At 39.0% G+C, this 69,261-nt stretch overlaps 9 protein-coding genes across 20 annotated transcripts in view; 7 read left to right on the top strand and 2 right to left on the bottom strand.

Annotated features, from left to right (window-relative positions):
- The window catches only part of cep85 (centrosomal protein 85), a 15,070-nt gene extending 7,805 nt beyond the window's left edge, over positions 1 to 7,265 (bottom strand). The window contains exons 1-4 of one of the 2 annotated variants that reach the window (XM_037784791.1): positions 7,113 to 7,265; positions 4,762 to 4,821; positions 4,524 to 4,655; positions 569 to 1,362 (exon numbers count right to left, since the gene is read on the bottom strand). In XM_037784791.1, coding sequence (XP_037640719.1) covers positions 569 to 1,362; positions 4,524 to 4,655; positions 4,762 to 4,801 — 966 coding nt within the window. In that variant the 5' untranslated portion in view covers positions 4,802 to 4,821; positions 7,113 to 7,265. Of the gene's footprint in view, positions 1 to 568; positions 1,363 to 1,995; positions 2,352 to 4,523; positions 4,656 to 4,761; positions 4,822 to 7,112 lie in introns of those variants that run through there. The other variant, XM_037784793.1, reaches the window with a different exon arrangement.
- A 3,889-nt stretch (positions 7,266 to 11,154) lies between these two features.
- Positions 11,155 to 20,688, top strand: wdtc1 (WD and tetratricopeptide repeats 1). Of its 5 annotated transcripts, none has more exons than XM_037785107.1 (16): positions 11,155 to 11,212; positions 11,922 to 12,063; positions 12,676 to 12,759; positions 13,434 to 13,480; positions 14,131 to 14,242; positions 14,860 to 15,047; positions 15,692 to 15,874; positions 15,996 to 16,090; positions 16,244 to 16,359; positions 16,453 to 16,528; positions 16,646 to 16,742; positions 16,834 to 17,004; positions 17,094 to 17,329; positions 17,646 to 17,814; positions 18,653 to 18,845; positions 19,026 to 20,688. In XM_037785107.1, exons 2-16 carry the CDS (start codon positions 11,998 to 12,000, stop codon positions 19,221 to 19,223), a joined length of 2,031 nt encoding a protein of 676 aa, XP_037641035.1. In that variant the 5' UTR covers positions 11,155 to 11,212; positions 11,922 to 11,997; the 3' UTR covers positions 19,224 to 20,688. The 5 variants fall into 5 exon arrangements, with proteins under 5 accessions (XP_037641035.1, XP_037641038.1, XP_037641033.1 ...); XM_037785110.1 differs by having other exon boundaries at positions 11,158 to 11,315; positions 17,649 to 17,814; XM_037785105.1 differs by having other exon boundaries at positions 11,158 to 11,315.
- A 1,270-nt stretch (positions 20,689 to 21,958) lies between these two features.
- Positions 21,959 to 27,433, top strand: LOC119496499 (transmembrane protein 222-like). Its single transcript, XM_037783829.1, has 6 exons — positions 21,959 to 22,185; positions 22,424 to 22,508; positions 23,990 to 24,021; positions 24,105 to 24,201; positions 25,128 to 25,258; positions 26,864 to 27,433. The coding sequence occupies exons 1-6, from the start codon at positions 22,067 to 22,069 to the stop codon at positions 26,949 to 26,951; spliced, it is 552 nt and encodes a 183-aa protein (XP_037639757.1). The 5' UTR covers positions 21,959 to 22,066; the 3' UTR covers positions 26,952 to 27,433.
- A 498-nt stretch (positions 27,434 to 27,931) lies between these two features.
- Positions 27,932 to 30,760, top strand: LOC119497678 (trophoblast glycoprotein-like). The gene is made up of 2 exons (XM_037785958.1): positions 27,932 to 29,291; positions 29,501 to 30,760. Exons 1-2 carry the CDS (start codon positions 29,032 to 29,034, stop codon positions 30,456 to 30,458), a joined length of 1,218 nt encoding a protein of 405 aa, XP_037641886.1. The 5' UTR covers positions 27,932 to 29,031; the 3' UTR covers positions 30,459 to 30,760.
- Positions 30,761 to 33,164: 2,404 nt separating this feature from the next.
- On the top strand, positions 33,165 to 37,139 carry kdf1a (keratinocyte differentiation factor 1a). Of its 2 annotated transcripts, none has more exons than XM_037786211.1 (4): positions 33,165 to 33,538; positions 33,868 to 34,913; positions 35,282 to 35,356; positions 36,405 to 37,139. In XM_037786211.1, exons 2-4 carry the CDS (start codon positions 33,887 to 33,889, stop codon positions 36,503 to 36,505), a joined length of 1,203 nt encoding a protein of 400 aa, XP_037642139.1. In that variant the 5' UTR covers positions 33,165 to 33,538; positions 33,868 to 33,886; the 3' UTR covers positions 36,506 to 37,139. The 2 variants fall into 2 exon arrangements, with proteins under 2 accessions (XP_037642139.1, XP_037642140.1); XM_037786212.1 differs by having other exon boundaries at positions 33,167 to 33,538; positions 36,420 to 37,139.
- Positions 37,140 to 40,005: 2,866 nt separating this feature from the next.
- On the bottom strand, positions 40,006 to 41,339 carry nr0b2a (nuclear receptor subfamily 0, group B, member 2a). The gene is made up of 2 exons (XM_037785203.1): positions 40,723 to 41,339; positions 40,006 to 40,604 (listed from the first exon to the last, which is right to left on the bottom strand). The coding sequence occupies exons 1-2, from the start codon at positions 41,255 to 41,257 to the stop codon at positions 40,363 to 40,365; spliced, it is 777 nt and encodes a 258-aa protein (XP_037641131.1). The 5' UTR covers positions 41,258 to 41,339; the 3' UTR covers positions 40,006 to 40,362.
- Positions 41,340 to 48,740: 7,401 nt separating this feature from the next.
- On the top strand, positions 48,741 to 52,394 carry gpatch3 (G patch domain containing 3). The gene is made up of 7 exons (XM_037786093.1): positions 48,741 to 49,211; positions 50,402 to 50,856; positions 50,990 to 51,164; positions 51,534 to 51,593; positions 51,683 to 51,804; positions 51,892 to 52,019; positions 52,133 to 52,394. Exons 1-7 carry the CDS (start codon positions 48,776 to 48,778, stop codon positions 52,314 to 52,316), a joined length of 1,560 nt encoding a protein of 519 aa, XP_037642021.1. The 5' UTR covers positions 48,741 to 48,775; the 3' UTR covers positions 52,317 to 52,394.
- A 2,445-nt stretch (positions 52,395 to 54,839) lies between these two features.
- Positions 54,840 to 60,786, top strand: gpn2 (GPN-loop GTPase 2). Its single transcript, XM_037785853.1, has 6 exons — positions 54,840 to 54,956; positions 55,622 to 56,068; positions 57,252 to 57,408; positions 57,951 to 58,111; positions 59,973 to 60,103; positions 60,288 to 60,786. Exons 2-6 carry the CDS (start codon positions 55,649 to 55,651, stop codon positions 60,358 to 60,360), a joined length of 942 nt encoding a protein of 313 aa, XP_037641781.1. The 5' UTR covers positions 54,840 to 54,956; positions 55,622 to 55,648; the 3' UTR covers positions 60,361 to 60,786.
- Positions 60,787 to 65,565: 4,779 nt separating this feature from the next.
- The window catches only part of arid1aa (AT rich interactive domain 1Aa (SWI-like)), a 19,145-nt gene continuing 15,449 nt past the window's right edge, over positions 65,566 to 69,261 (top strand). For 3 of the 6 annotated variants that reach the window (XM_037784175.1, XM_037784177.1, XM_037784176.1), the window contains exon 1: positions 65,567 to 67,149. In XM_037784175.1, the coding sequence (XP_037640103.1) occupies positions 66,166 to 67,149 (984 nt within the window). In that variant the 5' untranslated portion in view covers positions 65,567 to 66,165. Of the gene's footprint in view, positions 67,150 to 69,261 lie in introns of all 6 variants that reach the window. The other 3 variants (XM_037784174.1, XM_037784179.1, XM_037784178.1) reach the window with 2 other exon arrangements.

Raw genomic sequence — 69,261 nt, 5'->3', positions numbered from 1 at the left:
AAAGAGCTGTTGTGCAATGAGCTTTTTACCATTTCGACAGCTTTTTTACAGACTGCAAAAGGGAAGCTGTGACAAGCTGTGTAGTGTTGATAAAGCATGGGATTTCCTGAATTAAACATTTAATTAAATTAAACTGTTTTTATAAACCTGACAGTAGACACCAGAAAATCCTTTGAAGTTCTTGTGATTTTGATTTTGCTTATTGACTTGACAAATCCTGCTATAAAATAGGACAAGCTGTCTGTATGGCTTCAGGCTTTGTTTAGTGGCAATGTTGACCTATATATGTGTCAGGAACTACATTTCTGGGCAGATTTCAATGTCCACAAACAACCGACTGCCCCACATGTCTACTCCAGAGGCCTTTACATTATTACGGTGTTTTCCTCAGAGAAAAACAAGTTTGTTTTGCTACCCAGCGGAGGTATTATCAGAAAGAGTGAGTGTCTACCCTCTATACTATGATCCAAAAAGAGCAGTGACATTTATGAAACAAATAAAACAACTCTAAAGTGTGTCTAATGTGACTCTAGTGCAGTATAATTTCCTATCTAAAATAAATGCTTACCTGCATTTGTTCCACTTGCAGGCGTAAACTCTCCAGTTGCTGCTTATGTTGCTGTTGTTGCTGCCAGCTGGACAGTTCACCACATCTGTCCTGCCGCAATGGCTCATAACCTTTGGAGCCTGCGTGCTCCCTCAGCAGAGCCTGTGTCTGCAGGCTGAGAGGGTTTGCATAAACTCCAGCGGATCCAGCCGCACCGAGCTGACTGCCCCTCTGATTAGAGGCTTCTGCTGTGACGGGAACCCCAGGCCTAGCTTCAGGCAGAACCTTATAGCTGTGCTCCATGCCTCCCCTGTAGGCCTCAGACACACAGTCTGGGGTGTCTCTAATCCCGGTCGCCTGTAATCGGAGTCTGACATCAGGGCATAACCCCCCCAGCAGGGCTGACTGATTTAGCGTAGGCTCCACAGCAGGAGTGTCAAACCTCTGGCCCTCATCCATCCGCGTGTGATCCAAGGGGAAGAGCGAGTGGTCCAGCCCATTGACGAGGCTGCGGTAGCGGCTCAGGCAGTCTGGCCTTGGTCCTACATGATCGCCTCCCACACCGGCCTGAGCATCCAGGTTGGGCGAAGATGCAGATTTGGAGAGAGAGGAAGACTTCGAAGTGGAGCCGCTTGGGGTTCTGGAGCTAGAGGAAGACCTGTGACCGTCACCGGAGGACAGGGAGTCCTCCTGGACACATGACTGGGGCTTGGGGGCCGGGGCTCCGGCCGTGGATGGCATGACATGTGCAGTGGGTATGGGGATCTGACTACGGATGGGCTGGAAAGGGGGGCTGCTGCTGGAACTGCAGAAATCTTTAAAGAGTAAAAGAAGAGAGAGTCAATTAACTGTTATTCTCTCACTATTCAATATACAGATAGGCCTTTTTGAATCAGCACAGAATATCTAGAGCACTACTGCGGGCCATTTTCTCTATTTTCAGTCAGTGATGTAAAGTAGATGCGGCAGGGTTTATGGGTGGCCTACTTTGATGATGAGGTGTCACCACTGAAAGAATTAACTGTCTCTGACTGACTCAACCCAGGGAATAGGCTTATAATAGACTTACACCAATGCGCAGAATAAAAGCTCTGAATTACATCATTAACAAAAACATATGTTGCTATATAGCATTGATGAAGCTTGAGTTAGTTGCCATGCCACTGAGTGTACATGTAAAACAATTCAAATCTACTGTCTGTTACAATAGAACTTTTTAAGTAGCATAAACTCTTGAGATTATTCCTTTAACATAAAAAAAGAAGCACCCTCAGACTTCAGAGTACGCACCCAATCCACTCCATTAAGCATGCACAAAAATGATTTGGAAACCTTACAGATCAACTTCAAGAAGACAGCTAAGATCACTACAACCAACCTACTGATATCTCCACAAGCCCCAACACAATTCCAAGTTACATAACTCTGATTTCAACAGCATTACAAACCTGAGAGACCTGTTGAAGTCTGGAAACCCGGCATTCACTCGAACGCAACAAACATGTTATTAGCTGCATTTTTTCTACAGCTGAACTGAGGTGAGCTCAGCTGCAGAACGCTCTAAGTGAAAACAAAAGTCCGTCCTCTGCATTTCTGGACAGAACCAAATCGACCTATGAAAGCCAAGACTGACAGTGGCGCAGCAGGCAGGCCCTGTGCCCAAAATCGTATTGTCCTCCAACAGCCAAACCAGCCTGTACCAAAGTTCTGAGCAAACACACAACCAGGCATACACAGGAAAGGTTAGGGGTATTTATAGCCCACCTCTCATGTTACAGAGTGATCTGTGGGTGCCGCTTATTTAAGCACCTTGCCTCCTCCCACTGTAACATCACACACGAGTTCCATCCAAAGTCAATAACTGAATGGGATACGTTTCTCCTGCCCACTTTAAAGCACAACTTCATTAAACTAGAAAGTAACTTTTTTTCTCAATCACAGAGGAAAATAATAATAATTAGTAAAAAGGCAAGAATATTATGGAAACAACATCCAAGCTTTCAGCAAGGTATAACTTCACATATAAAAGAAGCCTCCAGGCTCCACTGATTCATGATGACTGGCTAGAACAAGTTTAAACTACTCTGTAAGAAGAACATTTGCTAGATGTTTGCTGAACAGACATTCCTGCCTTTGGAAAGTATATAACACAATGAAATAAACCTGCAGCTGTAAAATACAATGTTTTAAATCCAAAAACAATGTTCCCATCTTATTTTTTGTTTTTGTTTAAATGCCTAGTATTCTAAAGGCACAGTCACACATGGGAGGCGAATGTTAGTTTCATGCATGTGTGACCATGCCTCAAAGCTGTTTAATTTACACCCTGAAGTATGCTACACGGTATTATCTACAACAGGTCATTATTGTGGCTAAATTTGGTACTAATTGTCATGTTGCTAGGCACGGCTGTCGGTTTAAGTGCCTGGACAAAGCTGTACAAGTACCAGCAGTTGTAACTAAACAAGTGAGGTCTGTAGTTACATTCATAAAAAAAAGCTAAAATGAAGACAACAGCTTTGGAGGAAATGCATCCAAAACATCACATAAACATGTACACGGTTGAGGAACAAAATCATGCAAACCTAACAATTGATGAATATTAAGAATCTAATAAGAAGCTTGGCTACAAGTTGCTTGAATGCAGCTAGAAAACTCCTAGAAATGTTGTCTTACAAGCTCAGTGAACGGTGTGCTCAGGGCTTGAAAGATAACACTGGACACCTCAAGATAATGCATATTCAGTTATTTGGAAGATATGCGACTACTAACATTACAAGCTGTTCTCTACACCTTCCCTTTCAGGGTTAGTGATATTTACATCTAGTGACAGGAGGTGTGCAGAGATCTTTTAATTCACCACAGTGGTCAGTGAAGCACGAAAACAGAAATCTATTGATGCAGGAGTGTGCAGACTCATTACAAAAGTGTAGAAAATGGACCCATATACTGTACCTTCGCTGTTACACAACTGTTCAGAGTGATTACCATACCATTAAAGATCCACCTCTATGTTTACCAATTGCCAAAAGATGAGTTAAATGTCTCCTTAGGACTACCTCAGGGAAGCCAACACAAATAGATGTAACTTTATGTAAGGAAACTGTTGACCTGTTTGTAGTTGTTATGAATAGTTTCCATCAGGCAGCCCTGCCATAAATACCATCTTTATGAAGTTCAAACCCAACAGTGTTGATACACTTCTGATGTTTTTTCAGTCTATTATTTTATAGTGTGTCCTGTTGACCCAAGAGACCATCCTCCCCAGCTGACCAGCAATAACATGGAAACTTTCTGATACTGTGTGTCTGTTGTTTTTTCCACTCATTGCACATAAATATAGTACATGCACACACGCCCCATCTCCAGTGAGATTTCACATTTTCTCCAGTGGGATATTCCCGTTTAAAGTCCTCATAACATAAACTTGTTGACTGTCACGTGTCATGCCACAGGCAAGGTCCAGTTTCCATTTAGCTGTCCAGTCCTGGCATCCCAACACCTCGTCCTCCCAATTAACTATAACACCAGAGCAGTGCAGCAGAGCCGTGGGGCATTTTTGGCTAGGACTTTAATCTACCTCTGCGAATCTCCCGAGCACCCACAGTGGATCAGGAACATTTTTCTCGCTCTTTAAATAGCCTAAGAAACACCAACACAAACGTGAAGACAAAGTCTTTTCAGCCTCGGCACATAAAGAGGTTGTGGTTGAGTCTGATGGCCATGTGTGGCTTCTCTACATTCTACATTATATAACTGGTCTCAACTTTCAAGCTAATACCAGTTTAAAAGTATGTAAGTTTAATGATAAACACAGATATATCCTGTAAAAGTGCATGTATGCAGCTGACAAGAAGCACCAACCTCCGTCTGTATAGAGTGCAAACTGGAGCTCCACCACTGACAGACAGACTTCAAAACAATGTTACACAATACACGCTACAGGCAAGGGAAGAACAAGCTAAAATGTGATCACCTTCTGTGCTGTCAGATGCTGAGGTGCCAAGACCAGTGTCCCCGCTGTCCGCTGTTCCAGGCCGGCGGCCAAAACGGCTTTGGAACTTCTCTGACACAGCTGGCGTCTGCCACTCCATGTCAGCAAACCGAGCTAATGTATATTTGCGAAACAGGACAAAGGCAACAGATGAGTACATCAACACATGCTGAATCGACACATGGTATGCATTTTGACTGCAGAGTGTCAACACACTTACCCGCTGGTTTGGATTCAATATATCTATGTGAGGTTGTCATTCCATACGAGACAATGTCACCTGATTGAGATGAGGAGAAAATTATATTATCATACAGTACAGACACATTGACGCAATATTTTAAGGTTATTTAGTTTTTAACCAACTTGAAAAAAATATCACTGGCCAAATTCTTGGAGTGCCTTGGAAGTTAACTTCTCAGTCTCTTAAGCAAATAAGCAAATGTATGACATCTTAAGATTTATTCAACTGGGATATTGCACTGCCCATATGTTAAATAGGGACAGTGCAATATGTTAAATCGGGACAGTGCAATATGTTAAATAGGGACAGTGCAATATGTTAAATCGGGACAGTGCAATATGTTAAATCGGGACAGTGCAATATGTTAAATAGGGACAGTGCAATATGTTAAATCGGGACAGTGCAATATGTTAAATAGGGACAGTGCAATATGTTAAATAGGGACAGTGCAATATGTTGCACCTGTGTAATATTGGGCTATTGTCTATGCAATATGGGCAAGACGGTAGACGGTGCAGTGCACTACCTGGGTGCAATACCTGCCTAGGTGTGTGTGATAGTATGTGCCATTATGTACGTGGACTGTGTATGTGTTGAAACATCTGTTTCTGTGGAACTGTTTCCTTGTCTTGTGTGGAATCGTTTATTATTGTTGTTGATGCTGTTTTAATATAGTGTGTATAACTGCAGTTGGACGGAATCCAGGAAAAACTTCCCCACGGGGACAATAAAAGTATATCTTATCTTATCTTAAAACAGAGAAAGAGGATGTGTTTGTGATGAACCAGTAAACAAAAGCTCCTCTCTTGCATACTGTTTATTATGAACTGCAGGTCCACAGCCTAGGACTCAACAGCTGTTAGCCAATGACTGACTTGCTCACCTATCAAATTCATCTGTCCCTCAACAACCTCCACAGACTGCTCTGGTGTAGCAACAAAAATAAACAACATGTGCACATGTCTTAGCGTTACATAATGTGTTACACAAACATAATAAGGCTGCTGCTCCCCAAGTGCTCCACAGACAGACTCAGGAAATCCTTTGTCCCCTGAGCCATTAAACTGTACAACACCTCTCTAGGGAGTTGGGGGGACAAAGGAGGACGGTCTGCAGGACAGATAATAATGCACACAGTGCACTTTAGACTAAGTTACTGGAGTTACCCTGCACTATACTCATTTTTAACAGTCTCCTCTGCACTATATTCATATGTATAGATATATATATGTGTATTTGTATATTCACTTTTTTAATAGTCGTGTATCACAGCTGTTACCCTGCACTATATTCAGTTTTAACAGTTTTCTTCATCTCCTTGTATTTTTATATCTGGTATATTTTTTTTATACTTTGCACTACTAACTTTTTTACTGTCTTTTTACTAACATGTTTTGCACTATGGAACTGTGATGCTGGAAACTTGAATTTCCCTCAGGATCAATAAAGTTACTATCTATCCATCCATCTATATCTATCCATATATATCCATCTATCTATCTATCTCTATCAATCTATCTATCTATCTACAGTATCTATCAATCTATCTATCTATCTATCTATCTACAATATCTATCTATCTATCTACAGTATCTATCAATCTATCTATCTATCTATCTATCTACAGTATCTATCTATCTATCTATCTATCTACAGTATCTATCAATCTATCTATCTATCTATCTATCTACAGTATCTATCTATCTATCTATCTATCTACAGTATCTATCAATCTATCTATCTATCTATCTATCTATCTATCTATCTACAGTATCTATCTATCTATCTATCTATCTATCTATCTATCTACCTATCTCTCCATCTATCTATCTTATAACTATAAGAGGCTACAGGAAGTTGTGTACAATATGTGTGGCAAGCACATTAAAATGATGGCTAATGGATAGGAGCAGACTGAGAGTCAGTCTGGTTGTTACTAAACTAATCCTCTTAACAAAGCTAATTCATAAAGGAAATGACTGCTAGCACTTAACCTGTCAGGGTAACTAAGTTAGCTAAATGTATTTAAATGTTATGATACTAAGAGCTAAATGCGACAACCATAGTTGCCTAAGTCTATGCTGATTTAAAGAGACAGCTTTTTTATGATTTACTCGCCATAATGTGTAGTTTTATTGTGTTGCACCGTTAACCGTTTTAGCTAATCCATGACAAATCCGTTTCCGGCTAACAAGCTAGCAGCTAGCAGCTAACAGCTACACATCGTTGCTAAGCTACTAGAGTTAACATTAACCTTACACATCTCTGTCAGCTTACATTACTGTAGCTAAACTAGCTGTAGGCGCTGAGAAAAAATATAACTTTACCTTTCTGTTTCACATAAACACAAGAAAGCAGGAACAAATCTCAGTTTGAGGCTAGCAACCCGGAGCTGAATCTGTACCATCCGCTGCTGCTGCTGAACTGATCCACTCTGATGGCAGACGACCCATCAAACACACAATGAACGCTTGTTTAATATTACAGCGCCGCCCGTTGAACAGTGACGCTTTATGTTGTCTGGGGAACCGTCGGCAGTTTCAATCTGTGACACAAAACGAACGAACCCTAACAGAAGATGCGTTTAGTGGCGCGAATAACCTAGAAAATAAGGCTTCCACAAGGGTTCAAAAGTGTTAAAAGCTATTAAGCTTAAGAAATAGATATATTTAATCAGACTACAAAAGTAATTTGAATCGAGGGGAATACTACTGTGGTAAAATGCTGTCTTTTTTTTTGCAGAGGCGTATATTAAAGTTACACTAACTGCCAATATGCAACATCTGGAAATTCAAATTTCCTATTTTTCAAAAGCGACACTACATATAAAAAAATATTCCACTTACTGGTATTTAAACACATCTGCTCTTCTGCTTATACACAAGTAAAAAAAATATTAAATTAAAAACAATAAAATAAAATAAAATCTATTTATATATACATACATATACTATATACATATATACATACATACACATATATGCACACGCAGTACATACACATACAAAAACACACATACATATAATCAATTAAAATAAATCAGTGTACAATTCAGTCACTTTATTCCTTCCTACATATAAAAAATATTCCACTTACCGGTATTTAAACACGTCTGCTTTTCTCCTACAATGAAGTTCACACCAAACAGAACAGCTTTGGATGTCCAATAAGTGAAAATACCACAAATGCTGACATCAGTTTGTTGTAGGAAGTTGGGACATCGATGATAACATTTGCAACACTGCACACCAGTGACGCATATAGGCTGCAAGTCAGGATTTTTTTGCAGTGGATGGAATACAACCACTTACAACATCTGTTTAATTTCGTCTTTTCTTTGTGCAACAAATTATGCACAACAATTAAATGAGAATAATTCCATATGCTTGCAAAAATGTGCTACCTGAACACCTAGAATAAAGCATACCCTCGTTGGAGAACATGAGCTTTGGCCCTGGGGCTTTAGTGAAAATACCACAGTTGAAAAGAGCTGAGGCAGGGTGTTATGAAGAAATACGAGTCATGTTAGAGATTCCTCTTTTGTGTTCAGTATTCACTTTGTGATCTGCAATGTTGTAAGATGCTTAATCAACAAATCTCTTGCTAAAATGTATATATATATATATATATATATATATATATATATATATAATACATCCATCAAGTCTGTTGCATATAAGGCAACACATCTTTTCTGACACAACACTAGCTGTTGGTTTAAAGTATACTAAATAAGACAAAAATAATACATAAGAAGGGAATAATTTATAAAAGAATCTATAATGTATTCACACCACACAAAAGGAGATCTAGACACGCTTTTTCAGGTTTTTGGTCATGGGGTCTTATACTCTCACACAAAAATTAAAAATTAAAAATTACATCAACACCATTGCCAAAGCAATGCAAATGAGAATATGAACATGCGCTTCATCCTCCAGCTTTGCCTTTAACAACATCAGTGTTTTACTATCAAAGAGACCATTTCTTCAATTAGTCCACCTCTGGTATGCAATAGAACACCAAAGACATCTCTTTAAATGCTCTTTAACTCCACTGTTGTTAGACGCACCTGGCAGTCTCATATTAATTCTGCCTGTTTTATGCTGCCACTGGCACTGAAGTATGGTCAGCTCAGAGTCAGAACTTTGTATGGAGTTTAGAGATCAGCCAATGCACTTTAAACAGTGTATACTAATAACCTAATTGAAAGTGTACTCACTTTTAACATTATGTCCTGGTTCAAGCAGCTAAGTGTCAAAAGCAAGACAAAGCTTTCCAAAGTAGTCAAGCTGGGCACTACAATCACAGGCTGCATACAGACCCTCACTGTCCTATCACCATGGCAAAGCAGTCCAAGTAGCAAAATCTTAGATCACCACAGCCATCCCTTAAATCACCACTTTCAGCTGCTGCTCTCAGGGCAAAGAAAAACAAATATAAAAAATTGTCTGTCCCTGTTGCCATAAAGTATCTTAATTTTTAAGGACAGCCACTTTCCGAAGCCAGCCTGCTACCTCAGCAAACAGCACTTTATATCTATTTATTTAACTTTAATTCAGTCCTGTTACCTGGTGCTACTTTTTAATGTAGCCATTAGTGGTGTATTGTGTTTTAATGTGTAATGTGTGTCTGTCTGGATGTGGTCTGTTGTTCTAATGTATTCTTTTAATAGCAGTTTTTGCACATTCGAACCAAAGACAAATTTCTGCCTTTTGTACACGAAAAGCAGACAATAAAGTATTTTCTTTTTCTTCTATAAGTATTTCTTCTTTCTCGTTCTATGTAACTAGTACATAAAGGTGACTGTCTCACTTTATTCCTTCATTTTTTTTTTCTTCAATATTATATATATTGTTTTTTTGTTCATTTTGAAACAACAGAACAAACATTCACAAACGTCCCCAATAATAACATTCTCGGTACAAATAAACTTAACAAACCTAATATTAATATAAAATAAGCCAGTATAAATACAGGAAAAACATATTATATACAAAAAAAGATCAAATAAGTAAAAAGAATATACATAAGTAATAAATAAAATAAAATAAAAAACATAAAATAAAATAAAATCTATTTATATATACATATATACTGTATACATACAGTATATATACATACATACACATATATGCACACGCAGTATATACACATACAAAAACACACACACATATAATCAATTAAAATAAATCAGTGTACAATTCAGTCACTTTATTCCTTCATTTACAATAAAATGGATTTTCCCCTCATAATGCTTGGATATGCTGTAAAAGTACATGTCAGTAATTGGCTGTTAATTAACACGAGGAATTATCCTTTATGATAATAATAATAATAATAATAATACATTTATTTGTATAGCACTTCTCAAAACAGATGTTACAAAGTGCTTCACAAGACAATAAAAGCAGATAAATAAAGTAAAAGATATGGTAACTGCTAAAACACAACATCAGACAATAAAAGCAGATAGAGTCAAACAAATATGGTAACTGCTAAAACAGAACATCACAGAACATATCAATAATAATAGAAGTGGTAAAATAGTGGGACAAGTTGATAAACAAATATACAGTATATATATATAAATGTGTATAAATGTACACATGCGTCCAGAAACGGATGTATACATACATATATTCATAACCTTCTACTTATAGGAATGCTATCCTAAAAAAAAAAAGTGTTTTCAAAAGTTGTCAACTTTAGTATCACATAAAACGCTGTATAGACTGTATAGTTATTTTTTGCAGCTTATTTGCTTTTATTTGTGCTATATAAATTGTTGTTAATATCTTAATAATATACGCCTTAAAGGAGATTTTCATGTCTTTTATATTATTATGCAGGTTTAATTACTATATAAAAACTGTTAAACTATCAAAACGCTCAATATACAGAGAAATTCGCACAGCCCGTATTCAGAAATTGTGAGTTTGAAACAAGCCATTCGAATTTCTGTCCATTTGTGATGTCACAAATATACAATATTTAGAGCATTACACGGTTTTAAACAAAAACATTCTAAATGTGTCCCGGTTTATTTCCTGGTTGCAGTGTATGTGAATGACATCATCTGACAGGAAGTAAACATGGACCCAAACTGTTTCCTAGCTACGCAATTCCGTTGCAATTCCGTTGAAATGCACTAAAACGGAGCGTTTCAGACAGAGGGTAGATACAAGTATATTCAGGCAGACAGTTTGAGGAAAATAAGATTTTTTTTAACATTACAGCATGTAAACATGTTCTAGTAGAAACACAAAATACAAGTATGAACCTGAAAATGAGCACGATATGAGACCTTTAATTTGTAGGTGGAATGCTTTTATTCTGAAATAAAACCCAGAGCGGAAGTTATTGCTTGTTACGTGAGTGACGTGCTGGTCTCAGTGGGAGGAGGGTTGTGTTCATGTCACAGAAGGTATTAGCGAGAAATCCTGTCAACAAACTCACATAGAGTGTGATTTATCACGTTTATTAAATGGACATCTCTTGACAGAAGACATTTGAGTTGAAGGAAAGCGGTGAGATTGCTTTAGTAGCGGTGGATTAGAAAGTAAAGCGTCTCTAATGTTTACTGTTACATGAAGTGGACGGTGTGTTTAGCTAGCAAGGTAACGACTGCTAACGGAGCGCTAATAACGTTACTGGTCTCTTAAAGGCCCGATGCAGAGCTGGATAACTCTGATACCTGCAGGCTAACAGAGCCTTAATGTTAAATAACAGTCAGGTGTTTTGTGGAAACAGTCAGTGGATTATAATACTGACTGTAGCTGCATCAGCTAACATGCTAGTTAGCTACATTAAGTCGCCTTGTTGTTGCTGGTTGACGGTGAGCTGTGTGTGTTTAAGGCTCTGGTGTGAGCAAAGTCACAGTTACATGACATGTTTCAGCTGTTTTTAATGCATAATTAGTGAATACTTCAAAGGGTTACCACCTTCTCCTTACCTTTGCTCTATAACTGACACTAGAGTAAGGTGAAATCACTGCCTTCCTGTGTTATATCTACCATATCTTAATGTTTTTCCTTACCAAATCTTTATCTTATGCACTTTCTGCTTGGTAAAGCACTTTGAATTGCCATTGTGTGTGACATTTGCTATATAAATAAACCTGCCTTGCCTTGCAGCGCATTCTCCAAGAAAACAGAGTAAATGTCATCTGAGCTCTGACCCCTGGAAACCTCCAGCCCCAGATCCTAATTTATGTTTTGTGGTGAGGCCATGACTACTGTCAACATCACCAGAGACATCCTGCACAGGCAGATCAGAGTGAGTAAACAAAGTGTGCAGAGCATCCTGTGAGCTCAATCTATTACACAACGAACTGATAAAAACTGATGGAAAGATCCCTCAACCAAAAGGATTGTTTACATTTTGTGTTGATCCTTTCTTTATGTACAACACCTCTCTAGGGAGGACAAAGGAGGACGGTCTGCAGGACAGATAATAATGCACACAATGCATTTTCATAGACTAAGCTACTGGAGTTATCCTGCACTATACTCATTTTGAACAGTCTCTTCTGCACTATATCCACTTTTTTCAATAGACGTGTATCACAGCTGTTACCCTGCACTATATTCAGTTTTAACAGTTTTTCTTCATCTCCTTGTATTTTTATATCTGGTATATTTTTGTACTTTGCACTCTTAACTTTTTTACTGCCTTTTTACTAACATGTTTTGCACTATGGAACTGTGATGCTGGAAACTTGAATTTCCCTCTGGATCAATAAAGTTACTATCTATCTATCTATCTATCTATCAATCTATCAATCTATCAATCTATCAATCTATCTATCAATCTATCAATCTATCAATCTATCAATCTATCTATCTTATGTGCAAAAGTCTGATGGAGACTTTGATTCATGTCTTTTAGGACAATAATGCATCAGGCTTCCAAAGGTTCTACCATGTGACTGATCCTTTCATCAAAAGACTTGGACTGGAGGCTGAGCTTCAGGTCGGTGACAGCAAGTGTGTGTTTGTGTGTGTGGGAAAGGGAAAGAGAGAACATATTTCTGTGTATTATCAAACACCACTGTACCTTGTATGCGGCTGCTAAATGGCCATCTCTGTATGACTTTCGCATTAGTTGGCTCCTATATATAAATCGCTCCTTGGACTGGTTCCTTCATATCTGTGTACATACATGTACAAGAACCAAAATCAATATGGCCCGCGCTCTCACAATATTCTACAGATGTTGGTCCCAAAGGTTAGAACTAGGAGCTAGGCAAAAAACTTTTTAAATACGCTGCTCCTTCTTCCTGGAGTAATGTACAGAAGGACCTGAAATTGTCAGAGCTGGTTACTATGGGGGGAATTTAAGTCCATTCTAAAGGATCAAGAATGTGGCACTCTTGGTCGATATGATTTGCTCTTGAATTTCTCATTGAAGCATTTTTCTAGATTGACCCGTTTTGTGCAATATAGCTGTTTTTCTGTTGCATGAAAAACTGGATAGTATGCTCGTTCACTTGTGGCATGTAACTGTTGTATTTGTCTGCTTGTATTGTTTGTTTTTATTGTTGTAACAATGTCTGTGCTGCCCTCTTGGCCAGGTCACTCTTTAATCTCAATGAGTTTTTACCTGGTTAAATAAATTCTACCTATCTGTCTTCTCTGTCTCAACAGGGCCATACCGGCTGCGTCAACTGTTTGGAATGGAATGAACGAGGAGAGTAAGTCTTGTAAATTTCACCTTATGTACAATTATAGTCTCTGACCTGGGATCACTGGCTGCTTTACATCACTGTATAACTATAGTCTTATCCTTAGGTACTTTATACACACCGTATGTACCATGAAGGCCTATTATGGCTGGGTTATATGTCCAAATAAAATTAGTATGCTGTTATGTTTCAGTTCTAAATGATGCTGCTTCACTGCTTATTGCCAACAATGACACAACAGGCCAACCATGTCCCCAAAATTGTTCTTTAAGCAGTTGATTATTTAACGTTATCTCTGTTGATCCAGTTTGTTTGCTTGTTTCTATGGCTGCAGAAGGCTGTGTTTTCTGGTCAATTTGTTTCATATGTGGCAACGGGTGTTGAAATGGGCAGTAGACGGGATCACACCGGCCAAAACAAAAACAGACATTCCGTTCCGGTCTGGAATGGAAATTTCAAAAGGAGAACATACCGGCATTGTTGTCGGAGAAGCCAGTATTTCAACTTAGCATGTTTCCTAAATCTCTGATGACATATCAGGGACATTTTATGATTTATTACAGTAAATATATAACATATTGGTCCTTTAAATGGTATTAGTAGTTAAGAGCCTGAACAAATGTTGCTTGACCTGTCCTGGTGATTCTCTTTGTTTGCAGTTTACTGGCCTCAGGCTCAGATGATCAACATGCCATCATCTGGGATCCCTTCAGGCACAAGAAGCTTACAACTATGCACACAGGTCATGCAGCAAATATATTCTCTGTAAAGGTAAGGAGGGGCTGATTGTAAGATGGATACATTGGATGGTAGGAGGGGAAAGTGGGTTGAAATTATTTACAGGTGGCTGCATGTTGATAATCTAGTCATGATTTGATTAAAATGTGAAAATTCTGGATGTCATATGAACAATTGCTCTGCAGGTAAGACACTTTGCTCTGCCTCACCTCACCCCTTCTTTAGTTAAAAATGCTCTCTATGATACAAGTTCACTTCCTGCACATTAGGTGGCACTGTTGGCCATTTAATGAGACTTGTTTGATTGAAAACCATCTTTGTACAAGACACAATTATATTGCAGAATCGCCACAGGGGTATACCACTGTAGCTCCATCACAGAAAGCTTGGTAATGAGGTCAAATACTGGAGGGACTATGTTACAGCATAAGATGATGTGGAGGTGGCGTTTAAAGCTATTTATCAGACTATGATCCACAGCATAGAAATGGGAATATTAATGGACTGGTCATTTAATTTCTCTCTGTGTAAACACCTTTGCCTTAATCTGTGGTTACTGGCAATAATCAGATCACTATATGCTTGAAAGAGAAGCCTTCGGAAACGGTACTTATCAATTAATTGTGGTGTTTTTTTGTGTGTCCATACAGTTCCTCCCTCACTCCGGGGACAGGATTTTGATAACGGGCGCTGCGGACACAAAGGTCCACGTGCACGACCTGTCGGTGAAGGAAACCATCCACATGTTTTCCGATCACACCAACAGAGTCAAACGCATCGCCACAGCTCCCATGTGGCCCAACACCTTCTGGAGTGCTGCTGAGGACGGCATCATCAGGTTCGAAATTAAATCACCTTGTTCTGTTTAACAAAGGCAACAGATATCCCACGCCAGGGCTGCAGTCAAGTCCAACTTAATCGAGTCCAAGTCAAGTCCAAGACCAGGTCCAGTCGAGACCGAGTCCAGACCAAGTCCTAAGGCGGTTGAGACCAAGTCAAGACCGAGTTCATAGCAAATCGAGTCCTGTTCAAGACCATAATAGGCAATAGTGTCTTTCCAATGCTAATATGGTGATTAATGAGTTAGGATGGACAGAAATAATCTATCTATAAACAATATTGATCTATCCTCTAACATGAAACTAATCAATGCATAGAATTTAGGTTTGAGGATCATTACAGTCTAACGTTACATCCATAAACCTTGAATTTTATCTGATATTTGCTACTGATGTGTCTACTTCCTTTAATGTTCTGTATAACTGATCCCAAATCAGTAGCCAGGGACAACTTGACCAGTTCTCAATAGCTAAGCCTGACACCAAGAAAAGTCTGAGTCCAACAAGGCATGAGTCCAAGGCTTGTGCAGGACTTCAAAAAAGTTTACTCAAGAACAACCAAGACTAGACTTGAGTGCTACACCCTGTCCCATGCCTAATTTTGCTACAGCTAATGTGTTTACATTCTCCATGTTCACTACAGACAATACGACTTGCGAGAGAGCAGTAAGCGCTCGGAGGTGCTGATCGACTTGACAGAGTTCTGTGGTCAGCTGGTCGAGGCCAAGTGTCTAGCTGTGAACCCACGGGACAACAACTACCTGGCAGTGGGAGCCAACGGGCCTTTTGTTCGCCTCTATGACATCAGGATGATTAACAACTACAGGTGGGTTTGGGTTCTGACGTCATTCTGTGGTAATAATTATTCAACATCCGCTCAAATGTGGTTTTGACATAGACGTGCACAACTAGGTTTTAACCAGTTTTTTTTTTTTCGTTTAACACAGGAAATCTATGAGTCAGAGCACCTCAGCAGCTGTGCACACATTCTGTGAAAGACAGAAGCCGATCCCAGACGGAGCCGGGCAGTATTACGTTGCAGGTGCATATATGGTTTTAATTGTCAGGTATCCAATTTATTTAATGGGTGCATTTGTGTTCAAATTATATAGGAATGACATGAGGAAATGTGCAGGTTGAAAGGGACTGTGCAGGATGTGGTTGAATAACATTAGCTTCTGTTTGAATGCTCCAGGGCACCTGCCTGTGAAACTCCCAGACTACAATAATCGCCTGAGGGTCCTGGTGGCCACCTATGTCACCTTCAGTCCCGATGGCACTGAGCTGCTAGTTAACATGGGTGGTGAACAGGTAACGCTTCTTAGAACAAACAAGGAATGGTGAGAGGAGTTATCAATTTCTGTTTCTTTGTTTAAACATTACATTCGTATGGTTGTCTTCCAGGTGTATCTGTTTGACTTGACGTTTAAACAGAGGCCATACACTTTCTTGATTCCAAAAAAGTGCCAGTCATCAACAGGTAGGTCTGTGCCATATACATATATTAACAAAAAGTTCTCGAAGGGTGGCACATAAAAGTACATAAAGTACCATATCTCTAGATGTATTGGTGGTTTCTGAAACTTTTGCTTCCCAGGAGACGTACAGAACGGAAAGACAACCAACGGCGTCTCCAACGGAATACTCTTGCCAACCAGCCGTATTCGATTTGCCGGAAACGAGATGCGATCTAGGTTTGTCTTCTCACCCTGTCAGTGATTGACTGTTTAAAGGTTTGATCATGGACACACTTGAGTGATGTTTCCTCTGCTCTCTTTGTTTTAGTGCTGCTGAGCTCCCCGCTCACTTGGAGAAGATAAAGCAACAAGCCAATGACGCATTCGCACGGCAGCAGTGGACGCAGGCCATCCAGCTGTACAGTTTAGGCATTCACGAGGCCAGCTGCAACGCCATGCTGTATGGGAACCGCGCGGCGGCATACATGAAACGCAAATGGTAGGCCTCATTTTGTCGCCCGCGCAGAGATGATCACCTTCTCCTGAACGCCATAAAAGCAAGTGTTTGTTTACACGTGTGATTCACAGGGATGGAGACCATTACGACGCCCTCAGGGACTGCTTGAAGGCTCTGACTCTAAACCCTGGTCACCTGAAGGCTCATTTCAGGCTGGCGCGGTGTCTGTTTGAGCTGAAGTATGTGTCTGAAGCTCTGGAGTGTCTGGATGATTTCAAAGGAAAGTTTCCAGAGCAGGCGCACAGTAGTGCCTGTGATTCCTTGGATAAAGATATCAAGGCTGCTCTCTTCACCAAGACAGAAACAGGTAGAAAAGAGTGAACTGGTACTTTGCTGATTTGCAGTAGCTCTCATTTGTTAAAGAAATACAGTATGTACACAGTTTGATCTTGACATGAACATACAAACCACACTGCCACAGGATAATCCCTTTACTTACAAAGTATGCAAATGCAGTTGGGAGAGTGAAACGGCGCTAAAACAAATCTTTTGTACTGGTACTGTAAGTAAACAGCTGTCTTGTATGTGTGTATTTATGTTAGTTTTGCATTTCAAGAGTAACAGACAGCCCTTGTTTATTTGTAAGCGTAAAAGTATGATTTATTTTTTTTTCTCCTCACCAGCAGAAGATAAGAAGGCCAACAGCTCCATTCGATTCCACTCATTCAGTCGGAAGGAGTCCATCCCTGAAGACGAGCTGGTGCTGAGAGAGCGCAGCTTTGACTACAAGCACAGATACTGTGGGCACTGCAACACCACCACTGATATCAAAGAGGCCAACTTCTTTGGAAGGTCAGTAGATCTCACTTCCCAGTCTGATGAGGCCTCACTAGGGGGCAGTCACAAGCTCTGTGGCTCGAGACAGACAACAATAAATCTACAGTGGAGAATCAGTAGAGCAAAAACCTACAGTGAAAAGTAGCTTCCATTCATAAATGTAGGCTCTAGGTACTGTATCTACACGGTTGTGTGATTGAGCAACAGTCAAACATTTCTTATGAAGTTTAAAATATCCACTTTAAAATCACAAAGATCAATCAGACCTTACATCTGTATTACATTACACATAATGTAACACACAAAGCTCAGTTCCCATTGAATTGTATACATATATATATATATATATATATATAACTTTTTAAAATTTTTAATCTGCAGATTATTTTTTCTAGATTCATTGATTAATCATTTGGTCTATAAAATATCAGAAAATTGTGAAAAATGTGCATCCCAGTCTCTCAAAGTCCAAGGTGATGTCTTTAAATGTCTTGTTTTGTCAGTCCAAAACCCAGAGATATTCAGTTTAATATGATATAAAACAGAGAACATCAGGAAATCACCATATTTAAGAGGCTGAAAACAGCATTTTCTGCCATTTTTGCACTAAAAAATTACTTTTAACGTTTAATCCATCATCAAAATAGTTGATTATTTTTCTGTCGATCGATTAATCGTTGCAGCTCTACGCCAGAAGTGGGAAAGCCGTGGTTACACTCTTGTGCAGTGAAGTGAGCAATTGCTCTGTGAAAGAAGTTCAGTGTAAAACGGTTGCACAATTGCATGATCACTACGATGTGTCCCAAGAGCACTGCTCGTCACGCAGGTCTGAGTGGTTTCCTTTCCTCTACAGCAAAGGGCAGTACATTGTCAGTGGCTCAGACGACGGCTCCTTCTTCATCTGGGAGAAGGAGACCACTAACCTGGTGAGGATCCTGCAGGGGGATGAGTCCATAGTCAACTGCCTGCAGCCTCACCCCAACTACTGCTTCCTGGCTACCAGTGGTATCGATCCTGTGATTCGATTATGGAATCCTAGACCAGAGGTAAACAACTGAAACTCCGGAGCATTTATACATACAGTACATTCTGTTATATTTTGACAAAAGTTGGGCAAAATGTCAGCTCAGTTCATTTAATGTACAAAAAAAATATTTAAACATCCTTTACCATCACAGCTGATTCTGTATCCCCTTTCCCCTCCTCTCTACTTTCTCATAAAACAGACAGAGACTGAGAACGGGCGAGTGGTGGAGGACATGGAGAGTGCTGCTCAGGCGAACCAGCGGCGTATGAACGCTGACCCGCTGGAGGTAATGCTGCTCAACATGGGCTATCGCATCACAGGCCTGCGCGGCGTCGGCCCGGACGGCTCAGACGACGAAGACAGCTCAGAGGGACAAGTACAGTGTCGGCCAAGCTAAACAAACTCGTAAGCCATTCTAGAGAATGGATGTAGGAATGAAAGCGCTCTCCCAGCTCCTGTTTGAATCTTTATTTCCCCCCCCCAAATCTGACAGAAACATTGAGTGAATGTCATGTCACATCTCTGCACTATGCATCGCCCTCCCCTGTCCAAAGAGAGGACTGGCGGAGACCACTTTGGGGAGAGGAATTCATGGAGGGTGTAGAAGACGCCCATCTCGCCCACTTCAAAGCACCAACCTCAGCCGTCTTCCTCCACCCAGCCGGTGGCAGGGGGACACCTTTTGAGGAAAGCACCTTCCACGTCACCCCCCCCTCCCCGTTTCTCACGAAGAAGGAGGAGTTCAGCACTTGTCCCTCCTCAGGTTTATGTTGGAGAGACACACAACACGTAGAGGGAGAAGCCTGCGCTCGCTCGGACGACCTATTTTCAGGTCGGTGTGGCCACACAGTTGCAGTTTCCTCCGTGGAGGATCGGATCACAGACCAGAAGACGCTGGTGCTTTGCTGCATCTCCTGTCTGCTCTACAGTCGGGAGCTAAGAGTCTTAGTGCCCGCTCATCTCAGAAAGGCTGCACACCCAAGTCATTTATTCTAAGTATGACTTGGTCATATTTTCCGTTGGAGTTTTTTGATCACAGGAAGCCTAGAATTTAATTCTCACTCTCCAAGTTGTGAAAGTTGTGTTGTTGCTCCAATGAAATGTATTTATAAGCTTTGTTTAGTTTATAACCGTCAGAAAAAAATACAAGTGGTTTCTTCTGCCAAAGGTTGTCATTTCAATGGCCAAGGATTAATGTCTGCTTTATTTGTTTCATTGAAACATCATTTTGGCATAACTTACTCCTTTTAGTTAAAGAGGTTTTACTACAATAGATTGTTGGCGAGATCAACAAGATATCGACAGAAACATTTGTAAAAAAAAAATAACTTTCTAATACAGTTTTTTGTTATAAATCAAGTCCCATTGATTGCAAACGTTTGGCATGAAATGTCAGTGTGAAACTCCTGTTGGGTATAAGTGGGACACAGATTTTTGGTAATTTTAATTAATTCAAATTGAATTAAAATTACCAATTTTCATTTTTTGGTATATGGCAACTGGGCGCTAAATATTTGGTGGCGATAGGGTTCCTGCCTTCTAGCTGCGTGGCTCTAGCAATAGTCCTCTACTGCAGTCAGGTGTTCAGTCCTGCTTGCATGAGGCTTCTCTCACCATAGTTGTGGGCAAAAAAGAAAGGACACAGAGCCATCCCATCTGTTGCTCAGAGAACAGCTCATTCGGTCTTCTTTGCCCCCAAATAGGGTAATTATTAAGTAATGGGTCCTCAACAACATGCAACACTCGGCTTCCATGTGTTTTACTTTGTTCATTAATTTGACTCTGTTTTTCTTTGAGGGATCCTATAATAACCTTTGTTGCAAGCAAAGAAAAGAATAAAATTATTGAACACCTTGTCTGTATTCTCTTGCTTGTTTGTCCTTTTGGCGTAACAGTTACACAACAGATACAGCGGTACTGACACTTTACTAACTAGGCTGGGAAGATATACTGTAGGTGAGGCTGGTATGAACTTACTCATTCATCAGTGTCTGCTCTACTCCCTGCTTTGCTGACTATTGGGCAACAAATACAGTATGAGGACAGTACATCACAAGCATGAGTAGTTAGGAGAGCCTCTCCTAATGAGGTGACCCAGCTTTGGGGGGAGTGGAGGTTACAGTGATAAAAGCTCACGGCTGAGCCTGAGTTTTGGCTGCCAAATAGGGCTGAAACATTAACTATTTGTAGATGTTTGACAAATGACTGCCGAAATAATGTTGATTTTAAAGCACAAAAACAAACGATTACAATTTGATTACTATATTCTCTTATGCATATACAAAAGAGAGAAATAAAAAGTTGGTTTCAAAACCATATGGAAGTAGACAAGGCTCTAAGAAGCACTCTACAAACTACATTAAACAAAAATGGGAGAAAGAGTCAGATTCTATTCTAAGTACTCATTCATTACCCTATACTTGGGAAAAATACCAGAAATTGTTTTACACAAAGATAAATATTTAATAAATGTTTCTCTTGGCAAGTAGTAAGAAAGCCATAACTCGAAAATTGTTGCAGACTGATCCTCCAACATTGGACAAATGGTGGGGTATTATAAATGAAATATATTGTATGGAAAGACTCACATTTATTTTAAGGCTTACATTGGAAAAAAAAAGTATTGAGTACTGGGAAAAATGCATTGTGTATTTACACCGTTGATTGAAGTGTGACATTGTATATTAAGGTGTATTTACAAAAATGTACTGTGATCTGACATTGTAACACCCATGATGACCTCATGTTCTTTGTTTTCAAATAAAAAAAGTTTTAAAAAAAGAAAAGAAAAAGAAAATAATGTTGATTTTAAACCACATTAGCACATTCAATATTATAAAGTAGCCTTTTATAGTGTAAGATAAGAAGAGCTACATCCAACTGATTTCTCTTGTAGTTGGAGCAGTTCAGACATATTTTTATGAATAATCATACAACAAATAATAAGAAATGCTTAAACATAAATACAAAAAGAAAATAAATAAAAAATAATTTAGTTGTTTTGGTAGAAACGTTGAAACGACTGGAGCACCGCAGTACTTATTAATCCTGATTAAATTACGGCACGCAAACGCCTCAGTGGACGCTCAAATGACTCGTGTTGCATTCACTGACCGACGTTTTGGCTCGTTCTTCTCTGCTGCGGAGGCGATCAACTGCGCGCTTCCGCTTTCCACGCCGCCTGGCGCCGGCTGTGCGTCACTGTCATCATCTCATGTCACTACTCTACTCCAGGCAGTGATGGCGGAGGTGGACGATACCGACATCATCATGAACTACCACGGAGATTTCCTCAAAAGCGACAGAAAGAACAGCCGCTATCCGTACTGCGTCGTCTGGACGCCTATTCCTATTCTCTCGTAAGAAGCTCACATGTTGTTGTTCTAGCTGGCTTATAGCGAGTAGCTCCTGTTAGCAGCAGGTTGTTATTCTGCTAACATCAGATTAGAAGAAGCACATTTATGTTAGCCAATGGTTAAATCTCATGTTATCTATTTCCTTTTAGTGATTGCATTAAATGGACTCCAGTATATAGTGTGCATTCTGATACATAATGTATTGTTGTGTGTTGGGTGCTGGGTGCTCTCTATCCTGCAGGTGGGTGCTCCCCTTCATTGGTCACATGGGGATATGCACCTCTGCTGGGATCATACGGGATTTTGCAGGATCATACTTTGTCTCTGTGAGTATTGTTTTTTGTTTTTTTTGTATATATATATATATATATATATATATATATATGTATTTATCAGCTACAATAGGTAGTTTCACCTACTCAGTGTAATAATGGCTCAGCAGAGATAGAAATGAGATGTCATGCTGACTTGCAGAGTACATTCCTAATGAATGGGAGTTGCCAGCAGAGCTGAAGTACACAATAACTTCAAGCATAAATAATAGGGCTGTCAATGCATGATTGCATGATTGTCCATGATTAATCGCAAATTAATTATAATTTTTTTTATCATTTCAAAATGTACCTAAACGGGAGATTTGTCAAGTATTTAATACTCTTTTATTTATTTATTTATTTTTTTTAATTTATTTATTTGTTTTCCTTTATTTGGTTTTACTCAGACATTTACATAAACATACTTAATTAGATACAAATATGAAGTGAACCAACTTTTCCACTTTTTACAATGAAGTTATAGAACACACAAATAGAACAAGGGGTGCTTTTCATGTGAAATAAGATCAAATAAATAATAATAATAAAAAAATTACATTTAGAAAAAAATAAAACAATTAGACAAAAGAAGTTCGTTTTGGGGAAATATACTTTTTCCACTACTTCCAAAGAAAGTAATTCTCTCCATTACAAATATTTCATAAATTACATCATACCCGTTCTTTAATGACGGGGTATCTGGTTTAAGCCATTTCTTAGTAATTGCTTTTCTAGCAGCTACACTCAATATTCCAAATAAGTATGTTGTTTTAATATTTGTAGATGTTGAAAGTAGAAGACCAAACAGGAGTTAGTATTTAATACTCTTATCAACATGAGAGAGGGCAAATATTCTTGCTTTATGCAAATATATGTATATATTTATTATTAGAGATCAATTAACAACACAAAACAATGAGAAATATGGTCCAGAAACCCTCACAGGTACTGCATTTAGCACAAAAAATATACACAAATCATAACATGGCAAACTGCAGCCCAACAGGCAACAACAGCTGTCAGTGTGTCAGTGTGCTGACTTGACTATGACTTGCCCCAAACTGCATGTGATTATCATAAAGTGGGCATGTCTGTAAAGGGGAGACTCGTGGGTACCCTTAGAACCTATTTTCACTCACATATCCTGAGGTCAGAGGTAAAGAGACCCATTTGAAAATGGCCATGACAGTTTTTCCTCGCCAAAATTCAGCGTAAGTTTGGAGCGGTATTGAGCCTCCTTCGACAAGCTAGTATGACATGTTGGTACTGATGGATTTCTTAGGTTTTCTAGCTTCATATGATACCTTCACTCTAGCTTTAAAACTGAGTCCGCTACAACCTTCAAAAGATCGATTGCGTTAACGTGTTAAAGAACTTAATGGCTTTAAAACAAATTTGCATTACCGTGTTATTATTGCGTTAACTTTGACAGCCCTAATAAATACACGTGTATGATTCTTTAAATAATTTAAAATTTTACTTTTTCCCCCCAGGAAGACAACATGGGCTTTGGTAGACCAACAAAGTAAGTATTAATTAAAATATTATGTTTTAATAGTATTAATCACACATTTAAATGAACACATTCATTATTCACTAATATTACAGGTACTGGAAGCTTGATGTGGACAAAGTTTGTGGCAATGGTGCTGCTACATGGGACAAAGCAGTTCATGACGCATCTGAGGAATACAAATGTAGGCCGGTAAGACGATATGTAGGATTTTTGATACACATATGTCCACATTATTATTCATATTGTATTTTTGATAGATTTTTTTCCTCTTTTATCCAAACATTCCTACACAAAATGTAACAAACATTGGACATCGCGTGTACCGGTACATGCTTGCATACCTTCACATTCTATCCCACTTATACACAGACATGACTTTTGGTCTTGTGTGGGGGGACACAAGCACAATAGTCATAAATAACTAAATAAATGAATAATAATGATAATCCAAATCAAGTAAATCAGAAGAAGAAGGGAAAAAAAAAAAAAATATATATATATATATATATATATAAAATATATATATATATATATATATATATATATATATATATATATATATAAATATATATATATATATAAATATATATATATATAAATATATAAATATATATATATATATATATAAATATATATATATATATATATATAAATATATATATTAAAATGTTAAAAAAGAGAAATAATTAAAAAATATATCTTTAAAAAAAAGAAATATATATATATATATATATAGTATAAATTATAATAAAATGAGAGAAATAATAAAAAAAATAAAAAAATCGTACTATCTTAATATCTAAGGAAAGGATTAGAATCAGAATCAGAGATACTTTATTGATCCCCGGGGGGGATAGTCGCTTTTATATAAACATAAAGAAATGTAAGAAAATAGAAATAAAGGAGTAAGTGACATGTAAATGATGCACATAATGCTACAATATAAACACAAATATAAATAAGTACTAAAATTAAAAGTAAGTAAGTAAGTAAGTAAGTAAGTAAGTAAGTAAGAAAAGAAAGAAAAAATAAATCATGATTGCACTATACTAGAAGAGGGAAATACATGTTCAATTATTCATATTGTAATAACTACTTTTTCTGTTTTGTTGAAGCACAATCTGTGCTTAGATAACTGCCATTCCCACGTCGCTATGGCCCTCAACCTTATGCACTACGACAACAGCACGTCTTGGAACATGGCGAAACTGGCTACGCTGTCTCTTATTCGTGGGAAACATGTGAGGTGAGTATTTTAGCCTCGTTCTGCCATTTTCGTTACCATAAAGAACAATTCAGACCTAGAACCAGCCACACTTCCAGGCTAGCATCTCGTTCACAGGTTAATACATTTAGCTATAGAGTGTGTCTTTAATTTGTCTCTCTGCTGAAGCATGATGGTGGGATTTTCTTTTCCTATCATAAGTTCAATTGGTATGCAGTGCACCACTCTTTTGGGCAGTAATATTTGACTCCCATATAATTTCATCTAAGATAAAACAACAATTACTTTATTAACATTTATGAGATTTAGCTCCCATTACAATAAACACTTTTGGGGTTGAATGTTTTGGTCAAGGACACTTGACCCTAATGGTTTATCCACTCTAGGGCTGCAACTAATGATTACTTTCATTTTCCATTGATCTGTTGATTATTTTCTCGATTAATCAATTAGTTGTTTGTTCTAAAAAAAGACAGAAAATGGTGGAATATGTCCATCAGTGTTTACCCAAAGCCCAAGATGACGTCCTCAAATGTCTTGTTTTGTCCACAACTCAAAGATATTCAGTTTACTGTCACAGAGGAGTAAAGAAACCAGAACATATTCACATTGATGAAGAAAATTACTCATAACGATTAATCAGTTATCAAAATAGTTGGCGATTCATTTAATAGTTGACAACTAATCGATTAATCGTTGCAGCTCTAATCCATTCTGTGGTCTAGTTACTGCTGGAAACATGTCGATATATATAATAACAGATTTTCTGGTTTGTGTTTGTGCTGTTTGTTACATCACATCGGTTTGGTCAAATCAAGTCATTTTTATTTATTTAGAACAAAGTTACAATTCACAATTTTTTCTCAAACTGCTTTACAATCTGTACAACAAATACCCTTTACAACAACAGATACCCTCTATACCCTACATTTGATAAGGACATTTTAACGGGAAAAAATAGATAGCGACACAGGCGGGATTCCTCTTCCAGACGGACAGACACGCAGTAGGTGTTGTATTATACAGAGAAGACAGAAAAAGCAGTAGTACAATCACAAGTTAGCACTGAGGGGGAAATAAGGTTACTAACAGTACTGGGCCAAACACACCCAAAGCATCTTCATCACTAACATGTACACGGTCTTATTAAATTGCTCCGCTGCTGGACGCTAGTGAGCATTAAGAGACATATGGCTCAGAGAACCCCCCTCATTATTCTCTGCTGACCCACATAGAGACGTCACAGTTTCTGCTGCCTCTGCACATACACTCCCACGGCACAGCAGTCCTTTTAAACACAAGGGGAGTCGTGTAATTCATCACTGACAGCGGCGCTCCCCTCTGTGTCGCCGCTGAAGGTCACCTCTCCGGTGGGGCTCCCTGCACCGGCTGGGGGGAGAGGACAGTAGGACGCAGGCTAGGGTGTGTTCAGGGGAAAAGAGAGAGAGAGAGAGAGAGAGAGGAGTTGTGGGCCTCTGGGAGTAAAGATATTGGACCATGTGATACTTCAACGCACCTCATACGTCCTTGTCTTGTCTGTTTCACCCTCTCTGCCACACACACACTCCATAATCCAAGTGTCAATGATTACTCTAACACACATTACCCTCTCTCCGTATCCTTCAGCTGGGCGGCGTTCCTCAAGACCTGGCTACCCTTCTTCATGCTCTGCGGAGTACTCGGCACGTTCATCCTAACATTCAACCTCCAGTAGTGGAGCGAGAAGTTCCAACGGGATGACTCATAGACATTGGTTATACTTTATACATCGTCATTTGGCTGTTGACGTGAATGATGGTGATGTGTTTTTTGACGGGGACGGTTTGTTTGTACAAAAAAATGAAAGGACTTCATTGTGTGTTAGTGATGTATAGTCTACTCTCTAGGAAGGTATTTAAAGGGACAGTGTGTAGGATTTTGCGGCATCTAGCGGTACGGTTGCAGATTGCAACCAACTGAGTAACCCTCCGCTCACTCCTCCCTTTCCAAGACTGTGGTAAAGTGAGCCACTGAGTGCAAAACCGTGTTAACACCGTTTGTCCCGCTCAGAGGTCATTCTTACTATGATAACACAACTTTAGGAGCAACGGAAGTCAGACGGCGGCTGGCGGTACCACGGTTTTGCACTCTGTGAAGAGGACCCGCTCCCTATGTAGATATGAAGGGCTCATTCTAAGCTAAGGAAAACACAACGATTCTTAGTTTCAGGTGATTATACACTAATGAAAACATAGTTATGAATATTATATTCCATTTCTGCTAATAGATCCCCCTAAATGTTACACACTGTTCCTTTAAAGGGGACATATCGTGCTCATTTTCAGGTTCTTACTTGTATTTTGTGTTTCTAATAGAACATGTTTATATTCTGTAATGTTAAAAAAAAAACTTTATTTTCCTCGTACTGTCTGCATGAATATACCTGTATTCACCCTCTGCCTGAAACGCTCCGTTTTAGTGCATTTCAACAGAATTGCAACGGAATTGCGTTGCTAGGCAACAGTTTGGGTCCATGTTTACTTCCTGTCAGCTGATGTTATTTACATACACTGCAACAGGAAATAAACTGGGACACATTTAGAATGTTTACATTTGAAACCGTGTAATGGTCTAAATATTGTATATTTATGACATCACAAATGGACAGAAATCCTCACGGCTTGTTTCAAACCCACAATTTCTGAATACGGGCTGTGTGTATTTCTCCGTATATTGAGCGTTTTGATAGTTTAACAGTATTTATAAAGCATCTAAACCTGCTTTATAATATAAAAGACATGAAAATCTCACTTTTTACGATATGGGACCTTTAAGGGCAAAGCCTCGCTGTTTGTGTGTAGTTTTACAATCAATAGCATGTTAAGTATTTATGATTTAGTGAGGCGAATAAGCTACAATATCTTCAAAATTCACCATTACTATTTCTCACATAATGGGTTCTGTTTGTGTTTTGCTTATTAAGAGTATTATATGAGTATTACACCACAGTGGAGCGATACTGTTGAATCCAGAGATGTACTTTTTCGAAGAAAGGCAGATGATGAATGTGTTTCCGGACTGGCTAATGTACATTTCAGTGATGAATCGCCACAAAATGGATCACGAAATCTTAACGCTGAAAGTATTCATCAATTATTTGTCTAAGAGATATGAGCCGCTACCAAAGATAGAAATGATGTAGGATCCACATGTGAAAAATAGTGGTGTTGCGCTGTAAAAATGTGCCCTCCTTTCAATCCTCTTTCCTGTGGTGTATAAAGACAAATGTGTTTTCTTTAACATTAGTGTATTATTTGCTTCTCTCCAGACAGAATTTGAAGGCTTTCTTTGTGCATTCTCCTGCTAAAATGTTACTTTAACTTTTAATTATGAGCACTACATTACATTTTTGCATCCGTTTTTGATGCTATATTCCCAAAAGAGTTTTATTTATTATTGTATATCAGTGTGATATTTCTGTTCCTGTAACCTTATTTTGGATGTGCTGTATACAACGCTCCCCTGGCAGACTGGTGTAGGTCACAGGCTGTGGATGCTCTGATCGTCCTCTGTACCTTTAAGGGAACCACGCACCTTTTTCATCCAGCAGATTCTGCGTGATATGAACTACCATCAATTTACGGGAGCCTTTATTCCCAGCGTGGAGCACATGAGAAGGGGTCGATGCTGGAGAACTCTCCGCAGCATTTGATTAGTTTGAGAAAACAAAAGATCTGAATTTAACTTGTTAATCCACATGGAATTAAGTTTTTATTTCCTGCTAATCTTTGTTTTTAATTGAGTATAATTCAGAGATGTGTGCTTTTGCAGTCCGTGTGTTTTTGGGAATCCTCCTCTGTGCACCGTACCAGTGCTCGGAGTGTCCTTTTGGCTGCGAGTGTTTTGCCGTCACTCGCACAGTGAAATGTGTTTCTAAGGATCTGCTCACGGTGCCACAAAGTATCCCAGGATTTGCACAGACTGTCATCGTCACAGGGAATAATATTCACCAGATTGGACCCGATTCCTTTACAGAGCTGGAGAATGTCACCAACATCATTTTAAGCAATAATAGGTGAGAATGTCTGTGTTTTGTTTGGTTTCATTCATGTATATTGAGCCATATTTGGATAATATGACTAACTTTGTTGATGTGTATCTAATAAATGGCCTCAATAATGTTTATTTCTCTGAATGTGTTTTTATTTGTTTACTCTTGAGTTGTGTTTAATATTGATAGTAGACGTCTAAAGACAGATGTTACAGTGTCAGTCATCTCCACAGGATCACAGAGATGGCGTCCCACAGCTTCTCAGCCCTCATCAACTTGCGCTTCCTGGACCTCAGTGAGAACCAGCTGGCCCTCATCCATCCAGAAGCCCTCAGCATACCCGGCAGCCCCCTTCAGGAGCTCAACCTGAGCCACTCGCTGCACAACTTCACCGCCCTGACGGACCTCACCACGGCTCTGCGCTGGGGTGGCCTCAGCGGGCTCCTCCGCCTCGACCTCTCCAGGAACCACCTGGCCCTGCTGCCCCCGGGGACGTTCTCCCACCTCCCAAACCTGCAGCAGCTCTTCCTCACCAACAACTCCCTGATGGCCGTCTACAGTGGAACCTTCTCTGGCATGAACCACCTGGAGCTGCTGGACCTCACCCACAACGTCTTCGTGACCTTTAGGGACGACGCTCTGCAAGAGCTGGAGAAGCTCGGGAACATCCGTATCCTTCTGGGCGACAACCCCTACACCTGCTCTTGTGAGATCAGTCATTTCGTGGCCTGGTTGAATGAATCGAGAGCTCAGGTGGATGTGGACGCTGTGAGGTGTGCCTCACCAAGAGGGTTGAGCGACACCCGGTTGCGAGGGCTCGGCGTCCACGCCATTGGATGTGATGTTGTTCCAGTCCAAGCAGAGGTGGCTGACCTCACCTTGCAGACGTCCTACGTCTTCCTGGGGCTGGTGCTGGGGTTTGTGGGCATGGTCTTTCTCTTCGTGCTCTACCTGAATCGCAAAGGTATGAAGAAATGGATCATCGAAATTATGGATGGATGTCGGGACGTTCTGGAGGGATATCACTACCGATACGAGCTTGACTCGGACCCTCGGCTGGGGCAAATCTCTGCAGATAACGGTGGCAGCAGGGCGCAAGGGCATTTAGGATTAGCTCTGCCGAGTGACACCTGTATTGCTCAGCTTCCTGCAGACACACAGGTCAAACAGCTGACAGCCTCTAACCTATGATCCTTTAATGAAGCATTTGAGGAAGATGTAGATGTGAATAGTTTAAGCAGGTAGATTTACAATTCATGTTTTTGAGCTTCCTGTACATACTGCAGTTATAACTGATAAATCTCACCTTAAAAGTGCCTTTGTGTTTTCGAGGCACTTGTATCTGTAAATTGACCTTAATATTGTGTGTAATCGATTAGTTGTCAACTATTAACGTAATCGCCAACTATTTTGATAATCGGTTTGGGTAATTTTTTAAGAAAAACATGTTAAAATTCTGTAATTCCAGCTTCTTAAATGTGAATAATTTCTGGTTTCTTTACTCCTCTATGACAGTAAACTGAATATATTTGAGTTGTGGACAAAACAAGACATTTGAGGATGTCATCTTGGGCTTTGGGAAACACTGATCTACATTTTTCACCATTTTCTTACATTTTATACCAAACATAAATAATTAACAGATTAATCAACAATGAAAATAATCGTTAGTTGCAGCCCTATTTATTATAAAAGATATAATACATACATGAAAACTAACATCCTGCATCTCAATTTGTGTGGTTTCTATGCATTTTGGTATTAGTATGACTTTAAATATCTTAACATACTGCAGAAGACTGAAACTTTAATCCATAGACACCCAGTTTATTTTATTTTATAAGATTAATCCTTAAATAAACATGTAGCTTTATTGTGCTAGAATGTTACCTGTATAGTAATATTAAAAGGAATAGATATTAAATCTACTGTATGATATGAAACTTGTATTTACATGAATTATGAATAAAATCAACTTTTGATGTATTTAACTTTCTTGTGCCCCTGTTTCATTGTGACTGCAGTGAAACCACAAGATACTACCACGCTACACAGATTCATATATTTCCCCAGGTGAGGTGCCCCCACTATTTCAGCTCAACGAGCGGATGATTAAGTGTTTCCATAGAGGGAGAAATAGGGCAGAATGAAAGATATCGCTTGGAAAACACCTGCTGGCTCTGCAGCTGTGCACCTCTGTATGCACGTCACACCTACCGTGTATGTGTGTGTTCACAGCATGTTTGTGCACATGTGAACAAGTCCACTTGTCACAAACCTTATGAAAAAGCAGTATACTTCAAGTTTACTTTATGAAGTATACTTAAATAAAGTTCAAGTATATATTTCCCAAGTATACTTTATGTAGTAAGTATACTAATATCAATGTACTGGTATACTTATAAGTGTATTGCTTTAATATTTCTTGGGACTAAATTGGCCCGCTTTTTATTTTATTAAAGTATACTTTTAAGTATACTTTTAGTGTAAGATTAGTAAACTTTGAGTACACAACATTTAAGTCTTATTTTGTACTGCAACTATACTATAAGTATACAGATAGTGTACTAGTTTTATACTTGTAAGTGTACTACTTCAATACTTCTTGGGACTAAAATAGGCCCTCTTTTTAGTTTATAAAAGTATACTTTAAGTGTAAGTATTGTACTGATAGTTTACTAGTTTTATACTTGTAGCCCACTTTATAGTTTATGAAACTGCATTCTAAAGTATACTATCAGTAAACTACTAGTTTAATAGTTTTTATACTGCAAGTATACTTGTATATATATCCATGGATCACTCATATAGAATCTTCTTAACCTTTCTAGGGTATTTACTTAATTATTAATTATTATTTTCTACGTGCTGTTTTCTTTTTTCTCTACATTTATTTAATTAGTTAATTTATTAATTTATTAATTAATTTATTTATTTATTTAAGGTTTCTATCTTACCACTATGAACTATACTACTGTAGTGCTTATTACTTTTAATTCTAACTAACTCATACAATTATTTTTTTAAATTATTTTTATGTTATTTTTTCTGTAACTTCACCTCTAGGGGTGGGAAGAAGGCTGGACTTGTCTCTGTGTTGGAGTGGGAGACGATGTGTGTATTTATGTATGTACATATTAAATGTTGAATGTAAGATATATATTTTGTTTGTATTATGGCACCGGTGTTATGTTTTGTTATGTTTGTTATGCTATGTTTGGAAAAAAAGGAATAAAAATAATTTCCCCCCCAAAAAATAAAGTATACTCTCAGTAAACTACTAGTTTAATAGTTTTTATACTGCAAGTATACTTGTATATATAATTGTAGCCCACTTTATAGTTTATGAAAGTGCACTTTAAAGTATATCCAGCAAACTACTAGTTAAATAGTTTTTATACTACATGTATACTAACTTATAATTTTCTTAAGTATATCTTGAAAAAAAGATTAAATACAAGTATAAGCCAAGTATACTTAGACTTTTCTGTATACTTGTCAGTATGAGCCAATGAGCCAACTTTTGTTAAGTATCTCTCTGATAAGTATATAAAAAGTAAATTTAAAGTATACTCTCTTATTCTAAGTTTAAAAGAAGTAAAAGCACACTTGATAAACTTATTTTTGGTATAAGGGCATGTAATGAATTTCATCATCAGTTACCAATGTGAGCTTACTATGGAAATATTTCACTTTAAGATCAGATTTTTGCAGAAATGTTCTCATTTTTTTCTTTGTTTTTATTCTCTGCTCATCTTTTATTGCCTTGTCTTCCTCTTTCTGTTGTCTTTTATTGCCTTGTCTTCCTCTTTCTGTTGTCTTTTATTGCCTTGTCCTCCTCTTTCTGTTGTCTTTTATTGCCTTGTCCTCCTCTTTCCTTCTTTCTGTGCTCTTATATCCGCCTCGCGTGACGTCACGGCTCACCTGTGGGTGGGTGTCGGATCTGGGATTAGCTGTAGCCGCAGGTAATAGCCAAACATTGGGAGACTCACGGCAACACAGTGCTACATACCACAAGACAAGAGTTTTACAAAAACGGAGACGACGCTTAATGAGCTGAGTTGCTCGATTGAGTCAGCCGACTATAGGTTTGCAGAGTGTGTTGTTTATTGGAAGTCACCTGGAAGTCTGTGGGCGTCACAGATCTTCCAGTCTTTCTTTCTGTGTTTGAAGCGCTAGCAGAAGTTTTCTCTGTGTGAGACTTCCGCGGTTTGCTCGCCGAACAAGTTATCCGGTGATAAAAGACAACCACAAGTGTTTCTTCTTATGCGGTAAGTGAACGTTTTGTGAGTAAAACTAAAAAAGGTTAATAGTTGAATGAGGTTTGGTGTGAACTATTATTCCTGAAGGCCAAAACAAGCTTTAAGAGCCAAATGATTATCAGGCCAAGCAATCAATGCACTCAGGTTTATTTACATGCTCTGGGTTTCCTGGGAGGTTGATAAACTGGCAGCTTGTGTGTTTATACTATTCTTAAATGCATGTTACTTTAATGTGTCATGGTGCTTTTATTGCTGCAAGCTTGTGTGGCAACAAAAAAAAGGGGGTTGGTTTACACCTGGTTATTATTTCTAAAACATGCCTCTCCCACACACACCAGGTCCCAGGTATTCTGAGCCATGCCTGGCCACAGCACAGGGGCTCCCCAGGTGTCCCGCCACCACAAGCACCACAGCTCCAACTCCAGGGCAGACAAGCACCGAACCGGTCGGACTATATCCAGGGACAGCACGGCCAGCCAGGACTCCTACAAGGATCCTCACGAGCATCACACTGACCACTCCCGGTATTCAGAGAACAAGTACGGTCGCAGCAAAGGCCACCCGAGGAATGGCACCAATCGGGGCTCGGAGACTATAGGATTTATTCCTGGGTCGGCAGACAACGCGCCTGCCAGCAGACATGCCTGTGGCTCCTGTGCCTCCATGGGCTGGAGTGGCTGCAAGGCTCTTATCTGCTGTGTACTGACCTGTGGATTTTATGGCAGCAGAGAGCCCTGCCTGCCTGTCAACGAAAGCTCCACAGACCATCCCCCTAAAGTAGGCAGCGAGCCTCACCCTCCCAACGGCATGGCTGTGAGCAACCCCACCTGTGGCGTCCCTTTGGAGTCCAGCAAGTCTACCAAAGCCTCCAAGCTGCCCACGAGCGACAGCTTCCGCTACCCAGATGTGCGCATCGCAGGTCAGACGGTCAGGTACACGGTTGCTGCCCCCAAACGAACCCGTGTGGCCGGCAAGGGAGAAAGCCAGCGGCCCATCAGCAACACCAGCCTGCTGTCCCGCGAGGACTATGACTTGGACGACCTGAGCGACACGGGCACAGACATTGACTCTCTTATCACCAAGAAGCTGCTGGAGCTCTACGCCCTGCACCAGATCGACCAGCTGGCCAAGTGCACCTCCGACTCATCGTTCTCCCGCAAGACCAACGAGATCAGCGAGCTCATCTACAGCATCGCCCAGGACTACAACCTGGAGGAGCAGGAGGCCGAGTGCAAGCTGGTGCACGGGGTCATCCGCATCAGCACGAGGAAGGGCAAGAGGAACAAGAGCCACCAGTCGACGGGGCAGCGTCCCAACGGGAGGAGTGACGGGACTCTCCCCGACAGCGGCAACGAGACCATGACCAACACTTTTAGCAGTGACTGTAAGACTGTCATGCAACATTTTTTAAACCAATTAACATTAATAATTACTGCTGTATGAGTATTTATAACAACTTTTTTTTCACCACCATCTGGCTGCAGCACACTAAATATATCAATCTGTCTTCCTTAAATGACTCATAGTGTCGGTAGGAATGCTGCTTTTGTTTGGATTTTAAGCCCTAATACACCAGGCAGTGACCTAACAATAATTGGTTAATCTTAAGCAAGTTGATACAGGTACACGCCGTCTTGTATTGCACAATAGCCCAGATGACCGGATTAATTCTGAAATGAGAGTGCATTAATGTCTGTTGATGCTCCTTGTCTGCTTGTGCTCATTTTTTGTCTTTTTCGTCCTGTGCTGCAGTTCCAGAGGTGAAAGTGTCCGAACAGACGCCATCGGATGAGCTGGCGAGGAAAATGAGACTTAACAGCGGGAGAAGTGAGTACATAACTTGCACGTAGACACATTTATGTCTTCCTCTGGGTCGATGTAAATCCACATGGGCTGTCAATTGATTGAAATATTTAATTGCATGTAAATTACATTTTTTTATCTGTTCAAAATTTACCTTAAAGGGAGATTTGTCAAGTATTCTCAGCGATGGAAGTGGGCAAATATTCTTGCTTTATGCAAATGTATGTATATATTTATTATTGTAAATCAATTAACAAAACAAAACAATGACAGATACTGTACAGAAACCCTCACAGGTACTGCATTTAGCATAAAAAATATGTTCAAATCATAAAATGGCAGACTGCAGCCCAACAGCTGTCAGTGTGCTGACTTGACTATGACTTCCCCAAACTGCATGTGATTATCATAAAGTGGGCATGTCTGTAAAGGGGAGACTCGTGGGTACCCATAGAACCCATTTTCATTCACATATCTTGAGGTCAGAGGTCAAGGGACCCCTTTGAATAGGTCTTTGCGGTCTATTGTACCTGCTTGCAGCTGCAGGCATGTTCTCACCTCCTCTCTACTTTCCAGTAACATACCACTCTTTAACCAGTGAAAGCCCCGCATTCCTGCCCTATTCTCTGCATATCACAATCCCTCCGCTCATTAGCCGCCTCCTCCTCCTCATCTGCCACCTTACACCCACCCATCAATCTGCCTCGTTCTCCCCCTCCAGCTCAGCGGTCATGCTACACCACCTGCCACAGCGGCGGATCGAGTCGCATTAAATATATGCCACGTAATGTCCCGTGGTTTATTATGTAGTTTTAGCGAACAACTTGGGTTACAGATGGATTTTCCGCGCAGCAGCCTCTCTTTTTTTGTCGTTGTTGTGCGGAGAGGCGGTTTAAAAAGGACGGGGTGTCCTGTTACATGTCTTTGAATGAGGGTACACCACAATTGTGTGTTTCCACAACTTTCACATCGTGGCCTGGGAATGTGTCAGCGTCTCGTGTGAAACCTTTGTGCATGAAATGTAACATTTCCTTCTGCTTTTTTCTACGTTTTTATTTTGCATTTAATAAAGCTCCTTCTCTCACAGCGTTCTCCTCCAGCACCGCCACAGCCTACTCGCCCTACCATCACGGCACCGAAACAGACTTTTCAGGCGCTCCTCTTCTCCTCTGAAGGGTGACGCAGACACAAGTGATGTAGCCAACTAAATGGACGATGTTATCCTTCTGCTATTGTTTTGTTGTTGTTGTTGTTGTTGCTGTTACTGAGTGGAGCACCTTTTACCCTGGGCGGTGGTACTTCTGCTTTTAGTGGTCCGGCTAATGTTTGCTATTGGAGTGTCATTTAATAAGTTCGTGGGACCTTTTTGCTCTCCAGCAAATGACCCAGCTGAGGAAACAATTATTTTTTTACACAGGGAAAGACAATGCAGGTTGTTATGTATTTGTATGCAGCGTTTAAAGTTGTTTTCAGAAAAAGAAACATGACTACACTCCATGCAATCTCAGCAGTGAGGCCGGAGGATAGAGACTGATGGTAGAACGTAACCGTCCTCATTCTTGTCTGTGATTGTTTATACAAGCCATTGTGCATGTACCGTACGTATGTATATATGGGCTTATTGACTCCTGCCAGCTAGATTCCTTGAAAGCATGTTTTGACTGTTTGACTGTTTGATTATTTTAACTGTATTGTTAAGCCATATTTTGATGTACATATTTTTATGTCAATGTTACTCTCTGGGTTTTTAAACCGTTTTTTATTCAGACAAGTCCTGTTTTTAACAAAATAAAAAGCTCCTCGCTTGTTTATGCCTTTTCATGTGCACCCAAGAAGGAAATATCTTTATAGTAATGGTGTTTAAGTCATCTATATCTCATTTTAGCTTATAGAAAATTAGCTTTTCATCAACTTATTTGTTCTTTCTCCACACAAGCCAAACTAATCTATTCATGCAGTTTGAATATATATATTTGAGTTGCAATTATTTTCTCTCATATATCAACAAGTCTTTCTTTTTGTAATGCTGTGTCTTTAGCCTACTTTTCCTCTTTATCTCTTTGGATTATTGTTGTCAGGCTCATCTCCCCGAGGTCACTGTGATGTGCCAGGCAGGCTTATCCCGCCCTCAGCAAAAGAAAGAACTCGTTTGGCTGGTTCTGACAAAAAGGAAATAAAATCCTGGGGTTTGTCTTTGTCATTTATAGTAGAGGGAAGAAGCAGTACACAAAACCGGGAACTTATCCTGAACTCGGGGTCAAATGAACTGAACTATATGAACCAATAATGTATATTTATGCAAGATATACATTAGTTTTAAAAGTAGTTTTCCTTTTAGACGACAGTTCTGTAGTTGTCGCTGCCACCTAGTGTGTAATAATACGCATATAATGAGCACTAAAGACACAAAAACAAATGTGAAGACTTCAGAAATGTATTGTAACAGCACAGAATAAAGCAGATAGCCGCACAAGCATCAAGAGAATGATTATAAAACATTCGTGGAACAATGTGATTTATACTGAAAATAGGTGAAACGTATTTGTAGAAAATCTGAGTTCTTCTGTGCCAAACGTTGAGCTCTTGTTGCAGTTGCCCTGTGTAACCCCGTTTCCTCTGGCTCTCTGCCCCCGCCGGCACATTCCTGTTTTACCTGTATGAGGTGTCATGCAAAAGCTCACTGTTTCACAACTAGCATACCACAGGCTGGGACGAATCATTCAGAGGACTTGTTCTGTATCAAATCTAGCCTGCAGATTGTTAACAGTAAGCTCAGGTGTTTTTAGGATAATTGATTTAGCATTCAGATATTTATTCCTCTTATATTTTGAGCATGAACAAAAGTGATAATTGTTTTGTGTGGGGCTTTTATTTTGTTAAATATTTGTGTTTGTAACAAATATGTCAGGGTTCAGTTTAAGTTCACTTTTTAAATGTTGTCCGTGTGGTTATAGTTTCTCAGAGTAAACATGTGACTTCCACTATTATCCATGAGAGGGAGACAAAGTACAGACTGTAATAATGCTTTAATGTGTGGTCATAACAGAAACATATTCCTCAGTCTCTCTACCCTACTGTGAAGTGGTTTAACTTTCACATGATTATGAAGTCTAGGGAGAAAAATAGTCACCATTGATCTGCAACACTGACTGTTAACTTTGATTTCATCACAATTTGGTAAAACAAGAAGGAGAACGCAGCGTGCATGAATCATATGTGGTTTCCTATGAGTTTTAATACTATATACGACAGACAGTGCTTCCCAACCTTTTTCCATAAGGGACCCCTTTACTATCATTAGAAACTGACGACCCCTGACTAAGTGACATATTTTATGGATATTTCATATTATATTCAATGCAGTAACAGTAACAGTACAGAACAACTGATAAACTGTACAATTAACCCAAACAGTCAATACGCAATAACTGCAGGAAGTTTGTGTAAAATGAGCAACTTGGAGGATTTTGAGCAGATTATTTCCTGTGAATATTGCATCAGAGAGGAGTTTTCCTGTTATTTTTAGGAATTTGTAATACAAATCTCTGTATTATGTATTTTTTAATTAAATTTGTAACAATCATACCTACTTAATAGGCTTCTTTTTTGATAAATTCAGTTTTTTCTCCTGCCTTGACCATTGTTCTTTTAGCTCTTTGGTTGTTTTAACTGCGGACTTTTCTAATTTTGAAGTTTATATCTTAAATAATAAACCAATCTCTTAGTTTTCTTAACAGAAATGAATGAAATGCTGAGAAAAAGTTCAACTGTATATATTTTTTTAGTAGTTTTACACCCCTTAAAATCAATAATGGCCTTGCAACCCTCCGTTAAGCTTTGACCCCATGTTGGGAACCAGTGACTTACTGGGTTGAAACCCAGTGTTCGCCTTCAATTTTTGAGGTTGCCTTAAAATTACAGATAAAAAAAAGACCTTTCTCAACTCTTGCATCATTTTATACACATTTCCAGGGGATTTACTCACACACATTTGTTTGGAAACCCTGGCATCTCCACAAGAATTTCAAAATAAAGAGGCTTGAGCAACACTTGGCTGAACAACGTGTCAATATTGATGGACCTGCTAAGTGAACTGTAGGGGTGAAGGTATTCAGCCTACAACATACCACATATATCATGGCTTGCTGTGAGTCTATTTTAAAGAGGATCTATTGTGCTTATTTTCAGGTGCATAGTTGTATTTTGGTTTTCTACAAGAAACATGTTCACATGCTTTAATGTCCAAAAACACTTTACTTTTCTCATACCAGCTGTGCTGCTGCACCTCTTTTCACCCTCTGTCTGAAACAATCTGTTTGAGCTCCGCCTCTCCTCTCCTGAAAAGCCCCGTCTGCTCTGATTGGTCAGCTGGCCCACTCTGTTGGGACTGGTCAACATGACCAAACTCTTCGGCTCCACTCCAGTGGAGCTTCTAATTAGCTTTGTTTGGGGGCGTGCCAGACCAGCCGCTAGGCAGGTATTATGCAAATGTATTACTTGGTGACATCACCACATTACAAAAGAAAAGGCAGGACTTCAAGCAAGGTGTTTCAGGCAGTTCAGGAGCAGAGTTTCTATGGGGGAGAGTAACTCCCTTTTGAGCTTTGTAACTTTGCAGTATGCACAGAAAACCATATAACACACTAAAGGAACGGGAAAAAGTATAAGTACAAAAATATATTTATTTGAAATGTTCTGTAAATGCAGATAACACTTATTTACAACATTGAAGCAAACAGAAGAGATCTTCAACATAAGATATTAACAGCAGGTGCAGTCTGTCTTTATGTGGAAAGTTTCCACTTCAAGAAAGATTTTCAGACTGGGCTAAAGTGACCTGAGCTTCAATGTAAATATAAGTAATTCACAGTCTCATATTGTTTTTGTCGGCTATTGTAAGTGCTTTTTTGAGCAGTCCACTGTCGTTCATTCCTTTATGTCAACGAAAAGTTCTGCATCTTCACCACCGCTAAAAACATTGGATTCAACTTTATCCAGGACAGTGACATGAAGTCCTCCCACGTCCACTTCTATCTGCAGAAGAGCATGTCGACCAACAGCTCCAGCAGATCGGCCTGGCCTATCACAGGCCGGAAGAAGAGTTCAGTGATGAGGCTGGGCGTGATGCTCTGCAGCATGGAGGCTGTGAGGAGGATCCGAGCAAAGCGCTCTTGGTCGCCCGGGTGGAGGAGCTGGACCACCTGGCTGAGGGCGTGCTGAGCCTCTTGTTGCAAGCCTTCAACAAACAGAGCTGCCTTTAAATCTGGAACATCTGTTGAATGACAAGAAATGAGATACTGTTAATGTATAATGCAGTTTTTGCAGTGTTCTTTCAGCTTTGATTGAAAATGTTTCTTTTATAATAGAGACAACATCAGATGAGTACATACCTGGATTAAATATTGTGGTCCCTTTGAGGTATGCATACTCCTTTGGACTCAAATCCAAACTCCAAAACTTTCTGAGGCAGGACTGCAGTTTGCTGACCCCAGCCATGGTGGGCTGCTCCATCTCCATCTCGGGGCTCTCCTGACGGTTGAGGAGGATCTTTTTCAGCATGCTGTCAGCAGGTGTGTCCGTCACCTCAAGGTCCACATGCTCCTGGGCCAGACCCAAGATGAAGAGCGGGGCCCAGCAGCTCTTGAGAAGCGAGAACTGGTCGTTTGGTGGCATCTGGTTAAAAGCAGGTAAGTTCTTCATGAAATGGATAGTTTTAACCAGAACTGCCGACGCTTGTTTGCAGATCTCAGACGGCCTTTTCAAGCACACTGTCCGTCGCAGCTCACAGTTGCATCTATGAATTGTTGAGTTGTAGTTGAAGCAGTTCTGGTTCGGTTTGCAGTTATCCATCTGGCTCAGGATGTTGTAGAGGATGGGATTTGAGAGCCTGTCGCTGTTGGCTGCACAATTACACCTGTTATCCATGTTTATAGGTTGTAGAGATCTATATGTAGTTAAATGCAAGAGACCTCTCACAGGATGGGCTCTGCTAGAGCTTGTGAGTACTGCTGCTTTCTCCAGTGCCGCTGTATTTATAAGGCCAACCCACCCTGCTAAGTGGACCTTGACTTGTCAATACGCTCTGTGAAAAACAACGAGGTGCTCTGCCAGGTGACTGATGGAATAACCCTGGGAAAGCGATAAGCTTTTCTCAATGAAAAGGAGCTGGTGGAGTAACGCCCGGATATCAAGAGGGTTGGGCCTTATCTTGTAGCCGGTGTCATTAACCCAGGCAGTACTAAGCTACCAAGGACTGCAGAGGTAATCAGCCCCACAGTGGCCCTGGTGCCTGCCAGCTCACACCTGGAGAGCTGCTGGCAAGAAGCCAGCGCAGAGCGAGGGCATTGACCTATCAGTTATACCCTCATGAGCAAGTTTTTTTTTGTGTGTGTGTTTTAAAATAAATGTATGTCATTGTCACATTTAAAACCTAATGTGGTGGTATAAAATCTGCCCACCCTCTTTTTTATTTGTTCCCAGCCAACATGGTTATGTTGGGGGTACCTGGGTACCAAGTGGGTATGGGCTCAGAATGGGCATCTTATCTTGGGCCCCATGTGGGCTACCTGTGTGGGTCCTAGTTGGGTCTCTACTGGGAAACTAGTGCATGGGGCCAACATGGAAACTGTGGACAAACCCACTTACAACCCATATTTCAGCCCATGTAGTCTCCATGTAGTTCCCACATAGAACTTAAAGCTGGGACCGAGATGGGTCTTGGGTATGTTGCCCAGTTGGGGCCCACATAACACCCATTGTAATCCTGCATGGAATCCATGTGGGCGATTGACCTTTGGCCATTATGGAACCCGCGGACAGTCCCATATAGGGCCCATTTTTCAGCCCATTTACTAATCACATGGGCCCCACATACAAATGTTGGCTGGGTTTGTCTTTGATATTGATGAAACCAATTCAAATCAACCAGCATGACTTGGAGTCTAACAAGTTTACCACGATGCTAGCATTTCTTTGAGGAATTTGACCTAAAAACTAACGTCATTGTGCTAATGATGCAAAGCAGGTGTAATGTTTACCATGTTCACCATCTTAGTTCAGCGTGTTAGCATGCTAACACTTGCTATTTAGCAATAAATACAAAGTAGGCCTACAGCTGAGGCTGATGTGAATGTCTTTAGTCATAAATCAAAGTTAAGTTTGAAAGTTGAAATTGAAGAGTTGACCTGATAATGACACTTGAATAAAAAATTCATCAACGTTATTAGACTTCATCCTGAGGGGGACATGGGTGTGTGTCCCAAATTTAATGTCAATCCATCCAATAGTGTTTCAGACATTTCACAAAAAAAACAACATCATTGTGGTACTAAACGAAAGATCAGAGGATCACCAAAGTCTGTATAGGATTCATCCTCTGGGAAACATGAGTGTCTGTATGCCTACACAGTTTCATGGCAATCTATCCAATAGTTAGATATTTCAGCCTGGACAAAAGTGGTGGATAAAATTATGTACAGTAACAAAAAAAAAACATAAGAAAAACAAAAATTGAGGTGGATGGCTGATGGACAGATGGATTGATACCACTGAAGGTTGTCAGTTTAAACCCAATGCTTTGCATTTCTTACAGTGATAACGTTAGATAGATAGAGTTGTTTTTATTCTGAAACAAAAAAGTTGGCCAAGAAAAATTAAGGAATTCCAGTTTATGGTGTCTGTATCAGGCGGTACAATGCACCACATGTCATCTAAATGAGTTTACCCTAATTTATTATCTTCCCGGTGCCTGGCACGGAGGCTTGAGATTGATAAGCTAATTAGCCTACCTAATTGTTATCACAAATAAACAACACACCTCTCATTTTCAATAACAAGCTCCTTTCGTTTGGACATTTAGCACCATGAGCCAACTGAACAGGTGACACAATATATAACATATTATACTCTTTACTTTTGTGGGGACACCTGCTGTACAAGCCAAGAAGCCTGGACCCATCAGTGGAAGACCGCAGAGCAGCGGAGTCAAGGTCAGTTCACAAAGTGAATGACTGCAATAAAGAGATTACAAGCCAGACACTACTGGCAGCACCAGTCACCGAATGTTTGTTTTACTTCATTAGTCTCTTGACTCATCCCTGCAACAGAATACTCCAGGATAGGTTTCTTTCCTGGAGTGATCTCATTATGATACACAGTGATTATTCATGTTAGGCATGACATGTCGAAATCATAATGGACCTCAGCTTCGAATGCATGATAAAAAACACATGACGTTATCTTCGAGAATGTGATCCTCTCAGCAGAGTGACCTGTAATGCCCTCAGAAAGCCCTCAGGCTTCATGTCGCGGGCTGACAGTTGTAAATGTTTGCGATAAGGCGTGTGTTTATAGAGGTTAGGAGCAGGCAGAGACGGACACGGAGGACGGACGCTTATCTCTGCCAAGACAGTAAAATAAAATGGCCTTCATTCTATAAGTGGAACTGATTCTGAGATCAAGCGAAACAGTCTGATGAAGCATGATGTAATGGTATGCATCTAAAGGAGGTCCAAGCCTTTTAAAAATATATATTATTAAAATACATACAAACTTTAAAAATGTATGAACACACTTGACTGTAATAGCATTATCAAGTTAACAGTGTAATAATAATTAATAGGACAATCACTGGATAATTTTTAAAGTGAATTTTGTGAACATATATTCACTGAAACACAGTTTGATTTTCTGGTGAGGTTTTCCGCCAAATATTGACTTTTTCTTTTCCTCTGCTTTTAGTTTTTTCCCCCAGGTCATTGAACTTTCAGTGCATGATGGTCACCATGTCTGGTACATGACACTTGGCCTTGACCTACTGCTCATACAGCAGAGGTTCATTTGCCTGGCTTAGTTTTCACAAGGTCATCAACCCAAAGGTGTGGCGTGGGGTCATTTCAATCCTCTGGAAAAAATCATTTGACTTTCCTGGAAATTTTAATTTTCACATTAGTTCTCATTTTTATATATAGTTCTTTCAGTCTGTCTACTATTATATATATATATATATATATATATTTTTTTTTTTTTACTGTTTACTTATTTATTATATCTTTATTGTATATCTCTTTTTTTACTGATGCCTCTTGTTGTTGCACTGTCCCCTCTACTGCTGTAACACTAAAAATGTCCCCGCTGTGGGAATTATCTTATCTCTTTCTTAAAAAGTATATAAGATATTAACTTACAAGACACCACAAATGTATACAGTATAAGCCAGATCCACACATACATTTTCAAACAATACAATTTGAAAAATGTTCTTGTCTACAACAAAATTCATAAATTGCTGAAAAAATACTTTCACTATATAATACTGAAGAAATCAGAATAGATACTAATTAAATGGTCCGTCTCTTCTACTTTTACAGACATTTGAGATAAAGTTAGCAAACTTAAACACACCAAAATAAAACTGCCATCCTATGTGTTCATCATCTGTACACCAGGATTAAGTTATCCTTTGATTAGATTTTTCCTGAATAAAGTTATACTTTTTGCACTGTATTTAATTTATAAGTTCCTATATGGTATACTGAGTCATTTGAGAAGGTCTTTCGCTCAATAGAAATATATATTTTTTTTAAATAATTTTTATGTTTCCCAATGTGAAGTATCAAAAAAAGCATCTTTACCAGCACTGGTATGAAAACAATGTAAACAATACTGTTACAGTACAATACAGTTTAATTGTGAAGGTTTATCTTCAATTTATGAGTAAGGCCAAAAACTCCAGTGCAATGACCAATGATTGGTGTCTTTTGTTACAGGGTCTAATAGTATTTTTGGTATGTTTTCTTAGGCCCACTATTATTCATTTTAATTTTATTTTCCAGCACAGACAGACAGATTTGGTGCATCTATTTATGAGACTCTGACTGCCTACCTCTAGGCTACACAGCAGGGCTCTCACGTGAATGATATGTGTTTGAAAGTTTAATTCTTTCATTTTGTAAGATTATAAACCTAAAAGTGAGATCGAATTTCTGACTCGCCTGAATAATATCTAATAAAGACAAGTTGGTGTCAAGTTTTATTTTTAGTTTTATCTGTTATTTCCAAACATATATGACACCTTTTATGATTAATATGGGCTTCCGCGAGCCAGGATGGTTATGACTAATGATGTGTACAATGAGTACAATGAGTGTGTAATATGAAGTGTAAAGTGATGTCAGGGTCCAGACACCCGGTTCTAGTTTTACTGCTTGTTATTATCAAAACACCATGATAAAAGCTGAGGTGAAGGCCAGAGGAAGCGTTTGCATGGGGTTAATGAACTCTGACTGAATGCATTTCTTGGTTGTCTCTCTGGGTAAAAAAATTACTAACGTGAAAGATTATTAATATGTTTCTTAAAAGACATAAAGACATAGACACATTTTGTCATTTGACCTATTTAGTGAGGTTAAACAGTTTCATACTAGCCTTGCTGCCTTTTTTGCCTAAATAAAAAAATAATGTAAAGTTAAAAAATGAAGCCAGAGTGCTGCGTCTTTTAACAGTCATTTGAGTCTCACAGTTTTAGTTCTCCTTTTAACATTTTAACTTTGAATCTTATCAAGGATGCAGAAGTGATTACTATCAATGCTCTGCTCTGTGAGCTGGTTGTTATTACTTTATGTTAATTTTTTTTTTTTGTAAATCCCCCTAGCTGTCCGAGAAGAGGGATCTCTCAAAAATGCCTCTACCAAGGTATTTCCTATTTTTCCCCTTTGTACAAAGTTTTTGTTTGTTTGTTTTCCTTGTCACAGAGCTTGGATGTGGTCTATAAAGCCTAGTGTTATGAGCTCTTGGTTATCAATGGAAGTACATCACTGTCACTCCATTTCCATCTCTGCAAAATATAATTTCTTGGATATCAGGGGAATCTCAGTCTGGACTGGACTGCAACAATTTAATGGTGAAGATATAGAAATAACAACGCACATAGATACAAAACCTTCAAAAATTATATTTCATTTTGATTATTCAGGATATGTGGTTTTATAGTAGAAATGACATATTGTCATGGAATAAAGATAAACATAGGACTAGGAAAACCAAACCACAAGTATCTTTGAGCAAGGAGATAATGTATCCTCTAGCAGTATACCTATGGAACTCCATACTTTCTTTTTCCTGTGAAATGTATGAGAATAACACATACAGTATACTGTATATAATATATGTAATGTTAATATAACGATTTTGAATATAACACATAAGTGACATGGTCATACATAATACATAATAATGTAACATAAAGAATAGACTGTGTATTAGCGTTTTTGTAATACTTTCTTTATTGTACACATGTTCATACATGTACAAACAGATTCATAGACAACAAAAAAAAAAGACAAAACAAATGAATCACATTTACATTTCATAATGCCAGATTTTGGAATTATTATCACTATTATATAATAACATTAATAATAATAATAATAATAATTATAATAATAATAATAATAATAATAATAATAAATTAATTTAATAATGTAACGCTCTTAACTTAGGTAAGATGGATTGAATTCAATAAAGTACAGGAAAGTTGGCTTGGTTCCTAACTTTTCTTTCTTATGAATATGAATACAAGGTCATCAACCCAAAGGTGACATTTATTCTTATACTGTGGCGTGGGGTCGTTTCAATCCTCTGGAAAAATCTTTTGACTTTCCTGGAAATTAAAATTTTCACATTAGTTCTCATTTTTATATATAGTTCTTTCAGTCTGTCTACTCTTATATTTTTTTATTTTATATATATATTATTTTACTTATTTATTATATCTTTATGTTTTACTGATGCCTCTTATGTTGCACTGTCCCCTTTACTGCTGTAACACTAAAAATGTCCCCGCTGTGGGACTTATCTTATCTCTTTCTTAAAAATAAAAAATTATATAAGTTATTAACTTACAAGACACCACACATTTATACAGTATAAGCCAGATCCACACATACATTTTCAAACAATACAATTTGAAAAATGTTCTTGTCTACAACAAAATTCATAAATTGCTGAAAAGAACTTTCACTATATAATACTGAAGAAATCAGAGTAAATACTAATTAATACTAATTATAACTATTCTACTTTTACAGACATTTAAGATAAAGTTAGCAAAATTAAACAAACCAAAATAATAAAAAATCCAAAAATAATAAATAGTTGTATAACGTTACAGCATGTTATTTTGTAAAATTACGTTTTTTTTTGTAAAATGTTATTTATTATAAAATCCCAAAATAATAAATAGTTGTATAACGTTACAGCATGTTATTTTGTAAAATTACGTTTTTTTTTGTAAAATGTTATTTATTATAAAATCCCAAAATAATAAATAGTTGTATAACGTTACAGCATGTTATTTTGTAAAATTATGTTTTTTTTTGTAAAATGTTATTTATTATAAAATCCCAAAATAATAAATAGTTGTATAACGTTACAGCATGTTATTTTGTAAAATGACGGGTTTTTTTGTAAAATGTTATTTATTATAAAATCCCAAAATAATAAATAGTTGTATAACGTTACAGCATGTTATTTTGTAAAATTACGTTTTTTTTTGTAAAATGTTATTTATTATAAAATCCCAAAATAATAAATAGTTGTATAACGTTACAGCATGTTATTTTGTAAAATGACGGTTTTTTTTGTAAAATATTATTTATTATGAAATCCCAAAATAATAAATAGTTGTATAACGTTACAGCATGTTATTTTGTAAAATGACGGGTTTTTTTGTAAAATGTTATTTATTATAAAATCCCAAAATAATAAATAGTTGTATAACGTTACAGCATGTTATTTTGTAAAATGACGGGTTTTTTTTGTAAAATATTATTTATTATGAAATCCCAAAATAATAAATAGTTGTATAACGTTACAGCATGTTATTTTGTAAAATTACGTTTTTTTTTGTAAAATGTTATTTATTATAAAATCCCAAAATAATAAATAGTTGTATAACGTTACAGCATGTTATTTTGTAAAATGACGTTTATTTGTATTATTATCTTTTTGGACTTTAATATTTTTTTGTAAAATGTTATTTATTATAAAATCCCAAAATAATAAATAGTTGTATAACGTTACAGCATGTTATTTTGTAAAATGACGTTTATTTTTGTAAAATGTTATTTATTATAAAATCCCAAAATAATAAATAGTTGTATAACGTTACAGCATGTTATTTTGTAAAATGACGTTTATTTGTATTATTATCTTTTTGGACTTTAATATTTTTTTGTAAAATGTTATTTATTATAAAATCCCAAAATAATAAATAGTTGTATAACGTTACAGCATGTTATTTTGTAAAATGACGGGTTTTTTTATTATTATCTTTTTGATCTTTAATATTTTTTTGTAGTTGTGTTTTTCTAAGCGGAAGTGACGACATTTCTGAGAGTCGTGCCTATGACGTATGCTGCTCAGTAAGAAAACAGAGAAACAATCATGGCGGACAGTGAAGCCGCTGCTCTGGTGTATTTGGCCATCAGCAACATCCCTGTCGCTTTCCACTCCGCGGACCTCAGAAACTACTTCAGTCAGTTCATAGAAAGTGGCGGTTTTCAGTGTTTTCACTACCGACATCGACCGGAGGTCCTCAGGGAGACCGAGGGGTCTGAAAGCACCGTGAGTGGAGCCGGTACCGGTGACGGTGAAGAGGAGGAAGAGGGCAGCTCTGAGGCTCCGGACACCGACCAGGTTACAGAGAAGAAGCAGAAGAAGAAGCAGCCGGTGAAGACGTGCTGTTGTATCGCCTCACTTCACGCTAAAGATGCCGACAGGTTGATCAAGATGTATGCGGGGAACCACTGGATCGAGTCGAAGGGGAGCTGGCTGGCTAGACGGTGTGTTATTAAAAGAGTCAAAGTTTCACACGACAAAGGTGAGTGACACATTATATACAGACAGGTGTTGTGTCGAGGACTGTTTCCCCCCTGAGCTAACCCTGATCCCTAACCAAAACCACACTATTCTACTGGGGAACAGACTTCAACATAACACCTGGTAGTGCTTCTCAACTGTCTAAACTGTTAGTCGACCTAACCGGGACAGAGGAGACAGAGGGGACAGAGGAGACAGAGGGGACAGAGCCCACTCCTCGTGTTGTCTGGATTTGACTCGTATGTTGTACCGCATTAAAGGGCACACATTAAGTTAAAGATTAAATAAATCATCAGAGTTGCAGTTGTGTAATTTTCAATCAGGAAACTAACTGATTCATAAATTCATTTTAAGGCACAACTTCCTTTAAATGTAAACCTCTCAGTTAAATAAAGAGTGAGAGAATTATGTCATCTATATCATGGCTTCTTTATGTAGGTGTTTTACTGTGTATTACTAGTATACTGCAATTTTCAAATCGCAGGACGAGCAAAATTTGTTTATTTATTTAAAAAGGATCCCCATTAGCTGCAACAATGGCACCAGCTTGTCTTTCTGGGGTCCTAAATCAAGTACATTACATTTATCCAATACATACTATGTACAACATCATATTTGTGTTACACTATTTAAAAACATTAGAAATTTATAACATAAAAAATTTCCAAACATATATAAATTTCACATTCATACACATCTTCCACAACCATTTAGCCTCAAGACCCATCATTAGGGAAAAGGAACAAAAGAAAAAACGTACATGACCAACGCTGAACTATCGATCAGCTGCTTAAGTAATGTATTCTTAGATGGTATTTGAAACATTACATCCGTCAATCGTCTAACAAATCCTCATTCAAATACCATCTAAATTTGTTAAGGATGAAATGTGTGTCAAAATATCATTTTAAATTAAATATTGTCATACTGCAGAGATGTCCTGGCCTACACATCATATTACAGACTGAAGAAAACATCTTTGTTTGGTACAGATCTCCACTAAAATCACACCATAATCATTTTAATGTTTTTTTTAATAAAAATGAGAATAATGATTAAATATCGCGAATCATATCGCACTTGCAATATTGATCAAAATAATCGCAACTAGATATTTTTCCAAAAAGGTTCAGACCTAACGTTGAGTGTTATTGCTGTTTGTGCATCTAATTGTTTTTTTTATTCTTTCAGATGAGGGGTCATTCCCCTACAAATCAAAGTACGAGCAGCGCCACCGGGCGTCCTTAACAGAGCGTTTCACAGAGGCTGACCTCAAAAGTTTATCCGAGCTGAATCCACCAGCTCTGATGCAGAATGGGAATGTGGGCACGCCGGTGAAAGTGTTCCTGCAGCTCATCCAGTCCTGCCGACTGCCTCCACGCCTCATCCGGAAGTTGGGCCTCGTTTTCCCCAAGACCGGCTCCAACCGCCGTTACGGCAATGTACCTTTCCATTACTGGGACAGTTGGACACTTCCAGCCACGGAGGAGACTGTATTAACTGCTGATGGACATGAAATATCAGGACCAGGCTCTTTGGCTGCTCCACGTTCAGGACAGAGGCAGCCAGCTGATCACACAGAAACAACAGAGACTGATGAGCCACAGAAAGAAGAGGAGGAGGATGAACAGTCAAATGCAGATGATGTGGGTTTAAATCCATTCTTATTTATTAGTATGTCAAATATAAATGTTATTAATAGTATATTTAGGCTGCGATATAGGGCTGGCTGAATTGTCATCATCATGGTTTGACAATTATTCCTGTTGTTGGTTGTAGGATGACGACTGGTGTGAGGAGTGGGAGCGACATGAAGCGTTGCATGAGGATGTAACGAGCCAGGAGCGATGCAAAGAGAGGCTGTTTGAAGAGGAGATCGAGTTGAAGTGGGAGAAGGGCGGCTCGGGCCTGGTGTTCTACACTGACGCACAATACTGGCAGGAGGAAGAAGGAGGTATGCAACAAAAACACTAATGATAGTTTTCCACACTTACCAGAATAAGCTATTCATATATACCTCTTGAAGTATACAGTATAATAACATATTGTGTCTATACATGAAAAATCACATATCAATTTATTAATGTTAACCACATTAGCCAGCATGGTTATGGGAAGTCAAACTGAAACGGTAATTTTTAGCTGGTGTTGTTCAGTTGAAATCTGACAACGTAATTGTTGTGCATTGTTAAATCAACAACTAAATTACGATTACAAAAATAGTCATTAAGATAAATGTTGTGTGCAGAATTTTGACTTTAAATGAAGTGCATTTGCTTGATGAAATATCAATCACATTTATGTCTCCTGTTCTTTTTTTTAGATTTTGATGAACAAACGACAGACGACTGGGATGTTGACATGAGTGTTTACTACGATAAAGGTATCTAAAGTTTGTTTTACATCTGTGATTACCTCGATTGACGAAGGGAAGCAAACTGTTTTTCTTTAACCCGGCTCTTTCTCTCACAGATGGAGGTGACATGGATGCCCGTGACTACGTTCGAATGCGGTATGAAAAAAGGCTGAGGGAGGGTCTTGAAGATAGATCTGGACACAGTCAGTCTATTGGCAGCTTTGAGAGGTTCACTAAGGTAAGGAGGTGGCCTATAATTTCACTCCATCTTTTCTACCGTAGCCTATACGAGCAATTCTCTAATGTTTTTTTTTCTTCTTTTTAGGGCTTTGGCCGTCGTTTGATGGAAAAGCAGGGCTGGAAGGATGGTGACGGGTTGGGAAACAGTCAGATTGGGATTCCTGACGCCCTTGAGAGTGACGGCCAACATCCCAATTGTAAAAGAGGCTTTGGGTGCGTATGAATATGAAAACAAAATCACCAAAATATAACTGCTTGCATGTTTTGGTATACGAGTGAATGGACACTGTTTTTATTGATGATGCTAGTGCATTTAATTTATGCAGGTATCATGGAGAGAAATTGCTCTTACACCCTTTCAAAAAGGCCAGGACAGAGTTTCATATATCTACAGTCTATGACAAACCCAAAGACATCGATGGAGGCGACACCTTGCTGAGACGACAACCTAACACTAGTATGAAGTACAGAGGCTGGCAGCCAGGTGGCACCATTGGACCACGACGATGACTTGAATTAAATTATTACTATTTCATAGATTTTTTTACTCACATATTTGTCTGTTATTAAAACATTTTTTCAAAGCTTTTCGTTCAACTTGTGCTGAGTTTGTCTTTTTTTTTTTTTTTTTACTTAGTTTTTATTACAGTTTCAGCCACTTATACAATCATCATCACATTCTTTTCTACTATATTTTCATTTTACAGCTGTCTCTTTGTTTTTACACAAAATTTCACAACTTAAAACGAGGGGAGAGAGGAAAAACAAAAAAAGACTTCATCTTAAACTATAATTTCAATTGAATTCAGAGAAAAAGGGAGGACACATACTAAAACAATCCAAGAATTAAAATAAAATAAATAAATTTAAATAAAAATAAATGTGGTGAAGGGTTGGAGGTCAGGGAGGGGAAGTGTGTGTTGTGTGGGTGTGTGTATGTGCTTAGAGAGATGACATGGGTCAGGAAGACAGAGATACAAGTATGATCCAGGATATATAATAATATTCAGATCACCGATCACTGTATTAGTATGGTCATGACAGGATTCCACCTTTTAATAAATGTGTCTTTTTGGAGTCTCAGGGAATTTGTTCCATGTGGTAAATTTCCCATACCTTCTCAATCCATAAAATGTATGTTGGGGGCTCAGGTTTATGCCACCTAATTGTGATGCATTTAATTGCTGCTGTTAGCAATATTTGTAAGAGATATTTTTTGGCTCTTCCATCAATGCCTTCCGGTATTGCTCCCAGCAGTGCCATTTTTGGATCTTTTAGTGACATTTTGGTGGAATAGAGTTTGTCTTTTTATATAGTTATGTAATATCTCAAATTGCTGACTTACTATCACACTAAAAACTTGTCTTCCTATTATTTTAATGCTTTACGTTTGTACAGAACTATATGGAATGTATTAATGATGTAATTTAAGGCTGAAATAATATATGAAGTACTATGGCAGAGGGTGTAGTGCCCCTTGTCATATAAAAAAACACATCTTTTACATATGTACCCTGAAGACTTTACAGTAAATGTAAGGAAACATAAATTGATTAATTTCTGTTTGCCACAAGCCAAACGTGTCATAGCTTTAAAATGGAAGGATATTCTGAGACCTAACTCTAGTCAATGGATTAAAGAGATGTCTTCTAGTCTGGTATTAGAAAAACTGACTTTCATAGTAAGAGGTAAAGTTGAGGATTTTTATATGATGTGGAAACCTTTCATACATTTTATGAACGGCTTGACTATAGACCCCTGTGATCGGATAAGGATTGGTGCTATCACCGTCTCTCCAAGGTAGCTTGTAATTTGTATCATTGCTGGAGCAGGATGATTGTGAATAGGGAGATAGAATAGGATGATGACTGAATTGTACACTGATTTTTTAAAATTGATTATATGTATATGTTTTTGTATGTGTATATACTGTGTGTGCGTATATGTGTATGTATGTATATATGTATACAGTATATATATGTATATATAAATAGATTTTATTTTATTTTATTGTTTTAAAGGGACTATTTGTAACTTTTTAAGCGTATAAATGTAGCGGGTCGCCACACATGCGAGTTCGCATATGCGCGCTCGCGTGTGGCTGGAGCCTCGTCTCCGCTGCCTGCTCTCCTTCACTCAGAATGCGCGCGCGTCCTCGCTGTCTCGCTCCACCTCTAGACGTGAACGCGCGCTCACTCCACACTGCAGAAGAGTTAGTTTAGCTCTGAGAATATCTAGTGAATGCACAGGGGACGTTTGTGCAGAAATAAATGCTGCAGTTCCCCCAGACCAACAGAGCTTTCCCGTGTCTTGTGAAGTGACGGAGCTCTTCAGAGAGTTACGTTACCCTCTCGTTACCGACCGGGTGCCGGTGTCTCCTCTGCTCTCTCCGGCTGCGGGTGGAGAGAGCAGGGAGACACGCTGCAGAGCCCCGTTGCTTCAGCCTGCACTTAGGCAGGAAAAGCCAACACTAGGACCAGATCTAAATCATGTTCATGGAGAGACCTTCGTCTGGTCAGCTAACATTACTGCCAAGCAGCTGCAATATAGAGTGATATTGTGCTTTTAGCTGACGTGTGTCGCCTCACGCTTTTGAGCGATGCTCATTCAGGTATATTTAGAGCGAGCAAGCGCGAGCCCGACGTTGACTTTCGTTGATTTCACGGCCACAGGTGTCGCTGTAAAGAAGCATTTCTGAAAGTTACAAACAGTCCCTTTAAATTATTATTTTTTTTCTTTTTTACTTGTGTATATTTTTACTTATATATCTATTTTTTGTATATAATGTGTTTTTCTTGTATCTATACTGGCTTATTTTATATTAATATTAGGTTTAAGTTTCTTTGTACCGAGAATGTTATTATTTGGGACGTTTGTGAATGTTTGTTCTGTTGTTTCAAAATGAACAAAAAAACAATAAATATAATATTGAAAAAAAAAATAAGTTCATATTTTTTTTTGATGATGTTTTGTAAATGCATGCAGGTAAACTTCCCCAAATGAACAAAAAAAACAATAAATATAATATTGGTTAAAAAAAACACATCTTTTATTTTGACATCTCGGTTACGTAACCCGGATGTACTTTAGATAAGTTTATCCAGTGAGCTAGCAGCAGTTGTACGCATGCAAACATAAAGGCGGCAGACGGTAATTGTCAGTCAATATTTACTACATTTACACATAAAAGTCCACAATATCGTAACAGAACATGTAGCTGACGTTAGTTAAACTTCTATACGGTCACACATAAACTTTTAAGTAGCTAACTTGACTGTATTTATAGTTAAAACAACGTTACTCCATCGAGGTTTAGCTTTAGTAACCCTAGTAACGAGAACTGATGAACCTGACTCCAGCCTGTCACATGCTAATACATCTGACTCTGACTGTGTGACTCTGCCAGGTACCAACCTGGATGCTGAGACCCTGAAACTGGACATCACATGAAACAGACATTTCAGAACTACTATTTGCACTGACACTTCTATTTATCTATTTATCTATTTATTAGGTATTTATACAAGGAGATCTACTTGAGAGTCATTGGGTTTTTATATATAGCACTTTTAAAGTCCTGATTGCTTTTATACTACTTTACTCTGTTAATATCCTGTCATCCACTTTTTATTGTGCTGCATCATCCCACTTTGTTAACTGTGTTATGTTCTATGACTGTTTTTGTATGTCTGTGTTTGCACCTTGGTCCTTGAGCAACGACATTTCGTTTTAACCGTGTACTTTGTATGTGGAAAAATGACAATAAAGTTGAACTTCCTGACATCCTGGTCCCATCTAATGTGTCCCCTCTACAGCTCTCCAGTCCCCCAACCACTGAGACCATGTCCATCCAGACAGGTGTGACTCCCTCCCTGCGCTTCGGCCAGGTGGTCATTGGACCTCCTGGCTCTGGGAAGACCACCTACTGTCGGGGCATGCAGGAGTTCCTCTCTCGCCTGGGACGCAAGGTGGTTGTGGTGAACATGGACCCTGCCAACGAAGGACTACCGTATCCCTGTGCGGTGGATGTCTCAGAGCTGGTCACTCTGGACGATGTCATGGAGGAGCTGAAGCTGGGGCCCAACGGTGGGCTCCTCTACTGCATGGAGTATGTTGAAGCCAATCTGGACTGGTTAGAGAAGAAGCTGGAAAAGCACAGTGACTGTTACTTCTTGTTTGACTGTCCTGGACAGGTGGAGCTCTACACCCACCAGAGTTCAGTAAAGAATATATTCTCACAGCTGGCCAAGTGGAATTTCAGGGTGAGCTTCTTAACGGTGATGGGATATGATGTTCAACCCCCCTCAGCCTTGAACTGATGCTTTATCTATACCAGGGGTCAGCAACCGTTACTACCAAAAGAGCCATTTTAGGCAAAGAAAAAAAAAAATTTGTATGGACCTGCAAAACCTTATACAGCTTAGACACAGTTTATAGTCTAAGTATATAGTATATAAGTCTAATGTAGTGAGGGCCAAAGTGCAAATGTACTACGGAGCATTACGGCCACATTGAGGGAAAAAACATAGGAGATTTCCAGAATAAGTCATAACTTTACGAGAAAAAAAGTCGTAATATTAAGAGAATAAAGTCATAACTTTACGTGAAAAAATCGTAATATTAAGAGAATAAAGTCATAACTTTAAGAGAAAATAGGTCATAACTTTATGAGAATAAAAAAAAAATAACACGTAAAATTACAACTTTTTTAACTTATGACTTTATTCTCGTAATATTACAGATACAGATACAGATACAGAGAGCTTTATTTATCCCCAAAGGGCAATTCAGTTTCTGCAGTCCACCGAGACATATACACACATTCATACTGCACAATCATCATTGACAGAGGGAACACAGTAGGTGGCATATGGGGAGGTGCAGAACAATAAAAGTACAAGATTAAAAATTAAATTCATTCGCATTAATTCGCAATTATGACTTTTTTTCTCGTAAACTTATGACTTTATTCTCATAATATTAAGATTTTTTTTCCTTGTAAACTTATGACTTTATTCTCATATTACGTTTTTTTTTTTCTCGTAAACTTATGACTTAATTCTCGTAATTTTAAGATTTATTTTTCTCCTAAACTTATGACTTTTTTACCGTAAACCTATGACTTTATTCTCGACATATTATGACTTAATTCTCGAAATCTCAGATTTATTTTTTTCCCTCAATGTGGCCCTAATACTCTGTCGTACCATAGACCTACAACAATGATAAATAAAAATGAAAATGTAAACAAAAAACAGTTATTCATTTCCATTTTTAAAAATCCACAGGGAGCCACTGGAGAGAGGCTAAAGAGCAGCATGTGGCTCCGGAGCCGCAGGTTGCAGACCCCTGATCTATACAGTTATCATGTACAATATTAACATAATGTAGATCATAGGTGTTATGATAAGGTCTCATTCTCTCATGTTTTCTCACCTCTTTAAGCTGACAGCAGTGCACCTTGTGGACTCTCATTTCTGTGCTGACCCAGCCAAGTTCATCTCTGTGCTGTGTACCTCCCTGTCCACCATGCTGCACGTGGAGCTTCCCCATGTCAACATCCTCTCCAAGATTGACTTGATTGAGCAGTATGGCAAACTGGGTAAGTTAAGGGCTTTACCTCAGATAAAACAAATGTTACCACACTCATAAAAGTATTACAAATGAGGACAGAGGATAACTTACTGCATATTTCTCAGGAGTACACCAATAATTAGAGCTGCAACGATTAATCGATTAGTCAATAATTAAATTAATCGCCAACTATTTTGATTATCGTTTAATCAGTTTAAGTAAAGAAAAAAAGTCTAAATTCTCTGATTCCAGCTTCTTAATGGTGAATATTGTTCTGGTTTCTTTACTCCTCTATGACATTAAACTGAATATCTTTGACAAAACAAGACATTTGAGGACGTCATCTTGGGCTTTGGGAAACACTGATCGACATTTTTCATTATTTTCTGACATTTTATACCAAACAACTAATCGATTAATCAAGAAAATAATCAACAGATTAATCAACAATGAAATGTTAGTTGCAGCCCTACCAGTAATTGTATAACTCATTCAGATATATATATATTTTTTTTTAATCTAATTTAATTAACCGTGGAAACATTTTCCCCTTTCTGTATTCTTGTACAGCCTTCAACCTTGACTTCTACACAGAGGTCATGGACCTGACCTATCTTCTCGATCACCTGGCTGCCGACCCCTTCTTTAAAAAATTCCACCGTCTAAATGAAAAATTGGCAGAGGTCATACAAGATTACAGCCTCGTCTCCTTTGTGCCTCTCAATGTACAGGTATCACTGTTGACTGTTTTTGAATAATGTCTTGTTATACATGTTAAAGAATGACCCTCACACTCAATATATTTTATACTGCTGGTTGTGCATGCTAGCCAATAGGACCTAATATTGCTATAATTCCACTGAAATATGCTTCAGTAAGTTAAATTAATATAATATAATTAATTTATAAATTCATTAATTGATTAAATTCCTGATTCAGAAAGGGATTATGTGGCTCAAGCTATTATAGAGGCCAGTTGTACATGGCATGTCATCAACCCTCTGAATTTAAATTATTAGAACTAATGAAAAGTAATTCATATAGGTTGTATGGTGTACTAGCTTTTTGTTATTTTAGGTAACATATTTTCTCTAACAGCTCAGGTTTTGTGCATGCTCTGCAGCCATTTTGCAACACCAAAAAAGAAAAACCTTGCCCTGTATCTGATCAGGCATTGGGTCTTGTTGCTTTGTTGTTGCAGGGAAGTTAACACAGAGCTACTGTACAGTATATTGCACTCGGTTACACACAAAGCTCTTTTTTTTAAAAAACAGATTATTGCTCAGTGAATACCAAATGTCAAGTCTGCTTTGAGCTTAATCCAAAACTCACAGACTTAATGCAGCCTGACCGGCGATATCAAACACGACATATATACAGAAATGAAGCCTTGAAGGCTCAGCTTGTGTGTGTGTGGCACAGAATGACTAACTGAAAGATTATACATGCTTCTTTTCAGTGTAATACATGTTTACCTATTAAGATTAATTTGACTGAAAGCAAATTTGACACCAAATATGAATTCATTCTTTGTGTAATAATGTTATATTTATATTCTGTGGAACGATGCAAGGCCACTGAGAGATGTTGAGTGGACAGACAGCATAATAAGAATTCCTTCATTATATTTTTGAATACGGGTCGTGAAGGGGTTTAGTACCCGCAGAACATCCATACTGAGTCGAACATGTTAAACCATCATTAATTCACCTGTGCCAAAATGACTCCCTTCCAAGTATTTCTAAAAATCACTCACGACATATTTCATCTTTCCAACAGGTAAATCATAAATCATTTTTAGCATTTGAAATTGAGCACTGGATCAATTTTCTGCAGATGGATAGGACTGTTAAAAGGGAGTGGGCTGTCTGCACACTGTATTCATTCTCTGCTGGCATTATTTCTATCATGGAGACTGATATGATCGTGTGTGTGTGTGTGTGTGTACCCAGAGACAGGAGTCTAGACCGCTGTGCCATTACTGCATATGGGACTTTGTAATTAATACAAATGGCAGGTTGACACTCTTGTTTCCATCATTGGTGAAAACCTAGATGCATTTTATGTGTTTTTCTACCACCTTTAAGTTAAGCAGCCACTGGTTACCGTGGTTACCAGTGGTACTTAAACACGGCAAATTTAAAAGAGCCAAAACACAAACACTTTCGACCTTGAAAAGGACAAGATGCTAAAACTATTGAGCATTGGTAGAAGTTTAGGATTGTATGGCTTTGTACGCATGTGTGGCTTATCTCAAAAATACCAAACCTTGACAAAACATACTCCCAGGCTGAACAGGCTGCACCACCACCATCTCCAAGAGGAAATCTTTTCGAGGGAGAAGTCTGCCTGTATGCTGCTCATGCAGTAGATCTGCCTGGTAGAAAAAAAAATAGGAAAAGAGAATGAGGACATATGAAACAAGTCAAATCTAACACTGACTTGTGATATGATTACATACTTTATATATATTATACAGCACATCATCAAGGTTTCAGTAAGAGTTTTTTCAACAGATCTTTTGCCATCGGATAGTTTCAGTGAATTTCTTCAGAGAAAAACCCCCCAAATGCTTCTCTTTTCTGTCCCCAGGACAAAGAGAGCATGATTCAGGTCTTACGAACAGTGGACAAAGCCAATGGCTACTGCTTTGGAGACCTGGAGGAGAGGAATCTGCAGGCCATGATGTCAGCTGCTGTGGGGGCAGACTTCCAGTTCGACTCGTATCCTTTCCTAATCTCTGTGGTGACTCACTCTGACTCATCTGGTTTAAAATCAAACCTTAAGATTTACGGGAGGCTGGCTGAAAGACTGGATACTAGGATGAATTATGCTAAAAGTAACCTGAATCTTACAGTATACATTTTCATATGTGTTATTTTGTTGTTTTCCTTAACAGTACTTCAGTACTCTTGGAGTGCAGGAGCGGTATTTTGAAGCCGGTGGAAAGACTGTGGAGGAGGAGATGATGGATCTGTAAATTGAAAAGCCCAAATAAAAGGACAAAACTGGTTGCCTTTTTACCATCAGTATACCAGGGGAGTCTTGGCAACATCCATCTAACTTGGCCTGAATTCTGAGCCTCTCTACAAAAGCAGTGGAGAGATAGGAACTAAATTTGGGTGCTGTAGATGCTTCAAGGTTGCACCACACCTCATAAAAATCCCAATAAGGACGACTGCAGGGAGTAAATGCAGAGTGGTGTGATTCATCGTATTTTTCACACTGAAATCTTCAATAAATGCCAATACATTTTCTTAAAATGCACCAAATCTAAAGGCCCTTGGTTAGGTTTTGTTTTGTTTTGTTAGATGCTTATGATCCCCATGTTTTTGAGAACACTCGGGTAAAATGTCCATGGGTAAGTCATATTCATTATGAAACAATAAAGTGACTGCAATTCATATAAGCATTGTTTTGGGTCTTCTCTTTGGGAATGAATCAGCTGAAAATAAAAGATACATGTTGCTGCTTATTTTCAGTTATTGGTGCATTAATTAAGTCACAAAAGGATGTTCTGTTTTTGTTTGTTTGTTTTAGAATTGGAGAAGTATGGCAAAGATTATGCAGACGACTTGGACTTTCCTCATGCGCACCCTCCTGCCATGTGCTTATATTAGCGAGGAGTACGTCTGACAGAATGATACAGAACAGACAGCGTATTTCCCTTAATATGCAGTGGAACATAATGGAACTTGACAATCGGCAGTGCCTCAGGGACGCAAGTGCAATTTGAGTGTGTGTGTGTGTGTGTGCAGCGGATAGGTAAATATTAACATGAACACTACATATTTTATGTTTATAGAAGAAACCTTATCACGTGGTCAAATACTAAGCAGGTTAAGAACCAACCAATTTGATTTCTAAGTGTCTGACCAAATGTAAATACCAAATATATATATAACTTTTATTTAACTAGGAATTCACATTGAGATTAAAACCTCTTTTACAAGTGAGACCCAGCCAAGACAGGGTCAAATAGCAGCATCCAACACATAAGACAACATTGAATCACGGCAGCAAGAATAGGTACGACACAATACATTACATCATACAGTGCATTAACAAGGCAGCATGTTGGTCATGTGTATATTTAATTGAAGCAACTGCAGCTAGCAGTTACCACTTCCTTTATTTTTATATTTAAAATCATTTATAGAGATAAAGGTCTTAAGTTTAAGCTTTGCCTGCAGATTGTTCCAGGATCGAAGTGGAACAGGCTCGTTTTGCCAGCTTCTGTACCGATAGAAGGCATTTTTATACTGAAGCCTAAGATTAAAGCTGTTTTGGAGAAATACAAACTTCCGGCTTAAGCAAGTAGGAAATTTGCCAGAGACGATCTTATAGACTAAAATGTACCCTCTTATAACCTCTTTAGAGTGAGGGATGGCCATCCTATCATGCTGTATAAGGTACAATGACGGGTCCTGAAGCTAGAATTAGTGATGCACCTCAGGGCTGACAAGGTGGACGGTGAGGCAAACCTGTAAATAGTATCTCCATAATCAATCTGAGTCAAGAAGAGGCCAGCAACTAAGTGTTTTCTCGATGCCATGGAGAAACAGGACTTTAGCCTGTACAGAAAACCAAGTGTGAATTTTAATGTCTTTGCAAGATGGCATTTCAAATTTAGACTTTTGTCCATCCAAATTCCCAAGTATTTGTAATTGTTACCAGACTGAATAGAGACACCACCAAGAGTATTAATAGAAAGGGTAGTGTTCTTATCCATAGGTCAAATACTAAGCAGGTTTAAGAACCAACGAAATTGATTTCTAAGTTTTAAGATGTATGTGGGTGTCTGAACAAATGTAATACCAAATAATACTATGTATAGTATATATACTATGATACTGGCGTGTGTTTTATTACAACAGAATGATGCAACATTTGCAGAGCTTTCTGTTCAGTACAAATGGTAATGTGCAACATGCCTGGGTAAAAATCAAATAAATCTAAAGAAAGATCACAGGATACTTAGTAATAACATAACTGCATAATGTACATTTCTAACAAAGACGAGGCAAATCAAAAACATCGGCAACACATCAGAAGTAGTGATGACTTTGGCCAAGAGCGAGTCCTTCTTGTATGTTGGGCCCATCTTTTTGTCCAGCAGATGGCACATGAGCTTGTAAATCCTCCTTCCAGATCCACAAAAGTCTGCTCCAACTTTTCCCAGCAGCCAGAGCAGAAAAATTAAGTCAGGCGGGGAGAGGAAGCTACATTAAATCTGTTTCTGCACAACTGGCCCTGTGTCTGGTCTCTGGGATGGAAGACCCTCTGTCTTTCTAAAAGCAACTAAAACTCTCTTTTTGAACTTATGAGGAGATTACTGTCCTCCTCCACTGATGCTGCTGCTGTACTCTATCTGTACTGTGACACCCTGATTAAAAACCCAACATTATAAATGTATACCTCCAGAATTAAAACTCAAAGTCTAAACACCCCTCTCACACACATACTAAACATGAGGCATCGTGTGAGTGCATACACTTCTCATGCAGTCAGTCTAAAATAAAGCAGTGATCCACTTTGCAAGCTCTCACTGATGTGGGAAATCACATTAACCCTGTGCGGTGTGATGTGGCTGTGAAATTATATGTGCCTGCAAAGCTCTCTGCTCTCGTGCATTAGGGGGGTGTGTCAGAGGCAGAATGTTAAATTGTGTTCCAATGTTTGTACATGTGATCAAGTATGCCTTCTCACTGGCACTTCCTGCCTTTTCCCTCCCTATATTAGACCCCTAGAGGTAGATGTGTGTGTGTGTGTGTGTGTGAGAGAGAGAGCGAGAGAGCCAGTTTCTGTGTGTGTGTGTGTGTGTGTATGTGTGAGAGAGAGAGCAAGAGAGCCAGTTTCTGTGTGTGTGTGTGTGTATGTGTGAGAGAGAGAGCAAGAGAGACAGTTTCTGTGTGCGTGTGTGTGCGTGTGCATGTTGAGAGTGAGAAAAGAAACCCACTTACACCAAAAATCTGAATTTCAATCAATACCCAATCGAACTATTACGCCCCATACACCTTAACACACACATTTGCATTTCATTCTTTTAAATAAAAACTCCCTCAGCCAGCCCAGCACACACACACGCACACACGCACACACACACGCACACACTTCTCATTACCACCCTTGCCTCAATGCTGTGCACACACCCTGTGGATGCCAAAAATGTCTGCTTCATTTGACTGAGGAGAGGAGGGGGGACAAATGCTCCATTTTCTAATTGTTGGGAGACTTTGAAACTGTTCATGCATCCTCTGTCTGGTAGATAAGGTCTGGTTTTTTTTTTTTCTTCTCTTCTCCTGTACAGCGTAGTCCAATGTTAGTAGGGTGAGAGCGAGAGCGAGAGAGAGAGAGAGAGCTGTGGAGCCTGTGTGCACCCATCCCCCCACACTCAGCAGAGGAGTGTTTCTGCTGGAGTGAGAGACAGACAGAGAGGAGAGGAGAGGGGGTGGTAGAGGAGAGCAGAGCAGGCAGGGGAGGGAATAAGAGGGAATGTGCATTGGTAGTCTCGTTTGCTGCAAGGCTTCCTCTTCTACTCTGGAAAAACCTGTGTTTGCTGCCTTTGCTTGCCTAAATACCACTCAGGAACACTGGTGGGAATTAACAAAAAACAACAGTATACAAAGGCAGATTTGTGTGCTGAATATATTTACAGATATGACTATAAGTACTCTTTTTTTTCTCATAAGTATGAATTAGAACTGTGTGCGCAAGCCAAGCTAAATGATCATCTTGCAGTGTAGTGCAGTACAGTTGCAGCTATCCACACCATGTACTTAAAAAAATTATATATTTCATGAATTAATTAGCCCCCCCCCCTGCACTGATCACTCATGAAATTCACCATGAATCTGAAACCTCTTGAGTGTAACGTATCTTTACATACGTTACACTCAAGAGGCTATATTCAGCACAGAAATCTGCCTTTGTACACTGTTGATTTTTGTTCATTCCCACCAGTGTTTCTGAGTGGTATTTAGGCAAGCAAAAGGCAGCAAACACAGGTTTTTTCCAGAGTAGAAGAGGAAGCCTAGTTCTTATTCAAGATTCAAGATTCAAGAGTTTTATTTGCCATTTGCTCCTAAGTACATTGAAATTCTGAGCAGTTTACACCGAGTCAGCTTTAAGAAAAGGAAAAAAGGTAGAAAAGGCACAAGGTAATTACAGTACAAAATAAGTAGCACATTCAACTCAACACAATAAATAAATAAATTATTAAAATATAAAACGCCCTCAGTGTAGTCAATAAATAAACTAAACTACCCTCTGCATAGGAACGATACCCCCAGAATACAAATATACAGTATATGCTCCATGACCATGTTAAAAGAACTTGTAACTCTCACAAATATTTTAAAAAAGAAATTACTATTCAGCACAGAAATCTGCCTTTGTATTCTGTTGTTTTTTGTTAATTCCCACCAGTGTTTCTGAGTGGTATTTAGGCAAGCAAAAGACAGCAAACACAGAGTAGAAGAGGAAGCCTGGTTCTTATATTGGTAACACAACATTAGTGAGTTGTGTGAACATTCATGTGGAGAAAATATTCCACCTATAGGGGAGAAATCTGCCTTTGTATACTGTTGTTTTTTGTTTATTTAACCTTTATTTAACCAGGTAGTACTCATTGAGATTAAGAATCTCTTTTGCAAGAGAGACCTGGTCAGGACAGCAGCATTTAAAGCATTTGTTAATTCCCACCAGTGTTTCTGAGTGGTATTTAGGCAAGCAAAAAGCAGCAACACAAGGTTTTTCTTTAGAGTAGAAGAGGAAGCCTAGTTCTTATATTGGTAACACAACATTAGTGAGTTGTGTGACCATTCATGTGGAGAAAATATTCCAACTTATGGGGGGAGAAAAAAAGACAATGTGATGAGAAGAGTACTTATAGTCATATCTGTAAATATATTCAACACAGAAATCTGCCTTTATATACTGTTGTGTTTTGTTAATTCCCACCAGTGTTTCTGAGTGGTATTTAGGCAAGCAAAGGCAGCAAACACAGGAGTAGAAGAGGAAGCCTAGTTCTTATATTGGTAACAACATTAGTGAGTTGTGTGAACATCCATGTGGAGAATATATTCCACCTATGGGGGAGAAATCTGCCTTTGTATTCTGTTGTGTTTTGTTAATTCCCACCAGTGTTTCTGAGTGGTATTTAGGCAAGCAAAGGCAGCAAACACAGGAGTAGAAGAGGAAGCCTAGTTCTTATATTGGTAACACAACATTAGTGAGTTGTGAGAACATTCATGTGGAGAAAATATTCCAACCTATGGGGGGAGAAAAAAAAGACAATGTGGTTGTAAGAAAAAAAAAAAAAAAAAAAAAGGACCCAGTCCTCAGTGGAGTGGATCCAGTCCACGTTTTGCAGGCCTCTGTGCGGCTCAGTAAAATGGCTGTATGTATTGGAGCCTCGTGTTGGTTGGGTCTGCTCCCTGCCTCTACCTCTACCAGGACTCACTAACACAACTCCCACAACAACATTTCTCTCGCTTTTTTGTTTTTACTGCATTGTATGGAGCGATCATCCTACTTCTAACCCGTTAAAACTGCAACCAGGACCCGGGGGGGATGGCAGCCGGATTGGGTCGGGTATAAGAGAGAGGAGGGTGGTAGTGGTGGTGGTGGTGGTGGGAATGAATCGGCACAAGGATAAATGGTTATAAAGAATAATTTATACTCAATGCTAGCTTTTGATTGTGACGCCTGAGAGAGAGAGAGAGACAGAGAGAGAGAGAAGTGGTGGTAGTGGTGGAGGTGGTGGAGGAGGGGGTGTAATATCATGGCCGCTCAGGTCGCCACTCTGAACACTAGCCCGCCTAACGAACTCAAAAAGCCGGATCCAAAGGAGGAGTCGGTACCGGTGGAGAAGCAGCAGCAGCAGCAGCAGCAGCAGCAGCAGCAGGGGGACAACAAAAAGAAGCCGGGTTTGGACGGCGGATCTCCGGATCTGCTGCAGCAGGACGGGGCCGACGCTGGAAATGCAGGGGGAGGAGGGGAACCGGAGATGAAGAACGGGAATGGGAACCCGCCCAGGGCTGCTAACAACAATAATAATAACCAGAATGACTCTATCGGACCGGAGGGGAACAACAACAACCACCCGGGCTTGGTGCACCACCACGGCGCCGCGTTCCCTAACCCTTCGTACGGATACAGCCAGCACTACGGTCGGGCCCCTTTTCATCAACATGGCGGACAACAAAGCCCTGGCATGGCAGCTGCTAGTACTGGTCCGGTCTCACAGTCGAGCAACATGATGGACCCGTATCAAGGCGACTTTTCCAACCACCAGTTCAACAACTACAACAACCCGTTCCCGAATAGGACTCCGTATCCCGGCCAGGCGTACTCCTCCTCAACCAGCGCCGTGAACTCCCCTCGCAGTACCCAGGCGGCGCCGACAGCTGGGGGGCAGCCAGCAGCAGCTAACGTGAAGCAGCAGCAGCAACAACCGCCTCCAGCACCCACGGCGATGGCTGGATCTTACAGTAACCAGAGATATAACATTGGAAACCCTCAGCCTACATCCACGCCGACTCTCAACAAGCTGCTCACGTCGCCCAGCTCGACGCGGGGTTATCCGAACTACCCGTCGAGCGACTACAGCCAGGAAGGAGCTGCTAGCAGCAAGGGACCAGCAGCAGCAGCAGACATGGGCAGCAGCAGCGGGCTGTACGGAGGCAGCACTCCGGCGGGGTGGCAACAAAGAAGCCATCACCCGTCGCCTATGAGCCCGGGAAGTGCCGGGCTAGTTAGAAACCAGGTAAAAGTCACATTATTACAAGAACATAACGTGTAAACTTCCTTCCTTTCCTTCCTAGAGCTAGTCACACTAGCAGGCCAGCCATTGTCTGCTACTAGTTCAGCAAAGACTCTCTAAAATGGCTGCCTCTCTCTCATGTGTGTGTGTGTGTTTTTCCTCCTTTTTTTAAACCTCTACTGTGAAATAAATGTTTTAAAATACATACACATGTAGTATAGTACAAGAGTACTGCTTAGAAGATGATATATAAGTAGTTGAAATGATGTAAAGAGGGGTTAGAGGAGCTCAAGAAGGCCCGAGTGTGAAAAGGGAGGAAAAATACTAACCGACTCGTTTTTTCCTTCCTCTCCTCTTAGCTTCTTAACACGTCTTTTACGTCGATTTTACCACATATTCTGCTATAAAAGTGTTTATACTGTATGGATATATAGAGGAGAACATGTTAATACACGTTGTATTGGTGTAGTTGCTCAAACAGTCGCGTTATATGTTGTTTTCCTGCCCCTCTGATAAGCTGTAATTTTGTGGCTATGACGAGGAGGAATGTGTTGAATCAGCCTCTCATAGGTTTACTCTAAATGGCTCCAGTTTGAATCGCTTAAATGTCATGTAAGATGTCAGGGAATGATGCAAATTATTACACTTTCATTATATATATTAATTAAATGAATCCCCCCCCCCCCCTCTGTGTTGTGCTGGGTTTTCCCCATGCATGTTGTAAACAGCTCAGCTCAGCTCATATGAGTGAGTGACTGCAGATTGCACTGGGATTTGAATTGTGGAGGTAAAATCCTGCTGTCAAAGCCAGGAGATAGTTGGTCTTTGGTTGACATGCTAGCTGAAATCTGATTGGCTCCTCATCCGCTGCTTCATGGCCATTTCTAATTACATGTGATGCAAGGCTAACAGTTGCTGATAAGAGGAGCACACACAGCATTCATTTATCATCACAGGGTCACCAGAGGTATTGCTGCTTCACTCCTTAGTCTTCTGCTCCACATTAAACAAAATACATGGTGCAAATGGGTCATGGATAAATGTGTGGTTTTATATTTTTCATTTCATATTTTTTCCCCCCACAAATGAGATATAAAAAAAACTCTGTTTGCTCCAACATGCATGCAGCACTGTTGGTAGATAGTGTATGAAATCATATGTCAACTGCACTCTGCATCATTGTATATTAAGGGATGCACCGATCCAATTGTTTCAGTCCCGATAGCAATACCTGGGCTTTGGGTATCAGTCGATACCGAGTAGAGGTGTAAGAAAATATCGGGATATTATGTTTTGTGATACTGTATCGATTCTCAAAATCACTGTATCGATTTTTAACTAACTACATTTACATGCCAGTATTAACTAATGCATTTGCAAAGATATGCGTCCTCTCAAAGTAGTGCTATGATGTTGGATGTTACAGGGACTGTGATTAATGCAAATGCAGATCCCACTGTCCTGATTGTATAAAAAAAGTAAACATTTTTTACTCCGATTTTATGCATATGGTGCGTTCAGTTTTCCTAAAATTAGATTTTAAAAAATCTCAATATATCGCTTTTTGCGTACAGTATCACAATATATTGAATAGTAACCCCATGTATCGTGATACGTATCGCCAGTTTCTTGCCAATACGCAGCCCTAATACCGAGTACTGATCTGATACCAGTGTTTAATTAATAAGTTGTATGCCTCAATGTGTGGAGGTGACTGGGATCATTCTTTAATTTGTAAAGCAACATCAGGCTTGACTGAAGCATTGCTTTCCTAACTTTGTAAAACAAAATGTGACCAATTTATACATAGATATAAATGTATTTAATTGTTCTTTATTATTGGGATGGTGGATCGTGCACTGGCAACTTAGTAAGACACGCTCAGAATTAACAGGAATTACATTTCATGTGTGAACCGTTTTAATGCAGCAACAAATCTGTAATTAAAATTACAGAGCATATAAACATACAAATGAGTTGAATAGATCGGCCCCATTGTCACCGATATCTGATCCAGTATCAGTGCATCCCTATTTTATATGATAGCTAGAGTGTTTGTATCAAATCCAAATTACTACAGTCATTAAATGTTTACAACATAATGACTTAAGACTG

The sequence above is a fragment of the Sebastes umbrosus genome, chromosome 11 (assembly GCF_015220745.1).
Source record: "Sebastes umbrosus isolate fSebUmb1 chromosome 11, fSebUmb1.pri, whole genome shotgun sequence".
NCBI classification, from domain to species: Eukaryota; Metazoa; Chordata; class Actinopteri; order Perciformes; family Sebastidae; genus Sebastes; species Sebastes umbrosus.
This window is presented reverse-complemented; position numbering and strand designations above follow the sequence as displayed.

What these genes read in the sequence shown, in the direction of transcription:
- nr0b2a (XM_037785203.1), bottom strand. Translation starts at nt 41,257, where the DNA reads ATGGATAACAGGTGTAATTGTGCAGCCAACAGCGACAGGCTCTCAAAT. An exon ending in GACCACAATATTTAATCCAG is followed by an intron (nt 40,605 to 40,722) that starts GTATGTACTCAT and finishes GTCATTCAACAG; the next exon opens with ATGTTCCAGATTTAAAGGCA.
- gpatch3 (XM_037786093.1), top strand. Translation starts at nt 48,776, where the DNA reads ATGGCGGACAGTGAAGCCGCTGCTCTGGTGTATTTGGCCATCAGCAAC. An exon ending in CAAAGTTTCACACGACAAAG is followed by an intron (nt 49,212 to 50,401) that starts GTGAGTGACACA and finishes TTATTCTTTCAG; the next exon opens with ATGAGGGGTCATTCCCCTAC. An exon ending in GCTTTGAGAGGTTCACTAAG is followed by an intron (nt 51,805 to 51,891) that starts GTAAGGAGGTGG and finishes TCTTCTTTTTAG; the next exon opens with GGCTTTGGCCGTCGTTTGAT.
- kdf1a (XM_037786211.1), top strand. Translation starts at nt 33,887, where the DNA reads ATGCCTGGCCACAGCACAGGGGCTCCCCAGGTGTCCCGCCACCACAAG. An exon ending in CAACACTTTTAGCAGTGACT is followed by an intron (nt 34,914 to 35,281) that starts GTAAGACTGTCA and finishes CCTGTGCTGCAG; the next exon opens with TTCCAGAGGTGAAAGTGTCC. An exon ending in GAGACTTAACAGCGGGAGAA is followed by an intron (nt 35,357 to 36,404) that starts GTGAGTACATAA and finishes CATTTAATAAAG; the next exon opens with CTCCTTCTCTCACAGCGTTC.
- LOC119496499 (XM_037783829.1), top strand. Translation starts at nt 22,067, where the DNA reads ATGGCGGAGGTGGACGATACCGACATCATCATGAACTACCACGGAGAT. An exon ending in CAGGATCATACTTTGTCTCT is followed by an intron (nt 22,509 to 23,989) that starts GTGAGTATTGTT and finishes TTTTCCCCCCAG; the next exon opens with GAAGACAACATGGGCTTTGG. An exon ending in ATTCGTGGGAAACATGTGAG is followed by an intron (nt 25,259 to 26,863) that starts GTGAGTATTTTA and finishes CGTATCCTTCAG; the next exon opens with CTGGGCGGCGTTCCTCAAGA.
- gpn2 (XM_037785853.1), top strand. Translation starts at nt 55,649, where the DNA reads ATGTCCATCCAGACAGGTGTGACTCCCTCCCTGCGCTTCGGCCAGGTG. An exon ending in TGAGCAGTATGGCAAACTGG is followed by an intron (nt 57,409 to 57,950) that starts GTAAGTTAAGGG and finishes ATTCTTGTACAG; the next exon opens with CCTTCAACCTTGACTTCTAC. An exon ending in GCAGACTTCCAGTTCGACTC is followed by an intron (nt 60,104 to 60,287) that starts GTATCCTTTCCT and finishes ACAGTACTTCAG; the next exon opens with TACTCTTGGAGTGCAGGAGC.
- LOC119497678 (XM_037785958.1), top strand. Translation starts at nt 29,032, where the DNA reads ATGTGTGCTTTTGCAGTCCGTGTGTTTTTGGGAATCCTCCTCTGTGCA. An exon ending in ATCATTTTAAGCAATAATAG is followed by an intron (nt 29,292 to 29,500) that starts GTGAGAATGTCT and finishes TCATCTCCACAG; the next exon opens with GATCACAGAGATGGCGTCCC.
- wdtc1 (XM_037785107.1), top strand. Translation starts at nt 11,998, where the DNA reads ATGTTTTGTGGTGAGGCCATGACTACTGTCAACATCACCAGAGACATC. An exon ending in GACTGGAGGCTGAGCTTCAG is followed by an intron (nt 12,760 to 13,433) that starts GTCGGTGACAGC and finishes CTGTCTCAACAG; the next exon opens with GGCCATACCGGCTGCGTCAA. An exon ending in GAGGCCAACTTCTTTGGAAG is followed by an intron (nt 17,815 to 18,652) that starts GTCAGTAGATCT and finishes TTTCCTCTACAG; the next exon opens with CAAAGGGCAGTACATTGTCA.